The following is a 72,089-nucleotide window of genomic DNA, read 5'->3' as shown; positions in this document are numbered from 1 at the left end:
AGCATCTCCACATTAGCTTGTAGCTCTGCCTCCTTCTATTGTTTCTCAGTTGTGTCTTTGTCTACTGGAGGTCCTTCTTGCTGTTGTTGCCCTCCCAAAATGGATAGCCTACCTTCCTTGTGGACTTCCTGTAGCTGCAACTGTTTTTTCAGCAGCTCATTCTCCTCCTGCAGTTGGGTTCTTTTGCAGCTTTCTACATGCCTTACCATGGCCAGTTCTCCTCTCAATTCTTTTAACTTCTCCTCCATGTGGCCTATGTCCTCAATTCCCTTAGATTTGGAAATTTTCATCCATGTGTGTGTTCTGATCCTCTCTTGTTCCAATGCAAAGAAGAGTGGCACAACAAATTTCTGTGGGATGATTTTCCCACCCTCTAACAAATTGTAATATGAGCCCAAGCTAGGCTGAGGGGTAGGTTCAGGTATTTCTTTAGTTTTTCTCTCCCCTTGTGATTGTTTAGCTACTTTCTCCTCCAATTTCTCAATCTCTTTTAACTTGGCTAGAGTTACCTTTAGAGATGTTGCAGCTTCCTGTAGAACTGCCTTTGAGTCCACCGACTTAATTTTCTCTTTCCATGTAGAGGTTTTTGGGCTTCCTCTTTCATAGGTGATGGATATCTTGGAAGGAGACTCTTCTTTCTGTTTAGTGGGTGAGTCCTCAATGACAATTGGCTCCTTTGACTGTGGCTAGGGTCTGCCCACTTTGATCCTTGTGCTTCTCCTTGCTTTAAAGTACATGGAGGTTTGCCTCTTTCTCTTCCCTTTTTGTTTTGGAGGTGTGCTTAAGGCAGCAAGCACAGTTGCTGCCTCCCTTGCCAATATCTCAGGTGATTTCTCCTCTTGTTGTTCTTTTTCCTTGCTTCCTGTAGAAATCTCTGTGTCCATTGTTTCTGTCTGTATGACTGATATCTCAGGGTGTGTCTGTCCCTTTTCTTTCTGTGTGCCTACTTTGGCTGTGGCAGCCTTCATTTGGGCTTTCTCAGCCTTTTCCTTTCTACTCTGTATCCTCTTTTCCCTTGGTGTTTTTGTTGTTGTTTCTTCCTCTGTTTTAGGCTCAACAATCTGGCCCATTTCCCCTTTTTCTTTATGTTCTTTCTGTGCTTGAATGTCCTATGTTCCTTCATCATTGTTTTTCTCACCTTCTTTAGTGTGTTCTCCCTCCTCACTGTTGGATGGGGTGATATTTTCAGCCAAAGTTCTAATATTGTCATCCTTGGACATGTTTCTGAAGATTTCCCAAGATATGGGGACAGTGTAGGTGTTCAACGCATCTTCCACCAATAGTTTGATGAGCCGATGATGGGCCAACTGATTTGGGATCCCTTCATTTAACTTTGTACCACATTCAATTAGTGACTGAAGAAGGAAATAGGGGATGCTCAGTTTCTTGGCTGGAGGCAAGTCAATCCCATGCCTTAGTTCACATAGCAACCTGAAATGATATCCATAGATGATGCTAAACCTCCCTTCACATGTGATATACTTCATAATTTGAAAACTAACCTCACTCCAGAGAGGAGGCAAGCTGGTTCTTCTAACCCCGTTTTTATCTTCTACATGATGCTTCGTGGGCAAAAAAATGACTTCTTAGCAATTTGGCCCAATGATCTCTCTTCTTTGCTCCAAGGGAGCCCCAATGGTAGACCAGTAACTCCACTGATGAGCTCAAGGGTGAGTTCTAGGGTCAAACCCCTAAAACTAACTGTGGCATGTGTTTTTGACTGTGGTCTCAGGGACATTAAAAACTCCTCAGTTATCTCCTCATCATGACCCTGAATTTTGTTAAAGAAGGATATCCAATTTGCTGTGGTGAAAAGGTCCACCACCTCAGGATGCTCGTGCAGTTTGCTAGAGTCCGAGGGCTCTTTCCTTATGAATCCTACTAGCATGGTGAGAGTGCTCTTTTTATGTTTTATTCAAAAAAGGAAATGCTCAGGCAACCAAACAGTCAATATGGAATAGAGGATAGTTTGAAATTGGTTTCCCCTGAACCCAAGAAGGAATTTTTCATGTGTTTAATATCAACTAGCAACAATTCCCTTATTTTAAGACTGTTGTCACCCATAATTCAACTGCCTTTTTTTGAAAAGAAGAATTTTGTTTTTACAGACATATCATAAGGACACAAGTTCTCTTCTCAACATACAGATAGATATGTAAATTCAGTTTTTCACACACACAGACTGGTTTCTATGACTGCATATATCCTCGTTGCAGGAGAATTTAAAAAGAAACATGGAGGAGATTTCTGATGCAGAAAAAATGGGGAAACTCAGTGAAATATGCAGGGAACTTTCACATTTTTCAATACACATGCAAACTTTTTCCTTTTGTTTTTCAAACTGATGTCGTTCAATTCACCACCTTGCACAAACAGCTTATGCACAGAGAAGGTATTTTTTCGAGCCTACCACGTTTGGAGCTTCAAATTCAACGAAAATTCTGAGTTTCCTTTCTCCGCAGAGCTGTTCCACCTTTCCTGTAGAACCCTTCCTGTAGAAAGCTCTCAGTTCATGTAGAATGAAACTGTGCTTCCAATAGAGCCTGATGCACGGGAGATTTTCGAAAACGGGCAGAAAAACTGGTGGAGGACGACTGGTTAACTGTTTTTGGAAGTGGTGGATGTGTACTCCAGTTGAGGACATTGTGAGTGCAGAGTGAACAGAAGGTGGTGCATGTTTTAGCTGGGCATCTTTTAACTACAACGTGATTCGTGGTGAGGGGATGAGGTGGTTGGACTGGATCGTTGGTTCGACGTCACAGCCATAATGTTTCTGCATGTTGTTGACCACCATCACCTCCTCTCTGCTATTATCTTCCACCACCACTACCAATCCCGACGATTTCTCCCTGAATGGACACTCCACACGTGCTGGCTACACCTATTGTCAACAAATTTTGAATGTAATAGGGCTTGTTTGGATCCCACGAGGATATGTAACTGGCCGAGGGTGGCCAGTTGACTGGCCACCGATTCCACTCAATCCGAACCATTCCCATAGGCATGCAGCTTTTAAAATATGATTTATGCAATTGATGAATGAGTTTAGGCACTTACCTGCGTAGTCATGGCCGCGTTATGCAAATTTCGGGTTTTGGAACCCATTCCTTTGTTTTTCGTTGCTGCATGCACGGCTTTTGTAACCCATTCCTTCGTTTGTTGTTGTTGCATGCACACTGCATGCTTCACTTCGGCTGCTGCTGATATTCTTACGTTCACGAAGAGCTCTTTGAATCTCTCTTCTGCCATTCTTGGTTGTCCCTGTCTCCAGAGTATGTCTTCCAGAGGGATCAGCTACTACAAGATTCCTTTAGGATGTCCTGTAGCTGCTTCTCCTCCTGTAATGCAAGCTAGAATGAGCAGGGCTATACTGCTGACGAGGGTTACGACTGATGAGGAGTCTAGATGGAGATTTCCAGGTATGGTGAGTGGGCCACTGCTACTTGATTTGTCAATAAAATTTTTTGCTGGCAGTATGAAGAAAACAGGATTTCTATGTGTGACTGTGCAGGCATATAAAAAAATGGGTGCAATGGAGGTATACAGAGATAGAAAAAGGTGCAATATGGCAATGAATGGAAACAGGGATGTGGACAGGTCTCATAGGCAGATTCCAAACCTTTGGATTCCCTTCTGAGATCAATTTTTCTCGTCTGTGGGTTCTACAGGATCTTCCTGTAGAAGACACAGAACTTCCTGTAGAGGACACAGAACTTCCTATAGAAGGTGAAATATTGGCCCGAATGAGATCAAATCTTAGGGAAGGGTAATGGTCATGGAGGAATTGATTGTGAGGGATGCATGCAGCCTGGTGCTGACCTCTGTGTTGCTGGGAAAAGTATCCATTCAGAATGCCCCTATCCCACTCTAAGGTGTGATAGTGCCTTAGCAACAAAAAAGGAAAACTATCTTCGTATTCTTCTTTATGAAATGTAAATGGAGAAGAAGGATGTAACTAACCTGTGTCTTTCACTAGTTTGTTGATCCACTCGTTCTCCTCTTTATTCGCTTCCTGCTGCCTGCTCCCTCACTGGTCCAGCTTCACCAAGTTCCTGCAAGATCACAGAAGAGAGAAACTACACAAAAGACATAGATTTACATTCATAACTAGCTTAGGATCAGATTTAAGCTAAACATGCATATATAACAAAACATCATTGATATACAAGCATATAGGAGAAACTCAAATAATTTTATTGATATGATAAGAAAGTCCAAGAGGAGATACAACCAAGTGAGTCCCGATCCAGTATCTACCTCCCAGCAAAGGAATCCCTTCCTCTCCTCCAACAAAGCATAAATCACCCAATGCACTAATCTCAATCTCAAACCAACAGCGATTCTCTGCAAAGTACAGAATTCCAGCCTCTGGATCTCTGGGATGAGGGATCCATATATAGATGTAAGCAGAGAGGATGAGTCAGCTTATGTTTTGACTTGTGGCTTCTCTCTATCAGTTCTTGCTTCCACTTGGAGGCTGAGAGCCTCTTACTCATCACTGGTCGAATTCATTGAGGCAAGTGTCATTGGAGAAGATTCTGGAAGCTTCCAGTGTCTGTACACTTCGCGGAATGACACTGCCATTTGGCATTTCTTGCTCAGCGCACCCTGGTAGTGCATTTAAGTGCGTTGCAACGCACCTAGCTAGTGTACTGGGGTGCATTGCAACGCAGGCAACTAGTAGAGCATCTGAATTGATCCTGAATTGACTGATTCTGAGTGGTTTTTGGTGGAGAACTTCTGGGAGAAGCTGTCATTGGTTGACCTTGTTCCTTTAGGGGCAGTAACAACACTTTTAGGGACTTTGGATCCCTTGGATTATGGACATTTCATGCTCAAAGCTGTAAGGCACAAAAATGTCTATAACAGTTGCCCCCTAAAGTATGAGGTCGTTTATCGGGTGAAATGCTTTATTAGGAGGATCCAAAGTTCTTTCAATGCTGGGAGGAGACCTGTAATAAGATACAATACAATACATTATTTTTCATATTGTTTTCATGATCTAGCTGAGGCGGGCATTCCCATGCTCAGCTTTATAAATTCATTTTTATGTACATAGGGCAGACAATCGTCTGATGGTAGACTGATGATCTTGATGGAATCATCATCCTTTTGGTAGGATGATTATCTGTGCTGCAATGCTGTACATGTCAATGTCTTTATTTTTTCTGAATATATATCGCAGCCCGGATGGATGAAACTAGATCCGGGGTCTTCAATCTCGTCCGATCTTCACTCTAAGTACAAGTCAATCCATGTGAGAAATGTTTTGAAGTCGAACATGGAAAGACATCGCTTGATTACCAGTCAATGATGTAAACTGTTAACAAGCGCGAGAGGAATCACCGATAATGATAATGACCCTCAAGGTACTGCAGTACAATTCACGTGGTGTGAATAAAGGACTTGGCGTCAAACACCACGCAAAATCTTTCGATCGAAGGTCATTGATGTATACCTGCCGCCGGAAGTGAGAAACTTGCCATTGAGGCATGCAAGCTTCAAAGTACTGAAGGGGTGTTCCTAGATCAACTTCTTGGATAATGAGCTGATGTTGACAAGAAGCGATCTGTCAAAGGAGGGCCTTAATGTATCCCACATCAGTGACACGGAACGGAGCAAATGATGTTGATGGAGGTGAAATCGATCTGATGATATATGGTTCAGGGTGGCGGTCATGAAAGAATGAAGTATAATGTATGGTAGTGGATGGGACACGGTTGACTTCTCTGGATGACTTCTCTTGAACATATCGGCGACACTTATATGATGGATTAGTAGCATTTACCCCGAAGATGGATGGTATGGCGAGACCATGGTGATGTGACCGGTGAATGAAACAACCCAACCCGACTCAGGCACGGAGCGGAAGTGTCATGTTCAAGAGCGATTTGCTACCAATAAAAGTTCTTTGAGTTTCTTCCCAATTTTTCCCTAGTCATTGCTGACCAGTACCTCTTTATTTTTGTCAAGCTTGAGGAGGATAACATATGCTTGTTCTATAATTTGCCCTTCGGGCAAACCCATCGCTATGTTTTAACGAGCCTAGCGATAGTGAAACTCGTTCTCGTCTAATTATAAGTTTGTCGCTATTAATCTTTTTAACGAGTCTAACGACAAAGATAACTTGGTCCTTTTCATTTTTAGAGAGTCCGAAAAGGTACGTAAAGATAACTCCAAAAGTCCTTTTTCGTCATCTAATCCCTTAAGTCCGAAAAAGTATAAAACAATACAGAAGGGATGAATTTTCGATAGTTTTAACGAGCCGAACAAAGCAAGCGCTCGATCTTTTTGTGCAATAATCCCTCAGGTCCAAAAAGATTAAAATCTAGAGGAGGGATAGCACTTCCGGTCACTTTAACGAGCTGGAAGGCTAAAACTCGGCAATCTTTTCATATTTTACGAGTCAGATGAAAAGAGCATAAAGAAGACTCGTCTTTTGAGGAACGAGTGATAAAACGGGTAGCAGCTGATTCCAGGTAAGGGTTGGAATTTTCCAATCACGGCAGTGTCACAAGGATGGCTAGTGAAATCACTCTTCGCAACTGTTCCTCAAAATGGGTAAACAATCAAATGGAGGTGAATGATCGGCCAATGGAAAAGTGGAGGTGATGGTGCAAACACGACCAAGGCTTTAATGGCTGATAATATTACATTCACGGTGGTTATTTACCGGAGGATAGTTCATTTTTTAACGAGCTTAAACGCGGGTTGAAACACTTGCTCGATCTTATGTTTATTTTTTAACGAGCATGAACTATGTGCTAAAATTGCTCGATAATCCAGTCATATGATAAGAATGTCTCATATAAAACGGCAACATTTAGATTTTTGCCCCACTTCCTTTCTTTATGCAAGTTAGGAAACGACTAATCCAAAAAACAGATAAATAATCGCTCTTTGCTTGTACTCCAAAAGGTTTGCATGCCCCCAGGTATAAAACAGAGTTGCAAGGTTACCTCTACTTCACTTCCGCCAAAACAATTGTTTTACCGAGAGAGGCCTACCTCTTTCAGGTTACCCAAAGATTGTTCTATTAATCTTTCAAACAAAACACTTCTTCGGCGATCTCTACCGAGATAAACAAAGGTGAGCGACGATGCCCGCCAACTCACATAACTTTGACAAGAGAATCTTATTCTAGAATAACCCCTATCTCAATCACGGACGGGGTACAGACTAGTCATATTCTCCCGCGGAAACCTACCCTATACCCAAAGTTTTCCTGCCGAAGCAGACCAGGACGCATGCCCCCTGGGTTCCAGTCATATCCCTCCGAATTACTCGCACTCATTGGGAGGATGGACCGTGGGTTGAGACATTTCTTGCGTGAAGAGACCATTTAGGGATGGTATATGACTATTTACGATGCGTGATCCGGGAAATGAAAGCTGGTCCACGAGCTTGACCACTCTTCCTTTGTGCGGAAAACACATTACTCTAAAGAGTGAGGAGACGATGGCTCCCATGCAATAAATATAGTCTCATCCAAGGAGTAGGTTATAATCCAAGGGTCCTTGAACGACCATCACATTCATTTGAACGGTCTTCCCTTTCAATGTTATGGGCACATTGGGGAGGATCCCTAAAGGTCGACTGGTTCCTTTATCAAATCCTGTCAGATTTCTCATCTCAAGCAAAAGCGATGGCGAACCAAGCGCTTTCCAAGCAATAGAGGAAAGGATACTCACATATGCCCCCTCATCAATGATGGTGCCAGCCATGACCATTCTGTATATTTGGACGATAATTCGGAATGGTATGCTTGCTGGCAAACGGGGTCTGCCTAGTTGGTTCCAGTGGAAGGATACAACTAGGTTGCTTGGTGGTGGGACCGAGTAGACGGCCGGGTATCGCTCTGACGAACTTCCTTCCTGCGATAAAGGAATGGGTGGATTGACCCCGTGTTCGTCGGAGTCTGTGTTGATGAAGAGAATTTGGATGGTGTCATCTTTATCCTCTTCCGTGACTGTATCATTCGAAGATAAAACCTCTGAAGGCAAGATCGGGTCAACTGCCGCCTCGACCTTTTGACTTTCGTCTGGTATGGATTCAGTTGGTTTATCTTCAATGATAGACGCTTCAGCTGACCACTTGAGCGGGCCAGCTGGATTCTCAACTAACGAAGGACTTGGCAAGAGTTTTTTATATCCAGGAGGAAGTCGTAACGGTGAAACCGGACGATCTTCCAAGACTCTTTTAGCCTCGTCTAAGAAGGGACAACGGTGGAGGGCATGGTCGCCTTCGCACAGTCTACAGGGAGGTCTAGCCCTCCCTTTTTGTCCTGGAACTTCACTTTCGCTAGTTGACGGTGTACTTTCAACATGGCCATCAGAGGTTGACGACACCGGATTGTGTAAACGGGGAGACCAGTCCCTTAGTATCCGAGGGATGCAAGGACAATCTCTGTGAAAGTGGTCTCCCTTGCAGATGGCACATGGCGATTTAGGCCTGGTCGGTGCTATGTGTGGATTTTCATTAGACGACACTTGTTTTCCCTTATTTTCCTTTGGCTCCTTCTTCTTTTTCTCCTTCTTCTTCTTTTCCTTCTTCTCCTTAGGAACTTGGTTTTTAGCTTTACCAGTCCCGTCACGCGAAGAGGAAGGAAGAGAAGAAGAATTAGAGGAAGTAGAAGGTTGGTGGGAAATTCTGGACTCGTCTAATTGCTGATTCGACTGTTCAGGAATAGTGGTGTTCTGAACGACATTGGTTGAGAAGAGCCAGACCGGTAGGCCAATTGTCAGTCCTGGAAGCGACAATGTGGCCATATGGGGCGCACCAACATCTCCCCAAGAGGAGAAGGGACTAGGATTTACACCAAGGGGAATTCCTTGGTTGGTAGGCTCCATTTTCTCAACCTAAATATCAACGCACAAAAAAGGGTATGAATATTCCATTTAAAATAAATTTTAACGACGCTTAGACACAACTTGCTTTTTCAATTTTAAAGAGTCGAAAAAAAGCAAAAGATGACTCTAGTCTCCTTCGATTTTTAATGAGCCTGAAGTGACAAGTGCTCAGATGGACCTTTTTCATTAAGGAGTCTGAAAAGGAATGAAAGGGACTGCTCTGGAGTTCTAGGTAGAGGGTGTGCCAAACCAATCGCAAAACCGCAGAATACTTTTTAAGGTACGGGCGGTCAATCTTCCCGAATGCTGTGTTCAGTGCATTGCGATCAGTAGGGCGGCCGACACGGCTTCCTATGGATAAAGGTTTTATGCCTATAGGGGTCTCCCAATATATACTCGACGGTACGTGGGAGCACAATCCGTACTGGCACTTGTTGTCTCTCAGGAGGAATCACCCAACCATCAGTGAGGCAACAGTTACCAGGTTTTACGACGCCGGAACACGTCTCTAGCCTAGACCTCTATGTTGTGCGTTAAGTTACAAAGCGTTGTTAAGTTCATTCAATTTATTTTAGGTTGATCTTTCTTAGAAGTTTGCCTTTTTGGATCACCACGAGATGTAGATACAATTCCTAAATGCAGTCTAAAGATGATAAGCAAGCTTTTATCTCTTTTCAACAATGAAAATCCTAGCTACAAGGGGAAAAGAAAGACACAATCTTTTCTCAAAGAGCATAGAGCACACTGTAAATGCACTTTTCCTAAATCAACATACAAACTGTCAAAATGAAAATGCACATATGCATGTATTTGTTTTCACTTTCTTAATATTGATGCCTAAAAAGAAAGTTGTTGTACAAATTTGAATTCGATTTCAAGTGAAAAACACAAACAAGCTTCTTTCGAAATCAAAAAGACGATTACGACACTTTATGATTTTGAAGCAAATACTTGTTTCGACACTAGAAATTCATAAATTCAAACCAAAAGACAAAAGTAAAAGCGTAATCAACTGTGAACAGCAAACAAACTCACTCCTAAGATCAAAATGACACTTACGACAGGTCTAGATCTAAGGGCGACAGTATGACTAGTTTACTTTTGTAATGGGAAACTGCAAATGATGTAACAAATACAAAAAAACAAATACAATTTCTTTTATACAACTGAGGTGGAATTAAGGTAAAGAAAAGGGGTTTTCAGATAGGTACACACACTGATAACAGGCTGCAAAAAACAGAGATAAAACTGAGCAAAAAGAAGCAGAGAACCACAGCTGCACAAGGCAAAGGCTGATCAGCGCACCCCTTGCACAGAGAAACTGAATTGAAGCACAGGTAGCCCTCTCGGGACCTGCGTTGAAATGCAGAACCTCTTCACAGAGCCTGCGCTGAAGCAGAAACGAGAATTGTCTCTGGGTTCTGGGTCACGGTTTGCAGTTTAATCTACAGTTTTTGGCCAAATAAAAGCTATCAATAAGGTACAATTAGAGGGATGATTTAACGGAGGATTAAGAGCTATCACAAAGGGTTGCTAGGGCATTTTTGGATCAGCTGTTCAGATCATAAACAGGCCCAGTAAATGGACTAGAGTAGCAGATCTCTACTTTGCATTTGTAAATGGCAAATGCAGTTCGATTCGGCACTCCTGAGTTTATGAGATGAACAACAATAGAAACACAAATAAACTAACTAGATACGTTCCCCAGCGGAGTCGCCAATTTGTTGTTGGGAAAAGTATCCATTCAGAATGCCCCTATCCCACTCTAAGGTGTGATAGTGCCTTAGCAACAAACAAGGAAAACTATCTTCGTATTCTTCTTTATGAAATGTAAATGGAGAAGAAGGATGTAACTAACCTGTGTCTTTCGCTAGTTTGTTGATCCACTCGTTCTCCTCTTTGTTCGCTTCCCGCTGCCTGCTCCCTCACTGGTCCAGCTTCACCAAGTTCCTGCAAGATCACAGAAGAGAGAAACTACACAAAATACATAGATTTACATTCATAACTAGCTTAGGATCAGATTTAAGCTAAACATGCATATATAACAAAACATCATTGATATACAAGCATATAGGAGAAACTCAAATAGTTTTATTGATATGATAAGAAAGTCCAAGAGGAGATACAACCAAGTGAGTCCTGATCCAGTATCTACCTCCCAGCAAAGGAATCCCTTCCTCTCCTCCAACAAAGCATAAATCACCCAATGCACTAATCTCAATCTCAAACCAACAGCAATTCTCTGCAAAGTACAAAATTCCAGCCTCTGGATCTCTAGGATGAGGGATCCATATATAGATGTAAGCAGAGAGGATGAGTCAGCTTATGTTTTGACTTGTGGCTTCTCTCTGTCAGTTCTTGCTTCCACTTGGAGGTTGAGAGCCTCTTACTCATCACTGGTCGAATTCATTGAGGCAAGTGTCATTGGAGAAGATTCTGGAAGCTTCCAGTGTCTGTACACTTCGCGGAATGACACTGCCATTTGGCATTTCTTGCTCAGTGCACCCTGGTAGTGCATTTAGGTGCATTGCAACGCACCTAGCTAGTGTACTGGGGTGCATTGCAACGCAGGCAGCTAGTAGAGCATCTGAATAGATCCTGAATTGACTGATTCTGAGTGGTTTTTGGTGGAGAACTTCTGGGAGAAGCTGTCATTGGTTGACCTTGTTCCTTTAGGGGCAGGAACAACACTTTTAGGGACTTTGGATCCCTTGGATTATGGACATTTCATGCTCAAAGCTGTAAGGCACAAAAATGTCTATAACACTCTGTCTTTGTCTTGTGCGATCCTCCTAACCTGCAATGTCCTTCCTGCAACCTGCAATTTGTTCAACATAAGTCAGGTTTATTTTTTTTGTGTTTTTTCTTCTTCTTCTTCTTCTTTTTTTTGAGATAGCCAGTGCACCTCCAGGAGGTTTTCACCCTCACTGCCTACCCTAGGCGCCTCCAAGAGTTTTTCACCCAAGGATCTTTTATTCCTTTCCTGATTTTTTTTTTTGTTGGTGCTCAGCATGTGGGTAGGGTGGAGACAGGGGCCTGCTCCACTATCGGCACTGATTTATCTAGAGTTTCAATGAACTCCTGCTTAGAAAAGGGCTTCCTACAGATCTTTAATTGATGCCCATTGACAAGCATGGGGATGGCTTCTTCATCAATGGTCCTGATAAGGACTGAACCATTGTCGTTATATTTCTCCACTGTATATGGTCCCAGCCATCTTGTCCTCAAATTCCCTCTGAAATCCTTGTATCTTGAATCATATAACAGTGCCCAATCTCCTAACTGAAATCGATTCTATTTAAGGTGTCGATCATGCCATATTTTTCTTTGAATTTGGACCACCTCTGAGTGGAGGAGGGCCTGCATTCTTTGTTCATCTAGTCCATTCAACTGAAGTAGTCTTTCCTGTTGTGCATGGCTATGATCTAGGTCTAGCTGAGCTTCTAACCTCAATTTGTTGTATTCAAATTCTATGGACAGCAAAGCCTTCTTCCCATAGGCCAGCTCATAAGGTTTGAAACCTATTGTAGTTTTCCAAGCAGTGTTGTAGGCCCAGGTGGCCTCAACCAAGTGATCTGCCCAATCTTTTCTGTTGTTGCTCACCACTTTAGTCAAGATCTCTTCCAAAGCATTGTTAGTGACTTCCACCTGCCCATTTGCTTGCGGATGATAAGGGGTGGAAGTTTTATGCTTAATCTTGTGATGAGCAAGTAGGTCTTCAATCAGGTTAGAGGTAAACTGGCTTCCTTGAACTGTGACTAATTCTCTTGGGTAGCCAAACTTATAGAAGATATTTTCCCTCAAAAACTCAGCCACTCTTTCTTCTATTGCTGCCTTGATTGCCTTTTTTTCTGCCCACTTTGTCAGGTAGTCCGTGCACACAATGATGTAATACTTTTGTTTTGAAGGAGGGTTGATAAGACCCACAAAGTCCATGCCCCACTTCTCAAATGGCTCGAAAGTCACCTGAGGTTGGAGGGGCATTTCATCCCTTGGAGTCGATTTCCCCATCCTTTGACATCGGTCACATTAGCTGATGTATCTTCTGACATCTTAATGAAGAGTGGGCCAATAGTAGCCTACCTGTATAATTTTGAAAGCAGTTCATTTTGTTACAAAGTGGCCCCCACAAGGTCCATCATGACAGGTTAGGAGGATGTCAAAAACTTCCTCCTCCCTGACACAATGCCTCAAAATCTGATCTGGACCAAGTTTGAACAGGTTGCCCCCAATCCAAGTGAATGGGGCGCTTTTCCTCACGATCTTGGTCTTCTCTTTTGAGGATAGGTGTTAGGGTCCCACCCTAACCCCCTTATTTATGTCATGGGATCAAGTCATAGTCAAGAGTCAATAAAGCCCATATTAATATTTGTAAGTGGTTAACTCGCAATTAATGACGGGACCACAGTTAGTTGCAAATGGGCGGTAGTATTAGATAGATGGTATTAATAAAACCCACGATATTGGCCCGTGGTATTGCATGTATGAGTCATATATAAAGGATAGAGACTCCCTGCGAGGAGCATCGTGTCTTGTTTTGTAATCGAGCTCTGCTCTATTGGAGGTTGCCCCCTCGAAGAGGCCTGTGAACATTTCTCTCTGAATAATAAAATCATTGCTATTCTGTGTTCTGGGTATATTTTCTTCGCATATTCTGTGTTCTCGGTATCTTTTCTTCACTTGGGTATTGCTTTGCAGGTTAAGAGCATAACAAGTGGTATCAGAGCACTTTCCAGGGCTCGGTGGGATCTCCAAATTTTAGCAAAAAAAAAATTTTGGCTAGAGACGTGTTCCGGCGTCTTTAAACCACGGGATCTGTCGTTAAGCGCATAAACCTGCAGATTTGGGGAGGCATGCACGCAGGAAATACAAGAGGTGGTCACGTCTGTTGGACTCCCTTGTAACCCCTGTAGGTACCCCTTCGAGTAGTAGCGCATTAGACAGAACCGCGCACGGACTGTCTTCCACGTACCCTCTGGGTATATAGGAAGCCCCCTAGCTCCCTTGAAACCTCTCCATAGATAAACCTTCGGCCGTCTTGTGGCTACAATACACCGAGAACAGCACTCGAAGAGATTACTCGCCTGTACGATAGGGTAGTCGGGTTGTACGGCTAAGGGTACGGTCGATCCTCCTTAGTTAGAGCCCTGAAACATTGGGTCGAGTACTACTGTCAGACCCTTATGTATATTGCGATCTGTAGCACCTGACACTCCCCAAGACCATAGTTCCCTTTCTATCGGGGGATCACACATCATCTATTCCAGATCAGCAGCAGCAGTTGTTCCACCATTCAGATCCACCAGATCGGATATTCCAGATCAGCAGCAGCAGTTGTTCCACCATTCAGATCTCTCAGATCCACCAGATCGGAGTAGTTGTGAAGGGTTCCTGTACCTGGATATAATTTTCGCAGGACTTTTGGCGGCATTGACATTTTGAGGATTTGGCGACTGCAGTATTGATCAGGAAGGAGTAAAACTCCGTTAGGAGTTTTCCAAAAAAAAAAAAACGAGTCTGAGATCTTCCGGGGCACTTATTGGTGACCTAGCCCATCAGTGTCAGGACGACGAGCTGAGCAAAGTGGTACCATTCAATTTCTTAGTAAAAATTTTTAGGCGGTCCCAATTTTTCATCAGGTTGGTGTATGGTAGAAACTCGCGCTCAAGCAATGGCCAATGAAAGGATCGACAAAATTGAAAACCATGTGCACTCCCTCCAAACTGCGGTGCACAAGATCGAACTTGAGCTTCAAGGAATGAGTAACCACATAGAACTTGAGCTTAAAGGAATAAGTAACCAGTTACAGGTGGCATTCCCAAAGGGCAAGAAGCCAGCCCAAGAGGAGGCGTATAATGGCCATGAATACCATGAGGGTGAGTCTAGCCACTCTCCTCATGTTTGGCACTCCCATCCACCACCCAGTCAGCGACCTCCCAAGTTGGATATGCAGAAATTTGACGGTTCTCACACGTCCGCATGGCTAGCACAAATGGAGCAGTATTTCCAATTGAATCATATCACAGATGAGGGGACTAAGCCTATGGTGGGCACCATGTACTTGGATAATGAACGATGGCAATGGAAGGAATGGCATCAGCGTTGCAATGGACATTTTCAGAATTGGGCCCAATTTGCCAAAACTCTTCGCAGTCGCTTTGAATAGGAAGACTCTTTTTTGGGGCGTCTCACTAAGCTCCGACAGACAGGTACAGTGGAGGAATATATTACTGCTTTTGAAGCCTTAGCCTTCCGCACTAAGGGTCTCACAGATGAGTTCTACATGGAATGCTTTATCAGCGGTCTTAAAGAAACCATCAAAGCTCAGGTTCTACTCCACCACCCTCCCACATGGACAGAGGCTTGCCAGGTAGCCCGTAAGGTGGAACGTGCATTAACAGCCCAATCCAGCCGCCCCAACTTCCCCGCTAAAGGTCGTCCCTCACAGGCTCCCAATGACTCAGACACTTAAGATTCAAAAGGTGTCACCTGCGGAAATGGCCGAAAGAAGGAAGCAAGGACTATGTTACTACTGTGATGAAAAATATTCCCCAGGTCATAAATGCAAAGAGCACAAGTTTTTTCAAATAGATGCCACTAACTACAGCTCCACCGAGGAAGATCCACCACTTGAGGAACCGGAGGCGATCGAAGAAGATAACCAACAGGAGATTGTATCTGATGAACCAATTATTTCGCTAAATGCATTGGCAGGAATTTCTTCCCCTCAAACTCTCAAAATCAGGGGTTTTCTTAAACATCGCCCAGTAGTAGTCTTGATTGATAGTGGAAGTACCCATAATTTCATCCACCAAAAGATCGCTGAAGCAGCACATTGTTTCGTCCGGGCAGTTTCTAACTTCCAAGTCCAGATTGCAGATGGGGGCACAATGAAATGTGAAGGTCGCTGTGAAAAATGTCAAAATTCAAATGGGGGATTATCAATTGAAAACCCACATGTTTGCAATACACATGGGGGGTTGCGACATTGTCCTCGGCGCGGAATGGCTCCGCACTCTTGGGCCAATCACAATGGATTTCCAGGAGTTATATATGAGTTTTAAGCAGAACAACTCCACACATACCCTCCGTGGACTACAGGCGGGAGCCCCCTCTATCATCAGCTCGCATAGGATGGAAAAATTGTTAAAAAAGGGCCATCATGGAGTGGTAGCTCAATTTAATGCCATCCAGGTAGTAGACACCATGTCTCAGCCAATTCATCCTGAGATGCAACAGATTTTAAATAAACATCGGACGGTCTTTGACAAGCCTCATGAGCTTCCACCCTCGCGAGGGGAACATGATCATAGCATCACATTGGTTCCAGGGGCCCAACCCCCAAATGTGCGGCCATACAGATATCCGTTCACCCAAAAGAATGAAATAGAAAAAATCATCAAGGAATTGTTGGAAGCAGGTGTCGTTCGTCCCAGCATTAGTCCTTATTCATCTCCAGTGGTCATGGTCCTCAAGAAAGATGGGGAGTGGCGGATGTGTCCAGACTTCAGGGCCCTCAATAAGTTAACAGTCAAAGATAAATTTCCCATCCCAGTGGTTGACGATTTGCTGGACGAACTCAATGGGGCTCAATTCTTCACTAAGTTGGATCTTCGCTCAGGCTACCACCAAATTCGCATGAAGGAAATCGACATTCCCAAGACAGCTTTCAGAACTCATGAAGGCCATTATGAGTTCCTGGTCATGCCATTTGGTCTCTGTAATGCCCCCTCTACTTTTCAGAGCCTTATGAATCACCTCCTTAAACCATATCTCAGAAAATTTGTCCTTGTCTTCTTCGATGACATCCTCATCTATAGTGGCACTTGGGCGGCACATCTTCAGCATGTAGATCTACTCTTGCAACTGCTCTGCACACATAAATTATTTGTCAAGATGTCTAAGTGTTCGTTTGGCATGGAATAAGTTGAGTATTTGGGCCACATTGTGGGGCGTGAAGGTGTCAAGGTGGACCCAAAAAAGATCCAGGCAATGCAAGAATGGCCTCAACCTAAGACCTTGAAAAGCTTGAGAGGATTTTTGGGTCTCACAGGCTATTATCGTAAATTTGTCCGCAACTATGGCCGCATAGCGAAGCCCCTAACGCAACTCCTAAAGAAAAATTCCTTCTTCTGGAACGAAGAAGCACAACAGGCATTTACAGCTCTCAAAACCGCCATGTGTTCCACTCCTGTCTTAGCACTACCGGACTTCACCAAATCATTTGTCATTGAATCCGATGCTTCGGGAACAGGTATTGGAGCGGTCTTAATGCAGGAAGGGCGGCCATTGGCCTTCACCAGCCAACAACTAAGTGGGAGGAATCTGGGCCAATCTACCTACGAGAAGGAAATGATGGCCATCTTACATGCAGTCGAGACCTGGTGACCTTACTTGTTGGGGCGACGTTTCCAAATCCGCACAGATCATCACAGTCTTAAATATTTTTTGGAGCAACACCTATCTTCCCCACAACAAAATAAATGGTTAGCCAAAATGTTGGGATATGATTATGAGATCATTTACAAGAAAGGGAAAGACAACAGGGTAGCAGATGCATTGTCGCGCCAATTTGAGGAGGAAAGTACTCTGCTCGCAATTTCCCTCCCCATTCCAGACTGGATTGAAGAGGCTCGCAGGGAATGGTTTTCACATCCCGGGCTCTCCCAACTCATTTCTCAATTGCAGGTAGATCCTAATTCCATCTCAATAGGTGTCACTGGCATCCGTTTCAATCTCAAAGGGTCTTTTAAGATCAGGCAGTGCTAGTGTTGGTGTTGTACTAATGTTTTCTTTTAAGGTGTCGAAGGATTTCTACTGTTTGCCTCCCCACTGAAACACCTTGTTCAATCATGTTAATGCATGTAAGGGAGCTATAATCAAGGAAAAGTTAGCAATAAACTTTCTCCAATATTGTGTTGCTCCTAGGAAGATTCTAACTTCTGTAGCAGATTTGGGTTTAGGCCAGTTTACAATGACTGCAACCTTAGAGGGATCTATCTTCAATTAACCACCCCCTACAATATGACCCAAATAATTCAAAGATGTTTTTCCAAATTCACATTTTGATAGCTTAACACAAATATTTTCTCTTTTCAAAACATCTAGAGTCTGCTTTACATGCTTCAAATGTTCTTCCCGTGTTTTACTAAATACAAGAATGTCATCTAGATATACAATGACAAAATCATCAATAAAAGGCCTGAGTACATCATTCATTACTCTCATGAAAGTAGTAGGAGCATTAGTTAAGCCAAAAGGAATAACTAACCACTCATACAATCCCTGCTTTGTTTTGAAAGTAGTCTTCCATGCATCTTGCTCTGCAACTCTGACCTGATGGTAGCCACTATGCAAGTCCAACTTGGAAAAGTAAACAACTTCTCTCAACTAATCTAATAGATCATCTATGCGAGGAAGGGGATAATGATTTTTGATCGTTATCTTATTCAGTGATCGGTAATCAATCCACATTTTCCATGAGCCATCTTTCTTTCTCACCAAGACAATTGGAGACCCACATGGTGATGTGCTAGGTCTTATGAATCCTTTCTATATCAGCTCCTATACCTGCTTCTTGATTTCTGCACTCTAAAGCGGACAACCTATAGATTCCGATGTTAGGCAATGGAGCATCTTACTGCAAATTAATATCATGTACTATTTCCTTTTTGGGTGGCAGACCTTTAGGTTCTTGAAATAGCATATCATATTCTGAAACAACTTTTTCTAAATCAGCGTGTTGTTTAGCATCACAGCCTTCAAATACATTGGTTTATCAGGCTTCTTTTCCTTTACAACCATCAGTAAAATTGTTTGCATGAATTTACAATTCTTTTCATCTGCCCTGAGGTTATGAAAGTATAATTATTCTTGAGTTCATGAGCTCTTACAATATATTCAATTCCATCTTTAACGAGTTAATACTTATTTTCAGCTCTATCTAAAATTGCTTTTCTATCATACAAGTAAGGACTTCCCAAAACAATTCCACATATATCCAAGGGACTTACATCTAACTCAACCTCATCTACAAATGTTGACCCAAAAGAAAACCTAAGTTTACATTGTCTAGACACTTGTAGCTTTGCTTTATCACACCCAACCCAATGGATATGGCTTCTTGTGAGGTGTGGTTAGTAATCCCAGTTTCTTTACAATTGCTTCGGAAATTAAGTTTACTTGTGAGCCACTATCAAACAAAGTATCAATCTTTTGATGCTTGGAAATAACTCTAATATGAAAAATCTCATGTCTTTTCCTCTCATTTTCTTCATTATTAGTAGATTGTGCAGAATTACTAGTAGATTCTTCAGAATTTTTACCATATATTGGCAAATCAAATTTAACATCTAATTTAATAAAAGATGTTTTATTTTTATTTTCAGGGATATTAGGAGGTGTGTGAAGTTTTTCTTCTTTCCCTTTACCTTTAGAATGGTCATGAGGAGAGATTATTCTGCTCCTTTTTTATGTTGGTAAGTCAAAGAATCTTCACTTCGACCATTCTTAAATTCTCTATACATTTCCTCTACCATGGCTCTCATATTCAAGAAACTATCCATGAACTAAGGGTTTGATTCCAAGGGAATCTCTTCTGACATTTTCCTCCTAGTATAGACTCTACCAATTTCTAGGTTAAATTCGGCCAATTCTCCTCCTCCTAGTTTAAGCTTTGATCTAGTTATCATTCACAAATAGTCCAACACAAGTTTGTCTAACCTTAGCAACCTAAAGCTCTGATACCACTTGATCTGAAATTGATCTAAGACAATTAATAAGGTATTACAGACTCATGTGCATGGATGTGCCTATGTTATTTTATGCAACGGATCGATAAGATTGCAAAATACATAGGCAATGAAGCAGTTAAAGAAAACATAACAAGAAAACATATAAACACAATAAGTTTAATAAAGAGTTCACCCAATACTCCTGGGCTACGTCTCCTGGTCCAGCCTTCAATGGTGGCCTCTCTATTATGTTTTCAAAGCAGAGTTTTTACAACAGTGAGCTCAATTTGAGTCTCACACAACATATACAAATCAGTAAGACTGTACTTGGATTCCCCAAGTCTCTGGAGTACACAGACTCTCCTTACTGACTCTTGACCTCTATTGGTCACAGTAGTATGAGCCCAATCTGAGACTCATACATGACAGGCATTACAGAGGAGTGCGCTTGAACCTCTCAAGCCTTCTCTGGAGTACACAGACTCTCTGACTCTCTCTATCTCTGTCCTAACTCTGGCTCGATGTTTCCTTTACTTCTATAGGTCAGCTCGACTTCTTCTCTCTGCTTTTGGCTTACTGCCTACTACTTACTGCTCTCTCTATCAGTTTGTGGCTTTAAAGCCAATCTACTTCCTGACTGTTCGTTTCCGCTTCCCAGCTTTCTGGTTCCCCTGCCTCTGTCCATTTGAATCCCTCTGTCCTACATAATCAGTCACTGTATAATGCCTCACAGGGAGGTGGCCACCTATTTCATAACGGATGAGTGTCAGTTCTCTTGGACATATTTGAAACGGTCATTTTTTCTGTTAACTTCAAGGATGCCAGCGAAACACGGCCTTTTGCTAACGCATCGTTCATATCGAACTTCAAATCCTATGTGATCTTGCGTTATAATCTTGTCAAATCCAGTCATCCATCAGAACGCGTCTACACCGTTGATCTGGGGGCCCCAGATCCTACGGTTGTTGTTCATATCAGGCGGCTAAGTAGCATGATGTTTACCCGTCTTATGTGAACGGTTCTCTCTCTCTCCGCTGGGACGCATGGAAATCGTTGTATGGAATCGGGTAGAACTCGGTTGAAACCGCTTACCGCTCGAAGCCCGTCCGATATCCTACCGGTTTTGTGAAATCCCGCTCCGATGGAACCAAAACAATATTTTCCGTGTTTTATAATTATTTCGGGTCCGGGTGCTTGGGGCTTCTCTTCACTGAGAGGTTTGACCTGCGATATTTCATGTCGCTAATCGCATATCGAAAACTACCTCTGTTGCTTAAATTTGACCTTGCATTTGTTGGTTGGTGTCAGCGCGCGTTACGATGGTCCACCGCTCTACGCGCTAGATCGACGACGCTCGTTGATCCGCGTTGATCGCCATTGCAACTGTCTGAGGATTCCCTCCAATAGATTGATCTTTATAAGACTTTGAATCTTTGGCATGATTTTTAAAGATTTCATGAAAACTTAGAGAGTGTTCTAGGATCCATTTGGATCATCATTGTACCGAGAAAAAGTGGGTTTTATAGTAAAAATATGTTTTATCTCATGTTGAATAAAACAAATGTTGTTGATGGCTTCGTAAAATGCTTTACCTATCATAAAACCTTTGATGTTGGAGGACTTAGATGTATCCCTGGCAATGTCCTGAAGCTTCTTCATGTAGTCTTCCCTGGTCATTAATTTATCCTTGATTAAAAACAGTGAAGGCAGACCATTCTTGTTCAATGCATCAATCCTTGTGAAAAACCTGTTGGTTGCTACCTCTACAGTGTGACACTTCTCTGTCAGTTGTATAACCAAGTTCTTCTTTGCTATAACATCATTATTCACCTCCAGGATGGTTTTTGTTCTATCATCCACTTCTAGATCATCCAGCTCATATATGTTTCTTGAATTAAGGAACTTTATGATGTTGTTGGCTATAGCAGGCATTTCTCCTAGTTGAGCATTGATATTGGCAGTGGTCTGCTTTGCTTTCTCCATGAGTTCCTTCTACTAAAAAATAATCTGGATACATGGCCATATTTCATCTATCTCCTCAATGATATTGTTCTAGATGATTTATTTAACATGACCGAGGGTGTGGCAAATAGAAGATTCAACTGCTGACTTCTTCTAGCCTCTATCTGATTTTGAGCTCTTTGAAGCTCTACTACATGAAAAATCTCAGTTTTATGGCGACGATCCTCTAGAAGTTTCACTTGATCCTGCAAATTTTTGATCTCTTTAGTCTGGAGAGACATATTTTTTATTGCATTGGCCAACTGATCTATAGCATCTCCTGTACTTGTTGTAGCAGATATGGTTGTAGGAATGGTTTTGATAGGAAGTGATTCCAAAGGGACAATAGTATTTTTAGTAACTTCCTCCTTTTCTTTAATCAACTTCTCCATCTTTGTCTCCATTTTCTTTAGTTGTGTAGTCTGCTCCATAATGAGCTTCATCATATCTACCTTTTGTGTATCTGTCTCTTTAATATCCTTAGCCAGAGGATCTTCTGTAGCAAGTAGTTTTAACTACTTCCTCAATGCTGCTATGTCTAAATTATTTTTCCTCACAAGTTCAACTGCATCGTTGATGTTTGAAGGATCATAACCCAGTTTGATTACCAAGTCCTCCAGGGTTTTAATCTTGGTGTCTTTGGTGAGTGCAGAGACCTTCTCCATCTTTAGTTGTGATTGGACATTTTCTCTAAGGTAACCTAAAGTTTTGATAAAGTCATAGCAGTGTTAGTGATAGTTGAAATATCATTTCCCCAGTCTGCTTATGCATCTCCATTTGGTCAATGGGATGTATATATTTTACATCAAACTCAAAGGTTGTCTTCTTGTAGTTTGATCTTGCCTTGGGTTGGGGCACTTGTGCATGCCATTTGCATTTTTCCTCCTTTTGAATCAAAGGTTGACAACATCCTTCTTTGAGCACCAGAAGTCTGCTTCCAAAACTGGTTTTAAGTGTTAATCTTCAAGGCTTCATTCCTGAATTTTATCTCCTTGAAGATGTCCATTATACTCTTCTTTGTTTACCCTAAAGTAGATGTGCTTGTTTGCATAATTTGTTGTTGCTCTTGTGAAGTTGTGGAGGTAGTAGGAGACAATGTGGTCTGATCACCCACTAATGAGGAAACAAGTGGCTCATTAGTGGTGATAATGGTCTATTGTTCTGAATCTTTGTTGAGGCTTAGTTTGGAACTAAGCTTGGTCTTCTTTCTATACATTATCTTAAATCCTTCACTGAAAATGTCAGTCCCTAAAGGGGACTCTTCCTCTCTGCTTCTCTTGGTTGTTTTCTCCTGCATGGTAGGAGTCTGCACTATAGATGATGATACCTTCTGTTCTTCTGCTTCTTGTAGGGTATTCTCAACCCATTCTAGTTGATTTTTGTATTTCTCTATCTCTGGCCTGGATGTGTAAAAGTAAGGAGTAGACTTGGTTTCTACTCTTAATTTAGAAATTATCCCTAATGGATCATATGACCAGGTAAAGCTAAGGTTGAACTGCATTTCCTTTAAGAGCTTATCTACTTCTTCTCCTGTTGCCCTGTTGTTGCAAATGAAAGGGTGAATCTGTGTTTTGATTTTAATCTGGGACTTCTTCTTGGCAGCAACAAAGTGGATTTCATCCATATTGATCATCTGCCTTATGTACTCCAAAGCAAAAATCCTCATTGGGAGGAATTTGGGTAGCTTGTAAGGTGCAAGCTCACATCCAAATATTCTCAATTCTGTATAGTTCTCATAGAGGTACCAATCCCCTTTCTGAACTTGATCTAATAGATGCAGCACCTTTCATATTTCCTCACTAATCCTCGGTTCTATTCAGTTGCTTAAGAGACCTATTGCTGGATGAACAAATATCTATTTAAATTGTTTATATGTGTACTCCTTTTGTTATTTCATGACCAAATTAGTCCAAAATATGATTGACTACTGGTTTCCTTTTTCATCCAGCTTTTGTAAAGAAAGGTTGATGTTTTCCCCCTGAAAGTATAAGAACATGTAAACCAACACAGAGGCATACTTGAATACCTCCTCAGTGGGAAATTTGATAATTTGTTGATGAATTGATTTTGCAAGAAATTGGTTGAAGTTAAACACAATGGAGGGCTTAGAATCAGCAGAGAAAATGGACAGAAATCCTATGATGGCCTCATCTACCAACTGATTAGAGTAGTATCCAAGGAGGTAGGTGTTAGCTCTGTTGTGTTCTTTGATACTTGATGGATCAAAATTGATGTTGAGCAGTCCTGGTTTGGTTGTATAAGGCTGGTAGCAGTTTTTCATGTTTTCTCCTTCATTTTCCCTTTTCTCCTTATAGCTCCCACCGTCGTTTCCTCATTCCCTTTAAATTACCCTTATTCTCCTTTAAACTCCTTATCCCGGTTTTTACCTCAAAACCCCGCATAAACTCTTTTCCCCTGGCTCCCACTTTTTTTCCGTTCAAACACTTCAAAACCCATGTAAGTCTCATTATTCGGTTAAAACCTTTATTTGCTTAATTTCAAAACCCATATGCTATTATTCTCATAACCGCACGTATACAATAAAAACATAACCTATTGGTGGGACCTTACCTGTCACATCACCTGTCATATCAACCAATATACATGTTAATTATGGGTCGTTTGATCTTCCCGCGGAGATCTAACGGTTATCGCAGCCCCCACTCCCGTAAACCGCTCGACTGTTAGCCCGCGGTGAAGCGGTTTCCCGCTAGCCACATGTCATATTTTAATTGCATCACATCATTACATACGAAAACCACCTTTGCTTGGTAGGCGGTGCGGGGAAACCGCTTACTGCCCTTCCGGTATGGTCCTCTGCTCGCTAACTTGTATGCATCTTCCTCGTGCGATGGTCATCAGATCAATCGCGCCCTGATCTGACGGCTCTCGTCTATCCCGATTTTCTAACCTCCCAATACCCCTCATCAAACGATCTCCGTCGTTGATTTTTGCGATCCGACGGTGGAGCTTCATTCATCCATTCTCGTCTACGCCCGATAGCTCCCTAGATCCAATCTGCACCGTTCATTTTCGCGATCCGACGGCTGATATTGCCTCTGTGTCTTCCATCGCCTCCTGACAGTTTTCAATGCAATTTTTGTGTTTTAAGCAGTCCTGCGCACCTGAAGGAGAAAGGAGCCCATGTTAAATACTCTACGCAGTTAATATTTCAGCTGCCACATTTAAAGACAAAATGGTCGAAGGACAGAAAGGACACCCTCAAGCAGTTAACACAGTTATTGAAATGCATTCAAATCATACTTCACCTATTCAGGAAGGATAGCAAGGTACTAGTAAATGTCATTTGTCCATTAAAACAATCAACCTGTATCATAAGCCCATATCTAATTGTAAAAGCGGTTGGTGGTCAGTTATGACCCCTTCACGCATGGGTCTACAGAGATTTTTTGTGAACAAACTCTATATATACCCAAAAGAAAAATGTAATGAGGTTGATGAGTGTTATTTTGCTGTAATGTTCAACTTCTGGAGATTGTAACTGTTGTGATACCTGCAGCGTCTGGTCTTCATTTTCAGCTAATGAAAGCTTCTTTTGTTGTTAATTGCTCACTGTCCACTTCTTCTTCTTGTTCCAGGCTGTCCCTGTTTTGCATTTATTCATGTGTTGTTAATGTTTTGCATTAGAGGGGCCACCATCCCACCTCTGTGTTAGGATTTAGCATGTATCATTGAATTTGTATGCAGGTTTCTATTATTTTAATGCCAAAGAGCTGTCATCCTATCTGTGCATTAGGATATAGATTTACAGACCTTTTAACTGGTTGCAGCTAGCCATCACAAGGTCCTGTGCATCTACTGGTGTGATCAGTGTTCTCCATCATCACATTTTCTTTAAAACTGTGAGTAATTGGTGGTCTAAATCCTTGTAGTCTGGGGGTGTTCACCCATGTCTGGGGTCAAGCATAGTAGAAGTGGCTATCTGGCTTGAATATGCAGCATTTCTTTCATTCCTCCACCAATTTTCCAACATTTTTGTTGAGTTTGTAATGTTCCCAAGCATCTCTGAGATACAACCTAGGAGAGTTTCTTGGGGTGATAACATTAATTGGCGTCATTGTCAGGGACAGGAGAATTGAAGCTCAGCTTCCCTGGGAGAACGACACAGCTTCAAGCTTTGATGATAGACAAGGTTTGAACACAGTTTTTGGTTGTAATCATCTATCTGGCGACTCCATTGGAGGAAGACCATCTTTTGGCGAATCCGCATTGAAATCCTGGCTCAATTTGTGAGACACACTTGAAGAAATCCTCAGAAATCACCAGCTGAACCAATGCCTGACTCCGAAAGGATTGTTAAGTCAAAGAAAGCTTCACAGAAAGGGGCATCAGGGTCAAGTAAGCCTAAGAAGTCTCATTCATCTCTGAAAGATAAAGTTATTGCTGAAGATTTACAGTTTGAATATTTAGAGCACAACACTGTTAATAAGGAAAAACCTTCAAAGATTAGTTCAGCCCCTTTGTCAGTTAGTTCCCCTTTGAATCTCAGTCCAAAAAAAGCTTCCCATTCAGTCCAAAACATACTTTTATCTCTGCCATCCATCACATTAGTTCCTGCTATTCAATCTACCACTATTCTTCCACATATTCCAATCATGGTAGGACAGCAAGTACCTACGAGGATAGAAAGAATTGTAGCTGCCAGATATGGACCATTGGTATTGCCTATGCCTTTAAATCCTATGCATGTGGGAGAATATCAAAAATATATGCCTAAATTCACTGGTACAGAGGGAGTAACAGCAGAAGAACACCTTGAAGCTTTTTACAATTATGCTGATAATTTAGATATAAGTGAAAATGATGTGTGGATGAGAGTTTTTGTCTAGAGCCTTGATGGAGAGGCTAGGAAGTGGTTCAGAGAATTACCCCAAAGATCTATAATAGATATTGAAGCATTAGATGATACATTTTTGAAGCAATGGGGAGATAAAAAGGACTTTCTATATTACCACACAGAGTTTGGTAACCTAAAGAGGGAAAATGGGGAATCAATACCTAATTTTAATAAAAGATTCAATCGAATGTATAGTAAGATACCAGCTGAGGTAAAACCTACCCCCACCTCTGCCAAACTCACTTATGCTAATGCTTTTGACTCTGATTTCTACCTGTTATTGAGAGAAAGGAGATTTGCTATGCTAGCAGACATGCAGGATGCAGCCTTAGAAGTAGAATCTAATATCATGGCTACAGAGAAACTAAAAGGTCAAGCTGACAAAAGGAGGAAGAGAGGTCAGGCTTCTACTTCTTCCGCATTATCTTCAGAGCCTAAATTAGATAAAATGACCAAGATAATAGAGTCATTGGCTGCTGAAATTTCTAAGCTAAAGGTTGAGCAGAACTGAGGGAAAACAAGGTATCAAAACACATTTGCTCCAAGAAATCCAAATCCTTTCAGAAGAGCAACTGAGTAGTTACAAATTATGCAGAGGGGTGAATATTCAAAAGAAGATCAGAAAGTTAAAGCTCCTTTCCAAAATGTTGTCATGGAGGAGGAACAATTTGAAGAAGATGAGGATGAAATTCACTGCATGGAAGATAAAGGCAGCGTTGCATTTTTTACATTGGCTGAGTATGAACAATCATTGCTGCAGGAGCAAGACAATCAAGAATGGGACAGAGGATTTTTTCTACAAACTAGTGACCAGCAGAGATATAATCTGAGATCCAATGCAAAAAATGCGAAGGAGAATCCTGCCCAAAGAGCTGTTATCTAAGCAGAATCACAGAATGTCAAACAAAGAAGACCAGCAACTGATCTAGTCATCCTCAAAGCTCCAGTTCAAGAGGTAAGAGGTTCTGATAAGTTGCCCTCCTCTTTCAACTTTGAGTCAAAGGTCCAAAAATTGAAAATATTTGTGCCTCTGGTTGAGTTGGTAAAGAGTGAAGGGTTTAGAAAACCCATCTTTGAAGCTCTTGAGCTGAAAACCACACAAACCTCCACTGACTCTGTTAATTTGAAAGATGACAAGCCTACTATTGTGCTCAGCGCTATGATTGAACCTGCTGATAATAATTCTCCATCTTTTTATGTCTTATTGACCGTTCATGACAAAATCCTCCACAACTGCCTGCTAGACACAAGGGCCAGTCACAATCTAATGCCTAGAGCTGTCATGGAAGAGTTAGGCCTTGATATCACTAGACCCTATCATGATTTATTTTCTTTTGACTCAAGGAAGGTGAAATGTCTTGGATTGATTAAAGATCTGGCCATTACCTTAACTCAGCTGCCCATGAAGAGTATGATGATGGATATTGTGGTAGCAGATGTCCCTCCTTAGTTTGGCATGTTGTTGTCTAGGGGTGGATTAAGAGACTAGGTGGGATATTACAGAATGATCTATCTTATGCCATTGTCCTAGTTTTTGGAGGAGAAAGCAGGAGGTTATATAGAGAAGCACAATTGGCATACATCATTAGTGATGAGAAGAATCCTACAAATCATCCCATTTATGCAGTGGACACTGATTTTGGAGCATGTATTCTCCAAATAGAAGAATCACAAAAGGTCGTAATACAGATCAGAAACCAATAGTTCAGGCCGAGGAAAAGAAAGGAAGTCAGATTTGGGAGATGTTCTTTGATGGAGCATCTTCCAGGGAAACTGCAGGAGCAGGGGTGGTGCTAGTTTCTCCAAAGAAAGAAAGCATTCAGTTGTCTTTTAAGCTGGTTTTTCAAGTGAAAAACAATATAGCAGAATATGAAGCACTGCTATTGGGCCTTAATGCAGCAAAATACAGAGGAATCAAGAATCTGAAGGTATTTGGAGATGCTGATCTGATTATCTAGCAAGTAAATAAAACATTTCAAGCAAAGCACCCAAGGTTGAAAGCATACAGAGATGAGGTATGGAGAATCAGAGACTCTTTTGATTATTTCTATATTTCATACATTCCTAGAGCCCAAAATCAGCTTGTTGATGCACTTGTTGTTTCTTCTAGTCTATTTATTCCTCCTATGCCTCCCAGACTAGTTTATGAAGTCCAAATGAAATACAGACCGTCCTTGCCTTACAATGTCCACCATTGGAAAGTTTTTGAAGATGATAATGAGTTGAATAGGTTCTTGCAAGTCATTGATGAATTTTCTGAGATGCAAATTGACCAAGAAAATGATGTCTTGTTAGAAAACCCCCAGTCCCAGCTTAGAAATAAAATTGGTAAAGACAACATATTCCAGCTTCCTAGTAATCATATTCCCAAGGGTTTAATTCCTCTTGACAGATTGTTTGATCAAAATGATGTGCCTTACAAGGATGCCCAAAAAGAAGACCAATCTGCAATCTGCAAGTATGATATAGGAAGTCCAGGTCAGCCTAGGTATGTGAATTTGTCCACTCATTTTTTTGTTGATCAAAGTGCTGAATACTGCAATTAATGAGGCAATTTGCTGATGTGTTTGCCTAGGAGTATAGTGATCTGAAAACGTATGATAAGAATATAATTCAGCATAAAATCCATCTGGAGAAAGACACTATTCCTTTCAAACAGAAGCTAAGACCAATAAATCCTATGCTTCTTCCACTGATTGAAAATGAAATCAAAAAATTGCTAGCCGCCAAGATCATTGTCCCTCTCAGGTATTCAAAATGGGTAGCCAATTTGGTGGTGGTAAGGAAGAAGAGTGGAGAAATCATATTGTGTGTTGATTTCAGCAATTTAAACAAATGCTCCAAGAAAGACAACTATCCTCTGCCAAAGATGGATCATTTGCTGCAAAAGGTCTCAGGAGCTAAAGTGATGTCTTTCTTGGATAGTTTTTTAGGCTTCAATCAGATTGTTGTGCACCCAGATGATCAAAAAAAGACTGCATTTACCACTCCTTGGGGAACTTTTATGTATGCCAAAATTCCATTTGGATTGATGAATGTTAGAGCCACCTTTCAGAGAGCTATGGATATAGCATTTGTGGGAGAGAAGGACAAATTTGTGCTTATCTACCTTGATGATATAACAGTTTACTCCAACAGCGATCAAAATCATTTACAACATTTGAAAAAGGTATTTCTAAAGTGTAGAAGGTTTGGGATTTCAGTCAATCCAAAAAAATCTCAATTTGCTTTAGAAGAAGGCAAGTTGTTAGGACATGTTGTGTCTGCTGCATGTGTCCGAATTGACCCAAAAAGAGTCAAAGCAATTCAGACTTTATCTATTCCTAGATCAAAGAAGGATATTCAGTCTTTTTTGGGAAAAATAAATTTTGTAAGAAGGTTTATTCCAAATTTTGCTGAATATGTGAAGCACATTACCTCCATGTTGAAGAAAGGGGCAGAAATCAAATGGACTCATACAACAAGAAAATCATTTGATTCCATCAAAAAAGCTATAATGGAGGCTCCCACATTAATAAGTCCAGATTATAATAAGGAGTTCCACATATTTTATTTTGCCTCTGAAGATACTATTGCAGCGATTTTATTGCAGCAAGATGAAGAAGATTCAGAACATCCAATAGCATATTTCAGCAAGAACTTGAGGGATGTTGAACTAAGGTATGATATTATAGAAAAATAGGCTTATGCCCTTATTAAATCCTTGAAGGCTTTTAGAGTTTATATCTTTCATTCAAAGATAATTTCATATGTACCCTCTGCTACAATAAAAGATGTCTTGACACAATCTGATGCTGATGGTAGAAGGGCAAAATGGATTGCAAAAATGATAGAATTTAATATAGAGCTAAAGCCCACCAAGTTGGTCAGAGTTCAGTAGCTTGCCAAGTTATTGGCTGAAGAAAATTGCAGGTCTTTAGATATTGATTTCCTGTGCGCTATTGCATAAAAGGGTCAGACAGAGAAAGAAGAGGAAGTAGCTGAAACAGAGAAAAAGCAGTTAGTGGCCGAAAATCTAGCTTCATGTAACTGGTATGCTAAAATAATTAATTTCTTGCTGAAGCTAGAGATCCCTTCAGGATTTACTCGAAGTCAGGCCATAACTTTAAAACTTAGAGCAGCAAAGTATTGCATTATGGAAAATCTGCTCTACTGGAGGGATCCATCTGGAATATTGTTAAGGTGTCTGGACAAAGAATAGTCAAAAGAAGTTATGCAGTAGTTTCATAACAGCATGTGTGGAGGGCACCATTATTGGAAAACTACAGCCCATAAAATTCTCAGAGTTGGGCACTATTGGCCCACTTTATTTGCTGATGTATTTGTTTTTATTAAATCTTGTGATAGGTGCCAAATATTTGAAGGAAAACAGCAGCTGAAATCCCTGCCCCTAAAACCAATAATTGCAAAAGGACCTTTTCAACAGTGGGGCTTGGATTTTATTGGAGAAATCAATCCACATTCCAGTGGCCAGCACAGGTGGATATTAGTAGCCACTGATTATTTCACTAAGTGGATTGAAGCAGTCCCTACAAGGAAGGCTGATCATAATGTGGTCATGAAATTTTTGACAGAGAATATCTTCAGCAGATTTTGTTGTCCACATAAATTAATAACAAATAATGCAGCAGCCTTCAGGGCAAAAGAGCTGGTGGAAATGTGTGATTCAATGGGTATCAAACTTGTTCATTCCACCTCATATTATCCACATGGAAATGGTCTAGCTGAATCCTCTAATAAAATTCTGATCAAGATAATTAAAAAGATGTTAGAGGACAATAAAAATAGTTGGGACTCAAAGCTCAAGTATGCATTGTGGGCTGACAGAGTGACCATTAAAAAATCCACAAGGAATTCTCCTTTCAAGTTGGTATATGGCACTAAGGCTGTATTCCCAATTCAATTAACTCTCCCTATGGCAAAATTCCTTCAAGAAGAGCAGGATGAGGAAGAAGACATGGAAAAGAGGATCATTGATCTAGCAGAAATATATCAGATTAGAGAACAGCTGGTTGAAAAGGCTGCAGCACATCAGAAAAAGATTAAGGAAGCCTTTGACAAGAAGGCAAAGACAAATAATTTTCAGATTGGTGACTTGGTTTTGAAATGGGATGCACTAAAGGAGAAGAAAGGCAATCAAGGGAAATTTGATGCTTTCTGGACAGGACCTTTCATCATTTCATAGGTTCAAGGGAACAACACCTTCATACTGAAAATTATGGGAGGAGAGACAGTTTTTGATGGCCCGGTTAATGGGCGGTTTTTGAAAGATTATGTTGTTTAAGGTCTTTGGCCTTAAAACTTTAAATATTGCATTTTTATCAGTTTTGTGCAGGCAAAGTAGACTCCATGCCCAATGGAACACTAGGAATTTTGGCTAATGTGATTTCAGTTGGAAAGGAAGTGGTCTGCAGGTTCTTAAGACCTCACAGGGAGGATCTCATTCCCAAAATGAGCCAGTGTTATCCCTGTTGTGTTCTCTGATACTTGATGGATCAAAATAGGTGTTGAGTAGTCCTAGTTTGGTTGTATAAGGCTGGCAACACCTTTTCATGTTTTCTCCTTCATTTTCCCTTTTCTCCTTATAACTCCCACCTCCATTTCCTCATTCCCCTTAAATTCCCCTTATTCTCCTTTAAACTCCTTTATCCCAGTTTTTGCCTCAAAACCCCGCATAAACTCTTTTTCCCCGACTCCCGCTTGTTTTATGTTCAAACACTTCAAAACTCTGTGTAAGTCTCATTGTTCGGTTAAAACCTTTATTTTCTTAATTTCACAACCCATATGCTATTATTCTCATAACTGCACGTATACAATAAAAACATAACCTATTGGCGGGCCCTTACCTATCACATCACCTGTCATATCAACCAATATACATGCTAATTCTGGGCCGTCCAATCTTCCCGCAGAGATCTAACGGTTATCGCAGCCCCCGCTCCCGTAAACCGCTCGACTGTTAGCCCGCGGGGAAGCAGTTTCCCGCCAGCCATGTGTCATATTTTGATTGCATCGCATCGTTACACACAGAAACCGCCTTTGCCCAGTAGGCGGTGCGGGGAAACCGCTTACTGCCCTTCTAGTACGGTCCCCCGCTCGCTAACTTGTGTGCATCTTCCTCATGCGATGGTCATCTGATCGATCGCGCCCTGATCTAACGGCTCTCCTCTATCCTGATTTTCTAACCTCCTGATACCCCTCATTAAACGATCTCCATCATTGATTTTTGCGATCCGACTGTGGAGCTTTGTTCATCCATTCTCATCTACGCCTGATATCTCCCTAGATCAAATCTGCACCGTTCATTTTCGCGATCCAACAGTTGATATTGCCTCTGTGTCTTCCATTGCCTCCCGATAGTTTTCAATGTAATTTTTGTGTTTTGAGCAGTCCTGCGCACACGAAGGAGAAAGGAGCCCATGTTCAATACTTTGCGTAGTTAATATTTCAGCTGCCACATTTAAAGACAGAATGGTCGAAGGATAGAAAGGACACCCTCGAGCAGTTAACACAGTTATTGAAATGCATTCAAAGCATACTTCACCTATTTAGGAAGGACATCAAGGTACCAGTAAATGTCATTCTGTCCATTAAAGCTTGCTTCAAACTATATCAGAAACCCATATCTAATTGTAAATGCGGTTGGTGGTCAGTTATGACCCCTTCACGCATGGGTTCTTAGAGATTTTTTGTGAACAAACTCTATATATACCCAAAAGAAAAATGTAATGAGGTTGATGAGTGTTATTTTGCTGTAAGGTTCAACTTCTAGAGATTGTAACTGTTGTGATACCTACAGCGTCTGGTCTTCATTTTCGGCTAATGCAAGCTTCTTTTGTTGTTAATTGCTCACTGTCCACTTCTTCTTCTTGTTCTAGGATGTGCCTGTTTTGCATTTATTCATGTGTTGTTAATGTTTAGCATTAGAGGGGTTGTCATCCCACCTCTGTGTAACTGTGTTAGGATTTAGCATGTATCATTGAATTTGTATGCAAGCTTCTGTTATTTTAATTTCAGAGAGCTGTCATCCTATTTGTGCATTAGGAAATAGATTTACAGACCTTTTAACTGGTTGCAGCTAGCCATCACAGGGTCCTGTGCATCTGCTGGTGTGATCAGTGTTCTCCATCATCACATTTTCTTTAAAACTGTGAGTAGTTGGTGGTCTAAATCCTTGTAGTTTGGGGGTGTTCACCCATGTCTAGGGTCAAGCATAGTAGAAGTGATTATCTGGCTTGAATATGCAGCATTTCTTTCATTCATCCACCAATTTTCCAACATTTTTGTTGAGTTTGTAATGTTCCCGAGCATCTCTGAGATACAACCTAGGAGAGTTTCTTGGGGTGATAACAATAGGAAACAACTATGATAATCTGCTTGGCTCTCTCAGGGAAAATGGAGGAGGGATAAGGAGGAATTTTCTTTGGTAATGAAGCATCTTGTGTCAATAACAGCTCAAGAGTTTGGGCCCTCTTGGGAAAGTCTAGTTTCTGGTTTAGTTCAACTAGTGCTTCATAGGAAAATGGGGTAGCATTCTCTACTGTGGGGGCTTGCATCATTTGGTCTATGGCCTGAGGAGTGATGGTAAACATAATTTCTCCAGTAGGGGTAATGATGGCCCTTTGGCTTGGCAAATATGATGCATGACACTTTCTAACAAAATCTGGTATTGTGGGTACAAGGAAAAATATAACAAGGTAAGTTGGATTCCCACAACTGGATGTCATCAAACTTGTCAATGTATTTGTCCTCGAGCCAACAGTACATCTCAAAAAGGTCAATTTCACAGAGTGTCTCATGGATTTTATAGTCTCTGTCAACCATAGGAATGTGATAAATATTTATGGGAGGACAGATCAGAGGATTGGAAATTTCCTCTGGTCCTATGTCCTTTGGAGGCATCTTGTCTAAGGCTAAGAACATGAGGGAAAACTGGATGGGAGGCTTGAATATATAGAGGGAATCATGTAATGGGGGCAAAAGCAGAGGTAACATGTTGGAAATGATCGAGAAGAGAGTGTCACTGGTGGTTGAAAATGTCGATATTGAATCCAGCAGACCTGTAACAAATCAATTATCAGTGATAAAGCATGAACTCAGTAACCTATTCACAGGTGGAAAGGAGGTTTATATAACAGCTTTTGTTTTTTTTGTTAAAGGAGCGCAGGTCCATTGAATTAACGACTAAAAAATTAATTATTTAACGGGTTAATTCTCGAGGGAATGAATGTGATTTGATGAAGTTAATGGACAAATTACTTGGCAGAAGGTAAGTGGTGGGACCGCAACGGGTAGGAGAGCAGTATCGGGAGCGAGAGAAACAACTTTTCAGAGGGGTGGGGGAGATTGGTTAGTGGTTTCACCTGAGGGGGGTCTGAAACATTGTGGAGCTTGTTAGCACCTAAATCTGCCTTAGGTTGAAGGAAGGCAAAAATTAGGTTAACCACAAACCATGCTCAGTCTGGTAGCTAGCCATACCAGAGCAGGAGAGGGCTCTCTCCAAGTCACGCTTAGCGAATGGATAGGCAAAATGGTCTGAGATGACTTACAATGCAATATTTACCTTAGGCTAGTAAGTGAAAAGGGATTTTGGAAAAGATTTTATGAAGTGACCGAGCTTCTGGGATGTATATGGGACTGGCACTCAGCAAAGAACAGAGAATCGAATATGAAGGCACAGATTATTCCATGAGGCAAGGTAGGCGGCAAGCGCAGCAATTTCAGCTTAAGGTAACGCGGAATGGAAAGATTGCTAAAGAGAGTGAAAAGGGCATGGTTGCATGAATCCTTTTCAATAGAAGAGTAACACTGCACATGAAATTTTCCCACAGGCAGAGCAATATAAATTGAATTCTACCTAATATCACTTAGAAAATTTCATTGAAATGAAACATGGAATGAATTATGAAACATAACAAGATACATATGGAACATAAAAACACATTTGCTACACTCACAACCACAAGAATCTCATGAAACAGAGCCGCTGCCTTTCATTAATTCTTTGTCAAAAATACATAGTGCAGAAACAGATTTTCTTTCCCATAGTCTCCCAGAAGTTACAAGCTAGCCAACCCTTTGCAAATAACTTGCATACAGTATATAGAATGTGTGAGGAAGAGATAGAATGCCCAGGGGTTGGTAAGTTACTCAAATCATTACGAAAAGGAGATGGAGAGCCAACCATCAGCTACAGGTGCAGCGTTCTCAAGCATGACATTTGGTTGGGATGACCCTTTGCATTCTTTTGCCACTTGGATAGATGCCCATCTGGAGAGAAAACTCTTTAAATGCCACCTTTGGTGCCAAAAAACCAAAGTGTAGATGACCGGGCCCACTTGGAGAAGTCGCGACCCGAAATTTCGCAAAACGGGAGCAAATTGGCAGTTTTTTCCCCTGTGCGTCGCGCCAAATTCTCTGTGCGTCGCGCCACTTTGGAGCCTGTTTTGGGGCACTTGCAGGTGTCCAAAATGTGCCCAAGTGGGCTTGTTGGAAAGCTTGTCCTGTCTACTTTCTAACCCCACTAGAATTTCTCAATTTGGTGCTCATTTTCCCCTCCAAATATTCATTCTCCCAAGACTGCTTTCTATGTGTCAAAAAAGTGGCAGAGAGGCCATTTTTGGGTGTTTTTTGACCTTTAGGAGACCCAGATCTTGTCAAAATTTCTTGCCCGGACACCAGTAGTAGTATTTTTTGATGTTGAATCCAAATATGCAAGCCATTCCTCGATTAAAGGCCTAGAATTTTAGCGTCGCGCCAGTGGCGCGGCACACAAGGAGGAATTTCCTGTTTTGTGTCCAAAAAATTTGCCTGTGACAAAAAATTGCCCAAAATTTTTGAAATTTGGGCTGGAGGTTCCCTATGAAGTACTATGCTGTTCCAAGGAAGAATTAGCCAAGATTCGAAGCCGATCTTGCTCCTTTGCCTCCTTTGCCTCCTTTGCCTCCTTTGCCTCTTTTGTCGCTTTGCTCAATTTTGCCTTTAGGCTCCTGATTCTTGCTTTGGAACTCATGTTTCAGGCCTGGTAGTGATGAGTCATGCACCTCAGCATGTCTTTCTCCCTATTTGCTTTATGCAACCACTGCTCCAACTGAACATTCACTTTCTCTAGCACATACTCCCGGCCTTCGTCTCTTTGCTCCATAGGTTTGCCTTGTGCTACCAGGATGTGTCGCCAGTTTTCCTTGATCATTTGCAACTCTATCTCAGCTAGCCGATCCTCAAGTTGCTTGTTCCTCTGCTCCAGATACTGCATGTTCCACTTGGCCCTATCCAAGTCCAGGGATAGGTTCTCAATCACAGACTGCTGCTCCTGAATGATCTCTCCCAGCTCAGCATTTGTAGGTTCTGCATCTGTCTCATCATCCTGGAGGAGAAAAAACTCGGTCTCTTGCTCGCCTGATGGCCCTTCCTCCTGCACTGGCTCCTTGCCCTTACCCTGCTCCTGTGGTGCTGATGTTGGAAGCGAGGCCCCTTCCACCCCGGGTGGAGATAACACTCGCTTTGCTGCTGCGAACAATGGTCTACTGCCCTTCTGGTATGTGATGTATACTGGCATGGTGGCAGTCTCATGGCACTCAAACTGATGTGAAGGACTTCCCGTCTCATGCTCAAACTGATGTGAAGGACCTCCCACCTCATGTTCTGCCTCTAATATCACCGGTGGAGTGTTGAAGAAATCACGGGAGATGAAGTCCTCCCAAGCAATACCCTGCAATCCCAACTGATGGTCCACCAAAATCTGGATGAGAGCAAAATGATAAACACTGTTTAGCTGTTGTCGTGGGGTCTTGCGCTGCATGAAGTTTTTCATCTTCTCAATGTTATTGCAGATGAAAAATGGGAGGCTCATCATCCGCACCCTGGTGAAGTGCATGAGCAAGCGGATGTGATAGGCATAAAGGTGAGAAAACCTCCCCTCGCAACTGAAATACTTCATGATCAATCTCATGAGTGGGGCATACTCATCCCTCAAAAATCTGAATGGAAAAACTCTGGTGAGCTGGCTCAAGCAGCTGTTCTTGATGTAAGGCTCATAGTGATGCCTCTCCACCTTCTTCTTCTTATGCCACTGCTCCCCAATGTTTGGTATCCCTGTTGCCACTGATATAGCCTCCGGTGTCAAGGTGAAAGGGACCCCAGCCAATATGGATTGACCCCCCTGTAGATGTAGTGCAAAAAGGTGGGCCAACTCATGATGTACTCTAACATTTTCCACCCTTTGGCAAAATTCATAACATGCCAAGAGCTAGAAACAAGAAATGGCAAGTGGGCATGCCTGTAGCTCTGTGAGGGTGTTTGGCTCGTCTCTGAGATGTCTGCCACTCCGGTGATGTCTCCTATGGGCCCTCTCTCCTGAAGATGTGTCACTGTGTGTATCCCCCTCATAATCTGATGAAATTCCTGATGCCATTATTACTGTGTGTACCTTGAGTTTTCTTTTGCTGCCCTCTGAATCCAATGAAACTGGTGGTTGCCCTGAGAATTTGTCACCAAGGGGAAAATAAAACAGGGAGTGTTAGGAGGGGAATGATGAAAGGGGAATAGGGATTTAAGAGGAGAAAGTTATCAGGGATTTAGGAATATTTTGGGTATAGTTTTGATGGGACAGGGTTTGGATTTTGTTGAGGTACGGTTTGGGTGTTTAGCAATAGGAATCACGGGAACCAAATGAATATGGTCACAGTGGAGTTAGGGTGATTATTAAGGGAAAATTCTACAGGGGGATTAGTTTGAAAGGGGTAGGGTAGGAGCATGCTTTAGCAATCATGTTACTGTAGCAAAACCCTAGCTTTTTTACCTTCTTTGTGTCATTTTTGGGTTTACTTAATAAAAATTTTGCCTTTGATTTCATGGTCACCAAAATCATATTTTTCTTTGAGTTAAGGATCAATGGTGAAGGTATCTAGGGCCACCTTTGCAATTTTGAGAGCCATTTATAAAAATTTAGGCGATTCGGTGTTTTTTTTTTAGGCTCACAGGTCTGTGCGCCACGCGCTTTGCCCAGTGCGCCGCGCGCCGGGTATGCGCCGCGCCAGTGCAATATTAACACTATGGTCAGGCTCCCAGTGCGTCGCGCGCCCTGAGTGTGCCGCGCCACCTTGTGTGTGCGCCGCGCACTGTCAAATGACACTAATTTGCTTGGAACACCGGGGGTAGGGTCTTAGTGGAGATTTCTAGGGGGTTTCCTTAGGAGACAAGGTGGAATGGAGGTGAAAATGACGAGGAGTGAGGGGACAAGGGGAGGGGAGCAAAACCTTGGTGGCGTCTTCACAAATTTGCAACGCCGTTTATCATTTTTGCTTGGATGATTATTTTCATGGATGGCCAATGTGCTTTGGATATCATTCAACATCTTATAAACACCAAACCATTGACCAAATTGAAAGAGAAGAAGTTTCATTCGAGCCTACCTCTTGCTTGCTAGCCTTCAACTGGGATATAAAACAAATTTGCGAGTGTTTTGAGCTCCCTGGCTATGTGTGTTGCGCGCCAAGCCCAGTGCGTTGTGTGCCCTGTTATAGACATTTCTGTGCCCTACAACTCCAAGCATGAAATGTCCATAAACCAAGGGCTCCAAAGTCCCTAAAAGTGTTGTTCTAACCCCTAAAGGAACAAGGTCAACAGATTACAGCTTCTCCCAGAAGTTCTCCACCAAAAACTGCTCAGAATTGGTCAAAACAGGATCATTGCAGCTGCTCCACTGGCTAGGTGTGTTGCATCTCACCCAAATGCACTGTGAGGGTGCGTTGCATTTCAAAACTACCTTCTGTAGAGTGCGATGGGCGAGAAATGACAAATGGCAGTGTCATTCCGCGAGGTGGAGAGGCAATGGAAGCTTCCAGAATCTTCTCCTGTGACACTTGCCTCACTGAATTCGACCAAGGATGAGTAAGAGGCCCTCAGTCTCCAAGTGGAAGCAAGAACTGACAGAGAGAAGACACTAATCAAATCACAAGCTGACTAATCCTCCTTACAGATATCTATATATGGATCCCTCATCCCAGAGATCCAGAGGCTGGAATTTTGCATATTGTAAGGAATTGATGTTGGTTTCTAGAGACAAACATCAGATTGTTGGGTGATTTATGCTTTGTTTTAGGTGAAGAGGGGCTTCTTTGCTGGGAGGTTGATGCTGGGTCGGAACCACTGGTTGTAACTCCTCCTGGATCTTTTCTTGTTTATCAATAAAAACTATTTGAGTTCTCCTCCATGCTTTTGTATCATTGATGCTTGTTACATTTGTATGGTTAACTTAAATATGACCCTAAGTTGTTTATGAATATAGATCCATGTCTTTGTATAGTGCTCTGCTTCTGTGATCTTACAGGTACTTTGTGAAGCTGGGCATGCAAGGGAGCAGGTAGCTGGAGACTATCAAAGAAGAGAGGGATTGGATCAAAGGATTAACGCAAGACACAGGTTGGTTCTTTCTATTCCTCTCTATATATAATTCATAAAGGAAATACAAAAGTAGTTTTTCTCTGTTTGTTTCTAAGGTAGCTGTCACACCTTAGTGGGATAGAGTAGTTCTAAATAGACACTTTTCCCTGTAACATGCCCTGAGTGCGCCATGCCCTTGTTGATTTTGCACTGTGGGTTGGCTGCCAGTGCATCGCGCCCTCTGTGTGCACCACGCGCCCTGGTGTATGCGCCGCGCCCTTTGGAAACCGGCTCTCCTTCACTCAAATCCTCATGAATTTTCTCCCTCACCTTTGGAAGTTCTCTCCAAGCTTTCCAAGGCACAAATGGTTTTTATTTTGGGCAAAAACAAGTATATATAGGCTTGGGAGAGTTGGGTTCGATTTTTTCTTCTTTGAAAACCCACTTTCTAATGTTTGTGTTTTGCACTTTTTTCATTGACTTTAAAACACTCTACTTTTCATTTTTTCTTTGAAATTTTGGCTCTCATGATGGGATTTTCGGCATTTCTTTGTGGGGACTATGTGACTGGGCACTTGGCCATGAAAACCATGACTGCATCTAAAAAAGTCAACTGGCGATTTTTTGGAAAATTTTGTCATAGTTGACCTTGTTTGACTTTTCTTCAAAACAGAGTTTTGAAGAAGAGTCAATGTCCTTTCAAGTGATGATGAAGCTTTCAGAACCATAGCTGTATAAGGTCTCCCTCTGGCCTGCATGGCTTGTTCTGGACATGTTTTTCAAAGACCACATTGATGATTTCCTAGACCCAAACATAAAAGATGACTTTGTCCTGTAATATGCCCAGACCTTGACTATCATGAATTTCAGTGATTATGGACAAAGACCTTAGCCAACAGGGGCCAGAGATGAGGGAAAATGACTAGCATGACTATCTTCGTCAGATCATGGCATGTCCCTAGCGAAATGTAGCTAAGTGGATGGAGCGGAACACCTAAAATTGAAATGCGCAAAGAGCTTTGAGCTCTGACGGAGAGCTGACCAAACCGGCTCTAACAGAGCTGACACGTACGGGCGGGTGAAATTTTGTATATTGCCCATTTCGGACCTTCCCCCCCGACGGTAAAGCTCAAATGGTGGGGGGTGGGGGGGTGCGGGGGTGTTCAAAATCATATGTGGGACATCAGATCTTGGGAGATGAGCGGAGATGAAGCGAGAGGTAGCGGAGGGTTAACTCATGACATGACGGGTTATTTGGTGGGGTCGGGTATTAATTTAATGAATGATATGGAATATGCGCAATGTGTGTGGCGTCTCAAAACTTAGGGATATGGATTAATACCGAAATTGCTTGATATATAAAACCTTAGAGTAAACCTTTGCTCCTTTGTCTTTTTCTTCTGCACATGAGAAATATTTGATAATTGACTTTTGGCGCATTTAGACTAGAAGCCTGTGCATTTATAAAAACATGAAATGAAGCCTTTATTTTCTTTTTTCTTCCCTAACATTTTATTTTCCTTTTGCCTTCTTTATTTAGGGAAGCTAACACCTAACATTTTATTGATATGGGTGCCTATAAAACATTAAATTGGCTTAACATTTTAACTTTTCTTTCTTTTTCATCCACATCCTAACTTAACATTTTAAAATTATTTTGACTAATATTCTAACTTATCAAAATCAAATGATGTTACAACATGGCCTTCTCTATTAATTATTTTTTTCCAAATATAATATGAATAGAAGGCCAAATATCATTCATTGAGTTAAGTATGTTCATCCAAATTGTTTCATTTGCTTGGGCTAAGGTATGGCCAATAGATGTGTCTCTTTCTACCTCGCGCACCTTTTCCAAAAGTCTCTGATTTTTGTCAAATTCTACAGCCCGAGTAGCTTCATCTTTGGCCTTTTGGACTTCCATAGCTTTAAGTTGGCTTTGTAAGGTCTCAATTTCCTTTGATTGCAAGGACATGTTTTGCAGTCTCTATGCCACTTGTTCAATGCTAGGAGTCTGAGTAGAATTAGAAGGTACAATAGTTGTTGTTGTGGAAGGCAGTTGAGAAAGAGGCACAACATCCAAGGGAACAATGGCCATCTTCAAGTTGTCTTCTTTCTCCTTTATCAACTTCTCTAGCTATGCTTCCATCTGTCTGATCTATATATTTTGGTCAATAATAAGTTGCATCATGTCTGCTTTTTGAGCTTCACCTTCTGCAATGTCCTTGGTCATTGGATCCTCTGTAGCCAGCAACTTGAGTTGTTTCCTCAATGCTACAATGTCTACGTTTTTCTTCTTAATAATTTCTTCAGCAACAATAACATCCTTAGGGTCATACCCTATCTTGATCACCAAGTCTTCCAAAGACTTGATCTTGTTTTCTTTGGCCAAGGAGGAGACCTCCATCTTCAATTGTGACTGTACATTTTCAAAAGATACCTACAATTTGGATAAAGACATGGCAATATTAGTGAGAGTGGAGGATATCATCTCACTAGTTTGTTTGTGCATCTCCATTTGATCAATGTGATGTATGTCCTTTATGTTGAACTCAAAGGTGGTGCTCTTGTAGTCAGCTACTGATTTAGGTTGTGAAGTCTGAGCCTCAAGGAAGGAATTTTGTGTTAGGATATTCCGGCACATAGGAAATAGTTAAGTATAACTTAGTCTAGTGTAGAGTTAGGTAAAGTGTGTTTCTTTACTATGTACTTTTGTAACTTACAATCCGACAGTCATGATATGTAGTGATCCGACAGTTCATTCTCTCCTGGTTATTACGACACTTGATCCGTGGCTTAACACCCAATTGGTCCATGATCTCTATTTAAAGAGCATGAAGGGTCATTTGTAGTGTAACCGTTCATGAGAGAATCTTATGTAAATTTTCATTCGTTTATTAATAAATTGCCTGAAGTGGCCACATTGGCTCAGGTCGTGGACTGTTTCCCTCTTTGAGGGTTTTAACCACGTCAAAAATACTAGTGTATTGATCTGTGATTTGTTTGTGAGCAGTGTCCTTTGATGTTCTATCTGAGGAACTTACCATATAAATTCCTACATGGTATCAGATCTATTTGAGGGCTGCATCCATTGGTGATCCAAATCTGAAGCCGGTAGAACTACATCCAACTGTCGTTTCCTAGATCTACAGTTACTGACTGCTTTCGGGCCGAGAGGACTGCTCTATTGTGTTAGGAGCATCTGTTCTAGTGAGGAACCCCTTTCATTTGACACGAAAAGGTTTCCAGTAGCCCTAGCTACGTCATTTTTAAGATCTAGAGGTATATAGTGTTTATTTGCAGTTTCTAGTTATTTTCTCTATGTTTATTTCAGTTTATTTAGCTCTTTGTTTTTTTAATTACCGGATCTATACCTTTGATTTCTATGTATGCTCTTTGCCCCATGACTCTGTGCGATCTAGGAAAATCAGAAACAGAAAGGAAGGATTTTTCTCATGCGTATGCTTTTTTTTGCCGTGCCTTAGTCTGATCTCGGAAAATCAGAAACATTGAGGAAAATATTTAGTTTCTGGCTAAATCTAACTTCAAGTCGTAAGGTTTGTTTTCCTTTGTATGTCCGTGTTGGGTTTTTTGTTTTGTAGGCAAAAAAGAGCTTTCTCAAGCAAGCACACACCCCAAAGCTTCAGTGACTATAACAAAACAAAAAAACCCTTCCTCTTTTCCAAAAATTACTAACCTTTTAATCTAGCTCACTTGGTCCAAAGCTACTTTACGAGAATAGAGGTCTTGAGTTCAAGTCTTTCTTTTTGTTGAGCTAATTAGATTAATTTTGGAAAGGGGGCAGATTTTTTTAATATAACATTATCATTCATTTCTACACATTCCCGCACTTCATCGGCATCTTCAACAACTTTTCTTTAAAAATCCATAACTTCTTCATCCGGAAGCTGTTTTCTTTTAATCAACCTAATTTTTCGAGATATTTCCATTGGAACACTTAGTTTCAACATCTATAGCTTTAGTTTTTGTGAAAATGGAAAGTCCACACCAAGTTATTCTTGACAGCACCAACTACTTTCAATGGTGGTCCTACATTATGGATTTACTTAGAAGTAAAGGTATTTACAAAATACCCTCATGCCAAGAAACCAAACCGAAAGATGAAGATAAGGCAGCCAAATGGGAAAATAAGCAAGATCAAGCACGTGGATTGATAGGGATGCCTATTTCTCCAGACCTTAGATTCCATATCGTAGAACTTGATACTCCTAGTGAAGCAATGAAACAGATCACTAAAGTTTTTGGAATTAAAAATGAACTTAGAGCCCATCAACTCGAAAATGAGTTGCTTACATTGGACCCCAATAATTTTTCTTCCATTGAAGATTTTTTTTCCAAATTCAAGACCCTTAGACTTCTCTTGGAAGGTGTTAAGGTTAAGAAGAACTATGGTAACCTTATCTATTCCATTCTTACTAAGTTGGGACCAGCCTACTCTGTGTTTGTTTCCACCTTCCATTCTACAAGAGAAACCTTCATTTCCCAAGGACAAGACTACAAGTCCCCTTCCTTTGATGCCTTTTGTGATTCTTTAATAAGAGAACAAGAAAAACTCTTACATATTGGTCTTCTTAATCTTGGAAACTCTTCTAAGAAAGCCTTAGCCGCCCAACAGCAACCAAATTCAAAGAATCCTAAGAAGTCGTATTATAAAAATAATGGTCCTAAACCAAACAAGGGTCCTAAGCCATTTTAGTCTCAAAATGAAAAATCATTTCGACAAAATGATAAGGAAAATAAAAAAAAAAAGGGAAGAAGACTGATAGACATTGCCACTTTTGTATTCGAGATGGCCACTTAGAATCCAAATGCTTTAAGAAGATGGAAGCCTTGGAAGTAGCAATGAAGAAGCATAACATCCATTTGGAGCACTCAACAATTTCAACTTCATCTTTAGGAATAGCACTTTTTGCATGTGGTTTCCAGGCATATCGATTTGGATATGCACTAAATATATCTTCTTCTTCTCATTCTCATGAGTGGCTCATTGATTCTAGAGCTTCTTATCACATGGCCAAAAACAAAGCCATGTTTTCTTCTTTAAATGATTGTAACACCAAAAATATATATGTTAGTGATGATAGATCTCTTAGTGTTGTAGGGACTGGAACTGTTCATATAGACAACGGTCAATTCAATGATGTATTATGTGTTCCAACCTTATCCTACAACCTTCTATCTGTATATCAAATAACTCATTCAGGTGAAGGTAAAATCGTTGAATTTTAACCTCACGATGTTGTAATTAAGGACCTAAGAGATCCTAGACAGATTTTAGCCACTGGCATTGCTGATGATTCTACATGGTTGTATAAGTTTAACAAATTTGGGTCATGAAATCTTCCCTCGGTATTTGTTGCTCATAGTGATGAAGTGAGCAAACTTTGGCATGAGCGATTTGGTCACTTAAACTATCGCTCCCTTCAGAATCTATGTAAATAAAATATGATGACAGGTCTTCCAATGGTATCTTGCAGAGATGGTGTTTGTTCCGGATGTGTACTCGGAAAACATCATCGGGATAGTTTTGAAAAATGTGCCTCTTGGCACGCCTCAGCCCTTCTACAGCTTGTGCATAGTGATTTATGTGGTCCACGTCTAGTTGTTTCATTCTCTGGCTACAAGTATTTCTTAACTTTCGTTGATGATCTCTCCAGACGCACTTGGGTATACTTCTTAAAGCTCAAGAGTGAAGTATTTAACATGTTCTTGGCCTTTAAGACCTTTGTTGAAAAACAATCTGGACATAAAATTCTTAAGCTAAGATCTGATAATGGCGGAGAATATGTTAACAACAAATTCATCAATTTTTGCACTGAGAATGGAATTCAAATGCAACATATTGTTCCATATACTCCATAACAAAATGGTGTAGCTGAAAGGAAGAATTGCACCTTAAAGGAAATGGCTAATTTTATGCTTCAATCTAAAGGACTTAGCCTTATTTTTTGGGCAGAAGCAATTAACTGTGAAAATTACATAATAAATTGCACTCCTACTAAGGTTTTAAAGAATATCACTCCAAAAGAAGCATGGAGCTCAATTAAACCAAATGTAAGTCACATTCGTGTTTTTGGAAGTGAAGCATGGGCCCATATTCCAGATGAGAAACATAAAGCTTTAGAACCTAAGACTGAAAAATGTATTTTTGTTGGATATTCTGAAGATGTCAAAGGATACAGACTTATTCCACTTAAGTCCAAAAATGTTATCATTAGAAGAGATGTAAATTTTGTTGAAAATATATCAAACTACGAGCCTATTTCAACCGATGTGCCACCTCTCTCTATCCCTTCTACTTCTTAAAATATTTCTTCTTCAGATGATGACAGCGAGGATGACAATCCTCCCCCACCTTCTCAGGATCCTCCTTCAGTGCCTCAGCTTCCAAAATGGTTCCGTGCTACTCGGGATGCAGCAGGTGCTCTTGTCGGTGATCCTACAGATCAGCGACGTACACATTCTCAATTCGATAGAGCCTCTTCTTTACTAGCTCAAGCTTCAGCTAATTATGATCCTGACACCTTTGCAGAAGCTATAGGCCATCCAGATTGGGACGCAGCTATGAATGAAGAATATTGTTCATTATTGGCAAATGATACATGGGACCTTGTTTCCCTTCCAAAGGGATGAAGAATTGTTAGATGCAAATGGGTTTACAGAACCAAGTATGGACCAGATTGAAAAGTTGATAAACATAAAGCTCGTCTTGTTGCTAAGGGTTTTTCACAAGTTGAAAGCATTGACTATACTGAAACCTTCTCCCCTATTGCCAAATTGAACTCTATCTACCTTGTTCTTTCCTTTGCTGCCTTTTTCAAATGGGAAGTCCATCAGATGGATGTTAAATCTGCCTTCTTGCATGGGGACTTGCATGAATAAATCTATATGGAAAAACCTATTGGCCTTGTACAAACAGACTCCAGTCTTGTATGTTGGCTTAAGAAATCCCTTTATGGTCTCAAGAAAGCCCCTCGGGCTTGGTATGCCAAAATGGAAAGCTTTCTTTTAGAAACTAGATTTTCTAGGTGTCTTTCTAACAATACTATCTACACCAAGAAAGTGGGCAAGTCTCTTATAATTCTTGTTCTTCATGTTGATGATATTATCCTTATTGTTAGTGATCCCAACCTTATAAACCATGTGAAGTCCAGCCTTAAAAAGAAGTTTGAAATTATATACTTAGGACACTTGCATTATTTTCTTGGTCTTCAAGTATTGCAATCCAAGGAAGGTATTTCCCTTTCCCAGTCCAAGTATGCATGTGATATTCTACGCCATTTTCACATGGAAGATTGTAAACCAACCCATTCTCCCTTTCAGTCTAGAGCCAAAATTTCAATCACTTGTACTTCCCCTGAAGTTGATGCTACCTTATACCATCAACTTGTAGGAAAACTTTGTATCTGACCCATACTCGTCCCGACCTTTCCTTTGTTGTTGGCCTTATTGCTTAATTTATGCAAAACCTACATGAAAGTCATTGGAAAGCAGCTAAAATAATACTTCGTTATGTTTGAGGTACAATTCAGTTTGGGATTCATTACAGTGCAGAAGCATCTCCTCTATTGGTTGGTTTCACTGATTTTGATTGGGCTGGTGACCCTGATGATCGAAAGTCTACTGCAGGTTATGTGTTCACTCTTGGTTCAGGACCTATTACATGGGCTTGCAAGAAACAAAGTGCCATTTCTCTTTCTTCAGCAGAAGCTAAGTATCGTGGTGCTTTAGAAGCTAGTAAGGAATCTTTGTGGCTTCGTCAGATCCTGTCAGAGTTTGGCTCTCAGTAGCAGCATCCGATTACATTTTGGTGTGATAATCAAAGTTCCATTCAACTATGCAAAGATCCATTCCAACATTAGTCCAACAAACACATTGAACTGCACATGCACTTCATCAGAAAGCTCATTCAAGACCATTCTCTTGAAGTGAAATATTGTTCAACATATGATCAAGTTGCAGACATCTTTACAAAGGCTCTCACAGAGGCGAAGTTTACTAAACTTCGATTTATGGTTGGAGTTGAGGAAGTTGTCACTAAGGGGGGATAGGCTCTAATGCCTCCTTCCTTCTCCTATTGTGTCATATATGTACATCCTTCAATCCTATCCCAAGTTGTTCTTAAGGGGGGATGTCAAGATATTCTGACACATAGGAAATAGTTAAGTATAACTTGGTCTAGCGTAGATTTAGGTAAAGTGTGTTTCTTTACTATGTACTTTTGTAACTTACAATCTGACGGTCACGATATGTAGTGATCCGACGGTTCATTCTCTCCTCGGTATTACTGACACTTGATCTGTGGCTTAACACCCAATTGATCCATGATCTCTATTTAAAGAGCATGGAGGGTCATTTGTAGTGTAACCGTTCATGAGAGAATCTTATGTACATTTTCATTCTTTTATTAATAAATCACCTGAAGTGGTCCCGTTGGCTCAGGCCATGGATTGTTTCCCTCTTTGAGGGTTTTAACCACATCAACAATATTGGTGTATTGATCTCTGATTTGTTTGTGAGCGGTGTCCTTTGGTGTTATGTCTGAGGAACTTACCCCGTAAATTCCTACAATTTGTATTCTGCCATGTTCAATATCATATACTGACAGAAGTCTACTTTGTGAAATGGAAGTCTTCTTCCATAATTGGTTGTAGGTGGTATTCTTCAAAATCTCATTTATGAGCTTTATTTCCCTGTATCTGTCAAACATTGTTTTCTCTTTTTCTATCTGGACAGTGTGTGTTTCCAGCTCGGTCTCCTTATGACCCTGTGAAGATGAAGGTTCAAAAGGAGAAGTAGTGAATTTCATGGTGGCTGGTTGTGAATCTGTGATGATGATATTTGCCTATTGTTCCATTTCTTTATCCACTTCCAGTTTGTGAGTCACCTTGGGCCTTTTTCTGTAACTGATTCTAAATTCTTTGGCTTCACTCCCTCTTGGCTTATTGGGGCCTGAAACAGGTTCAGAGTTAAGTTAACCAAACAAATCCCGGTACTACTAGCCCTTTTGGCAACAGTTCGTGGAGCACGGACTGAGGTCTCACCCGAAGTAGTATGGGAGGGTGCTAGAACTAGGTTTTCACACCCTGGAGATGTCTGATGAGTTCAAGTGGTCCACAGTTCGACCCTGCGCGCACGTCGCTATGCGCACTTTCCTGTACCTCGCAACCTGAGATGTCACCTTTGCACAGCCCTACTCGGGGGCCGAACACTGTTATTACCCAAGTCCTTACTAGAATTCCAATGTTAGTTGATTAACTGAGCCTACTTGCATGCTTTAATTTATACTTAACAATATAAACCATTCATACAGGTGCACGGAGTAAATAAACAGTATATTTGCAATTTATATCAAACATGCATTAACCTAAGAACAAATACACAACTTGATAACGAACTTTTCTTTATTATTCCTTCTTCGGTTACAGATTTGACTCCACGCACTCAGCTGCACTCAGCTGTAGAGCCTTCTCCTACTTTACGACCCAAGACACACTTAGTCACTTAGACTCTTTCTTCTCTCTACTTCTTCGCTATGCTCTTAGTTATCTTTTACACTTAGAGCCTCACTCTATTTATATAATCCCATGGTGTGTGGACCATGGGTAGGTCTATCCAGCCGACATTACATTACAAAACTAGGGCGGAAAACCCTGTGACTCTATCATACATTTCGCGCTCTGCGCCCACAATTCGGAGAGTCTTTACAACAATATTGGGTCAAAACTTGGGCTTTGAGCTCAAAAACATGCCTTAGGGGGATTCCATGCCCAAAAGACCCTAACACAAACATTGTGACTCGCCCTCAAGTCACTCTATCAGCATGGCGATCTTTGCACGGAGTCCCTCCAACTGTTCTCGAACTTTCCTGAGGTTAGCAGCACACTAAGCTGTTGCTTGCAGAATCTGCTACATCCATTGTTCCGAGACTTCTGTATTGGAACTACTTCCCTACATCTATACCAGTATCTACTACATATTTTTATAGTCCCGCGCCCTTGTCCAGATCCTTGTAGCGCAAATACTGTGCTTCTACCAGCTAGTTAGATAACTGGCCCACCCATATAGGGCTTCAAGCGGCTGCCATTCACTTTTCTTGGGAAGGGTTCTCCATTTAGTTTGACTAGCTGGACCGCGCCTCCGTCTATGACCTCCTTAACCACGTATGGTCCCAGCCAATGCATTCTGAATTTTCTTGAAAATTTTTCAAACTTACTGTCATACAGCAGCACTAAGTCGTTTACCTTGAAGATATGCAACTTAATATGGTGATCGTGCCAGGCGTTTTCATGCTGCTTTTGTACCTGTTGATGAAAACCAGCCAAGAATTGTTCCTCCTCAAGTTCTTCCAATTGCGCGAGCTTTTCTTCCAGGGCTTCGTGGTCCATCATCCCTATGAGCGCTACTATGCGCAGACTAGGTAAGATATATTCCATCTATTGAGATTGCAACAAGATGATGGAGCTTAGTGAAAAGAGTCGCCTTCACTAAGTGGGCCCGCAGGTAAATTATGGCGCAAGTAATATTTTTGATCATAGTGTGGATGATCACAGTGTGGGTGACCACAGTGTGGGTGATCACAGTGTGAGTGATCACAATGTGGGTGACCAAAGTGTGGGTGACCACAGTGTGGGTGATCAAAGTCTATTTTTAGACTGGCTGTCAAAAATAGAAAAGTCAAATATTATTGTCTCATAATAATATTTGGACTATAAACTTGATCTTATTCTCTTGGAGCACTTTAGTTTGAGCTACAGATGTGGCCCATGCAGCTGTCAGAAGGAAGTACGCTTTTCTTATGAGTCAGTTGAGTTGTTGCATGCATGACTTCAGTTAGAACTCAATCAGTTGAGTTTGGTGGAGTTGATTGTGGAGTTGATGGAGTTGTGTTCAGTTGACTTGGTTAAACTAGTTGTTGTTAGTCTAACTGCAAATAGACTAATGATGAGTTGTTAAACTAATTATTAACTCATAATACAACTATAGAATACATCAGTTAACTCAGTTGCATGTCAGTGCATGTTCAGTTCAGCAGGGACAGGTGTTAGAGAATCAGATTGCTATCAGTTGTGACTATAGTTGTGCATCAGATCTTGCACAATCAAAGGATTGAGTATGCCAATGAGTTTGCTCATGTATTTGCCCAGTTTGTAGCTTCTGCTCACGTCTTACACATTGTGAGTGATTCTTTGGAGGTGAAATACGAGTTTGGTAGACCATTCTCATTCATTCTTGAGTAGGTATTGAGCAGTGGAGGCAAGCAAGCAGTGGAATAGATTTGGAGATCAGATCTTAGCTGTATTATGTGTAACAGGTCAAGCTGGTACTGGATTGCTTGTGATAAGCATTGTACTTTGTAATGTTACATGGTGTCAATCATTAATATACAAATAGTGTGGGGTTTTTAGCGAGATGCTTTCCCCGGGTTACATATTGTGTTAATGTGTGAATGCTCTTTATGTTTTATTGTTATTGATGTTGCTATATTGATGATCAACGTAGAGGAGCTTATGTATTGTGTATGTATTCCGCAATAGTACATGATCAGAATAATCTCCATTGAATATGTGTTAAATTATTCAAAATTTCTACACCATCGGCATGACAACTTCTATGCCATAAACTAACTGGAAAGGTGTTTGTCCTGTCAGTTTCTTTCACATGTTAGAAAATTATATATTACGGAGCAATGGAACACATAAAATATTGCAGAAATATAAACACAGAAAATGCACAAAACAAGAGAGACACAGATATACGTGGTTCACCCAGTTTGGGCTACATCCACCCTGAACAGCCAGTCCTTCCTTTCTATTATTCAGCAAAATGAAGAGACACAACCTACAGCCCCCCCTGGACCCCCCTACAGCGAATATTTTACGGGCGGCAATGAACTGGGGTCCTATGTGGCGATACCTTTTAATATAGAAGATAATCAGGCTCCACACCCAACAATCTCCCACTTGGAGACTGATTGTAGCAACTCCACCACTGCTCCATTTGATGGACAATGACTCCTCTTTGGACCTGGCTGTTTCTCATCTTCATCGTCATCCTTGAAGACCAACTGAAACTGAGCATATTCTCAGTTTCTCCCTGGTTAAAACTTTTGTTATCATATCTGCAGGATTCTGGCTAGTGTGTCTCTTTTCCAGCTTCAACTCTCCATCTTCCAACACTGATCGTATGAAATGGTACTTGAGTTGTATGTGTTTAGTCCTAGAATGAAATGCTGAGTTCTTTGCAAGATGAATGGCACTTTGGCTATCACTATATAACGTGCCCATATCATGCTCCTTACCCAATTCACCCATAAACCTTTGTAACCAAATCATTTCTTTACTAGCCTCTATAGCAGCAACATACTCTGCTTCTGTTGTTGAAAGTGCAACAACACTTTGGATTTTTGAAACCCAACTGACAGTTGTTCCTCCAACAGTAAATACATATCTTGTAGTGCTCCTCCTGTTATCTTTGTCACCTGCCATATCTGCATCAACATATCCTTGTAGGGAGATGTTTGAACCACGAAAGCATAATGCTTGATTTGTGGTACCTTTCAAATATCTGAGAATCCATTTCACTGGCATCCAATGTTCCCTTCCTGGATTGTTCATGTACCTGCTTACAACTCCCACTGCATGTGCAATATCAGGCCTTGTGCAGACCATTGCATACATTAAGCTTCCAACTGTTGATGCATATGGAACTTTAGACATATAATCCATGTCTTCTTGGGTCTTTGGGCACATTTCCTTGCTAAGTTTGAAATGGCTAGCAAAAGGTGTACTAACTGGTTTTGCATTGTTCATGTTAAATCTTTTCAACACCTTTTGTATGTACTCATTCTGAGACAATGTTAATTTACGATTTTTCCTGTCTCTAGTTATTCTCATAACAAGGATTTGTTTTGCAGCTCCCAAATCCTTCATTGCAAATGAATTTGCCAATTTTCTTTTGAGCATATTTATTTCCTGCATGTTAGATCCTGCAACAAGCATGTCATCTACATACAATAACAATATAATATAGCTGCCATCATTTTGCTTTTTCAAATAAACACAATGATCAGAGTGACATCTAGTATAACCTTGTTCAGACATAAACTTGTCAAATTTTAGATACCACTGCCTTGGAGCCTGTTTTAAGCCATACAAGCTCTTCTTCAACCTGCACACTAGTTTCTCCTTCCCTTTCACCTCATATCCTTGTGGCTGCTGCATATATATCTCTTCCTCCAAATCCCCATGGAGAAAGGTTGTCTTTACATCTAACTGCTCAAGATGCAAATCTTCAGCTGCTACAAGACTTAAAATAGTTCTGATTGAAGTCATTTTAACAACAGGAGAAAATATTTCATCAAAATCAATACCTTTCTTTTGTGCAAACCCCTTCACCACAAGTCTAGCTTTATACCTCTGTTTTCCTCCATCTTCTTCCTTCAGCCTGTAAACCCATTTATTCTTCAATGTAGTTTTTCCTACAGGCAACCTGACTAAATCCCAATTCTGGTTATGCATTAAGGAGTCCATCTCTTCTTCCATGGCTACCTCCCACTTCTTCCTGCTTTCAACCTACATTGCTTCTTCATAACATTCGGGTTCACCGGAATCAGTCAACAATAAATAATATAATGAAGGAGAGTATCGTTCAGGGGGTCTACTTATCCTGGTAGATCTTCTAACACCACTTTCAAGTGTTTGGGGTGCCTGTTGTTGTTGTAGTGGTTGTTGTTGTTGTGGTTGTTGATTATTATTATTTTCAGGCACCTTTACTTTTTCAGTGATTTCATCAAGAACTGTGTATTCCTTGTTTTCCTTTTCCTGCTTCTTTTCCTGCAACTGATTCTTATACAAGACCTTTTCATTGAATATTACATCTCTTCTCCTAATGATTTTGTGATTTTCGTAATCATATAAGCGATAACCAAAATCATTAACACCATATCCAATAAAGTTACATTTCTTTGACTTCGCCTCAAGCTTTGTTCTATTTTCTTTATCAATATGGACAAAGGCCTCACAACCAAAAGGCTTTAAAATAGAGTAGTTTACCTTTTTACCTATCCATGCTTCCTCTGGAACACCACCACCCAAGGAACTTGAAGGCCCTCTGTTTATTAGATAAACAGCAGTATCTATAGCATCTGCCCAAAACTGTAAAGGCAATCCTGCATGCAATCTCATGCACCTTGCACGCTCCATGATTGTTCTGTTCATCCTTTCTGACACACCATTTTCTTGTGGTGTTCTTGGAACTGTCTTCTCTTTGTGAATTCCATGCTCTGAACAGTACCTATCAAACTCTTTGTTGCAATATTCACCTCCATTGTCTGATCTAAGACACTTCAATTTCTTTCCTGTCTCAATCTCAACCAAAGCTTTCCATTTCTTGAAAGTATCAAATACATCAGATTTATTCTTAATACAATAAATCCAAGTTTTTCTAGTTGCATCATCAATAAAAGTAACATAATAACGAGAGCCACCGAGAGATGATACCTGAGCAGGTCCCCATACATGTGTATGCACAAGCTCTAATTTTTCATTCTTCTTTTCTTTCCCAACTCTGAGAAATTTGACTCTCTTATGTTTTCCATAAATGCAATTCTCACAGAAGTCCAAATCAACATTCTTCAAACCTGGAAACAAATTTCTTGAGTGAATAATCTTCATCCCATTTTCACTCATGTGTCCGAGCCTATGATGCCATAATGCTGCATCTGCTCCTTTGGAAGTTAAAGCATTAACAGAGTTAGAAATACCATTGCATAAATACAATGTACCAACCTTTTCGCCTTTTGCTATTACCAGGGCTTCTTTGGTGACCTTCCAAGCTTTATCTATGAAAGTTGTCACACAACCTTCACCGCCTAACTGCCCTGTTGAAATTAGATTTTTCTTTAGATCTGGAACATGCCTTACCTCCTTTAATAGCCATTGGTTTCCATTCTGCTGTTTTACAAGAACCTTACCCATTCCAACGATTTTACAGGGTTTATCATCACCTAGACGAACTTTTCCAAAATCTCCTTGAACATAGTCATGAAAGTATTTCTTATCAGGTGTGGCATGGAATGAAACCCCTGAATCTACCACCCAGTAATTAGTAATATTTTCGAAAGAAATAATCAAAGCATCTTGTAACACCTCACCTGACACATTTGCTTCATGATTGTTTTCTTGCTGTGCATCTCCTTCTTTTCCCTTTCGAGATCTACAGTCTTTCTTTAGGTGTCCTTTCTTTCCACATTTCCAGCACACTATCCCCGATCTGTACTTGGATCTGCCTTTCCTTGTTACTGCGATATCCTGAGCTCTTTCCTCTTTCCATTTTTCTTCCTCTAGACTCTGCACTCAAAGCATTTCCTGATGTCTCACCAGAGCTTTTCCGTCGCATTTCCTTGCTAAGGATAGCACCGACAATATCATCAAACTTTAAAGTACTAGATCCATAAATGGAGTTACTAATGGCCATTACCAAACCATTCCAACTTTCTGGTAATGAGCACAAGAATAACATAGCTCTAACTTCATCATCAAAGTTTACCCCTACAGAGCTTAACTGACTTGTAACTGTATTAAAATCATTTAAATGGTCTGCAACAGATCCACCTTCCGGCATCTTCATATTAAATAACCGTTTCATAATAAATACCTTGTTTCATGCCAAGGGTTTTTCATATAGTTTCGACAGCGTCTGAATCAAACCCTCTGTCGTGGTTTCCTTCGAAATGTTGAAGGCGACTGATGCAGCAGGGCACAACCGTATTGTTCTGAGTGCCTTTCTATCGAGAAGGTTCCATTCTTCGTCTGTCATACCCGTCGGCATATTTGAATTTCCGCCCAATGGTAGGTATAGATCTTTCTGATATAGATAATCTTCCATCTGCATCTTCCACAGCGAGAAGTTTTTGCTGTTAAATTTCTCGACCTTAAACTTACCATCTTCCGCCATTTCTCCCACTCGAACCAGGAACCCTTCTTTCCTGCGACTTTATCAGCCAAATAGACTTTCGGCTCTGATACCAGTTGTTAGAAAATTATATATTACGGAGAAATGTAACACATAAAATATTGCAGAAATATAAACACAAAAAACGCACAAAACAAGAGAGACACAGATATACGTGGTTCACCCAGTTTGGGCTACGTCCACCCCGAATAGCCAGTCCTTCCTTTCTATTATCCAGTAAAATGAAGAGACACAACCTACAGCAAATCCGCTGTAATATCCTCTGTTTTCTCTCACAGTCTCACCTCTTTGTTTCTCGCTCACAGAATACACATCTATCACACAGCCTCAAAATACAATACCCTCATACAAAGAGAGGGGTTGCCTTCTAGGGCAAAAAACCCTAAACTAAACATAAGTTCTACCGTCAGATCATCTGCCTAATGAACGGCCCCCCCCTGGACCCCCCCTGCAGGGAATATTTTACGGGCGGCATTGCTGCCCCCATTTCGAACTGGGGTCCTATGTGGCGATACCTTTGAATATAGAAGATAACCAGGCTCCACACCCAACAGCACGTTGTCATGTAAGCCCATAGCACTGTAGGTATGCGCAGGTCCCAATCGCTTCGTTGTGCATTATACACTTTGGTCAGCGCAGTCTCCAGTATTTTATTGAATGCTTCTACTGTCCCATTGGCTTGTGGGTGATACAGTGTGCTTGTGTGATGATACACCTAGAACTCTTCTATGAGCGTGATGATGGTTTCGTTCAAGAAATGTGTACCGCAATCACTCATTAAGATTTTCAGACAGCGAAATCGGGTCAACACATGTTCAAACAAAAACTTTGCAGCCGTAGCGGCCATGTAGTCTTTGATTGGCTGCACTTCCACCCATCATGTCAGGTACTCCATCGCAGTGATGATGTAGCGCGCACCCGTTTTGATAGGTCCCACAAAGTCGATTGCCTATTTCTCGAACAGTTGTAGTGTCATTTGTGGATTCAACGACATCTCGTTCCTCCGCGATGGTTTTCTGGTCCTTTGACATATATCACAAGCCTTACAGTGTGCTTTTGAATCTTGGTGAAGGGTTGGCCACCACAACCCCGCGTGAAGAATCTTTTATGCAATCGCTCATCCTGCATAGTTTCCTCCTGTAGCGCCCCCATGTGCTTCCACAAGGATCTGACTTTGTTCAAATTCAGGTACGTACCTTCACAATATCTCATCATTTCCCATTTTATATAGGTGCCCCGTGATGATAGAAAAGTTTGTCGCACGCACCACCAATTCCTTCTTCTGTTGGACGGAGTATTCCTTTGGCACGGTCCCTGTTGTCAGAAAGTGGATTATATCTTCGAAGTGTCCGTCCGCGACGCGCACAACAAAGAGCTGTGTGTCAGGTAATCCTTCCTCCAAACTAGTAGGTTCCTCGCCTGTCTCAATACGCGACAAGTGATCCAGTCCTGCGTTCAGGCGTCCAGGTTTTACCACGACCTCAAAGTCATATTCTTGGAACAATAAGAGCCACCTACAATTGCACCCCCCCCCCCCCCAACACAGGGTTATTGACCAAGTACTTTAGCGCGGAATGGTCTGTATACATTTTGAAATGTCCTCCTAGCAAATAGTGCCAGTATTTTCAAAGAGTGTACACCATCGCCAACCCCTCACGCTCGATTGTGGAATAGTTCTTCTCGGCTTTGGACAATCTATGACTTGCAAACACGATAGGGTGATCCAAGCCTTCTCTGCCCTCTTGTGTGAGCACTGCTCCCAACATGATACACGATGCATCAACATGGACATGAAACTCCACATCCCATTTTGGGAAGACCAAGATTGGAGCGGAGGCCAATTTCCCCTTTAGGACATCCAAGCTCTCCATGCAATCATCATTCCAACAAAATGTGACATTCTTTTGCAATAGTTTCTCCATCGGCATGGTGATTTGGGCATAGCTTTTGATGAACTTCCTGTAGTATCCTATGTGTCCCAAGGTAGCACACAGTTGTTTAACACTTCGTGGTTCTTCCAAATCTAGAATCACTGCAATCTTCGCGAGGTCCACCATCAATCCTTGTTTTCAGACCACATGTCCTAACAGGTTCCCAAAGGGAACGAGGAATGTGAAATTCTTAAGGTTCAGCACAATCTGGTGTTGTTGGCAAGTATCCAGCATCAAGCGTAAGCTTGCTACATGGTGCTTAACCAATCCAAATATAGTCCAATCATCCAAATAGACCTCTAGGAACTTGTGGATGTATTCTTTGAATGCAGCAACAATGATGCGCGAAAAGATGGTTGGCACATTCTTCAACCCAAATGTCATAACGGTGTATTGAAAGCAGCCCCATTCCATTGCGAAGATCGTCTTGCTCCTGTCTTCCGGCGCGATTTTGATCTGGTGGTACCTTGAGAACCTGTCCATGAAAGAGTATGCTTCTTGTCCACCAACATTTTCCAATACTTCATCTGTGAACAATGTCGGGAATGGGTCGTGTACACAGGCGTCATTCAACTTCCTGAGGTCCATGCATATTCTTATCTCGCCCTTCTACTTTTTCTCCTGCACTACCATAGGGCTCACCCAGTCGGATTCTTCCACCGGCTCAATAATTCTGGATGCGAGCATTTTGTCTAGTTCTACGTGGACCTTTTCCTTATACTTCGGATTCAAGCGGTAAGGCCTCTACTTAACCGGCTTCGCGTCGAGTTTTAGGGTGATATTCATCATCCCTAAGTCGCCAACGATCCCTTTTAAGTCTGTAATCTTGGTCGGGAATAAGTCTTGGTACTCGCGGAGTAACTCAATGACCTTATCCACTGTGGCATCATCCCAATAATCACCGAGCATTGCATATTTTGGTTCAGCCTCCATCCCAATGTTTACCTGCTTTGTTTTTAGCGGCGCGGTGATGTCAAGATCTTCAATCAATGGTCCTCGAACCTCATGACAGCCTTCAGTTTCTAGAATGTTAATTTTCCATGGATCCTCATCATCCTCCTCAATATTTACATTGTAACACTCCAGCGCAGCTCAGCTGGGTCGCCCATTCCAGCTGAAGCACTTCCATTGGCTCCTAGGGTATTTTGAAGATAGTTGTTTTTACTGCTTGTAGCGCATCATCAACAGTATCCCACCAACGATCCTCAAATGTGAAGGTTAATAGGAATCCTTCGCACAAGATATCCCATTCGCTTGTGCCATGGCGGAGCTCCGTCTCAGTATACCAATTCATGGGTATGATAGAATAGATGCACCCACTCAGGTTGTGGCTCTTCCCCGTAGACCTTCATCCATTTCACGAGGTGTGCCCGTGGATCATCCCCTCCGTCATACTTATCTGTTAGCCACATCTGAGGTTTCCTAAATCGTAGGCGCATCATCCTTCTACATTCCCGCTAGTCCTCAAAATTCTGCTGGTGCGTACCCCACCACCTTGCAGGTGTAGCACGCAGTGCCCATTTCAGAGCATTGGAACGCTGTTGTTACGGTACCTCTTTTTCAAATTTGTTCAGGAAATCATCCACCTCATTCAACCCGTCATACATAGGCAGATCTCTTGCTTCCGTTGCTACACTATGCAGCGACCTTGTCATCATGTTGCAGTTAAGCGTGGTTACCTAGTGTAACTGGTTCTGCCATCGTTCTATCTCCTCGTCTAAATCTAAGGTGTGGGAGCTTTCACACTTACACGAAATCCTACCATCCGCTATTGGATTCACCCAATCCTGCTCTTGCACAGTTATCTTGTAGATACAGTCTAGATCATCATCGTTGTCGCAGTCGTGCACAGGCTCTATGTAGTGCGATCCTTCCACAGGGTCTAAAGGTACCACTATGCGCAGTGACTTTTTCTCAAAAATCATCTTGCACTTCTTTAGATTTATCACCCCATTCATGTTAGTGGCCCAATCTATTCCCAATAGCACGGGATAGGGATTTCTTTCATCAACAATCTCTATCACTTCGAAATCTGCAAGCGCACTTCCACCTTCGATATCCACCGTGATTCCCTGCAATCTTCCCATGGGTAGGATCTTTTGCTGGTTTTCCATTCGCAATTGAATAGGAGACCATTGCAACGAGGGCCTGCCCATGCATTCCCATGTCTGCTTTTGCAGGACGTTCGCGTTCGATCCTAGATCCAAAATCACTTGATCCATTTCATATTCTCTGATTTGCGCATTCATTCTCATCTCTCTTCATGTTCGCGTTGTGTGTTTTCTGAGCTTCTAGACTATGCGTGGTTCTCCTAGTCTAGCACATCTAGTGATGAGTTCTTACAGCTCCTTCACCACTTTGTTGTCGCGCAACAGCTTCATGCATGTCTCCAGAAAGGTAGTGAGCATTGATGGGTCCATTTCTAGTTCTAGTTTGTCTTTACTACCTCAAGTGGAGGCCTCCATGAAGCCCTTCTTATCTTCCATGAATGTCTCCTTCGCGCACTCCAAATTGAACTCTGGTTCCTTTGTTGGAGCTGTTAGCACCTAAATCTGCCTTAGGCTGAAGAAAGGCAAAATTTCAAGGTAACCACAAACCACGCTTAGTCTGGTAGCTAGCCTGACCAGAACAGGAGAGGGATCTCTCTGGGTCACGCTCAGTGAAGAATAAACAAATAGGGTCTGAGAATGACTTAAATTGGATACTGATTTTAGGCTAGTAAATAGATATGAAAAAAGGTGATTTTTTGAATGAATGAATTTTTTGGGTTGTGTGGGACCAAAGGACCGCATGAGCTAGGAAATTAAATCGAAGACACAGAATAGTTCGTGAGGCAAGATAGGCAGGAAGTTTAGCAATCAGATTTAAATAATATGGAGTGGAAAGACTGCTGAGAAAGTTGAGAAGGGCATACGCATGAATCCTTTTCAGACAGAAGAAGAAACACAGAGGATGAATGTTTTCCAAGGTAGAGCAATAAATTTGGATTCTACCTTTCCTACTTAAAAAAATTCAACTGGAAATGAATATGAATGAACGGAAAAACATTACAAGTTACATATGAAACAGAGAAGAAACATATTTCTAAAACTCACGCCACAAAAATCTCATAAATCAGAGTTGCATCATTTTTCATTAATCTCCAGGCCAAGCTATACAATGAATAGCTGAGTTTTTTCTCCACGCTATTCCCAGAAACTCCAACCCTTTACAAAATGACTCTCAATACAATAAATAAGCTTTTCCATGAGAATTTCGATCAGCCCAGGAAGTGAAGAGCCAACCATCAACAGTTACATTTAATTTTCTAGGAGGACCGATTAGAAAAAAGCAAATATGAGCGTAGATTTTGTGGGTGATTGTTCGCCTTCATTTGGCCACTTGGATAGAAGCCAAAAATGTTTTTTAAACTTTGCCTTTGATGCCGGGAAAAATATATTGTAAATGAGCGAGCCCACTTGGAGAAAATTTCGAATCGAAATTTTGCGAAGCGGAAGTGATTTTGGCCTTTGCGTCTTTGTGCGCCGTGCCAAAAACTGTATGCGTTGTGCCACTTTGGAGCTGGTTTTGAGGCACTTTCTGAAGTCCAAATTGAGCCCAAGTGTGCTTTTTGGAAAGCCCCACCTGTCTACTTTCTAACCCAAGTGGAATTTCTGAATTTGGTGCCCATTTGCCTCTCCAAAACTGCAATCTCCCGAGACTGCTTCCTGTGTGTCAAAATAGGGACAGAGAGGTCATTTTTTGGGTGTTTTTGACCTCCTGAGGACTCAAAATTGGCCCAAACTTCTTGGCCATGCACCAACAGTCATGATTTTCCATGTAAAATCCAAAAATATAAACTTTTTTGCATTTGGAGCCTCCTATTGTAAGCGCGCGCCACGTGGCATGGCGCACAGGGAGAAAAACCCTGTTTTTTGCACAAAAATTTCCAAAAATACCAAAAATGCCCCAAATTTCTTGAAATTTGGGCTGGAGCTTCTTCATTAAGTGTTATGGTGGGCCAAGTATTGCCTCGGCCAATATCCAGAGTTGATCATGCTCTTTTTTCCTCTTTTGTCTTTTTGATGCCTTCTTGGTGCATGCAGTTCAATGATGGAAATGATTGTCTTGTTCATATGATGTTTCAATGCCTGTCTCCATAATGTCCATGTAAGGTGTATGTTTAGCAACTTGTTTAAAAAGAGAATTTGGTACCCTTTATTTCAATGCCAAATATGTGCCACGTAGGAAGGGACTATGATGAATAGGGACAGTGGGTATAGTGGAGTGTGGGAAAAATGTGGTTCAATCAAGTGAAGGTGAGGACAGTCACTTGACTATGTTTTGGAATTGGGATTTTAGGATTTTACAAGTGAAATTAGAGAAGGATAGTGATAAGGAATGGTAGGGTTTAGGAATAGGGATAATAGAACTTAGGAATAAGTGATTTGGGAATTGGGAGCATGGGCTTAGTGAATTTTGGGGGTATGTTAACGTGGGAAATAAGGGAAGTAAGGAGAGTATGGGATTAGGGAGTGATGAGGTGAGGGGATACTTAATTGCAACGCAAAACCCTAGCAGCAATCTCCTTGGAAAATTTTGAAGAGATAGGGTTTGTTTTATTTAACACACTTCACCATTCATCAAACACCATCAACAACCATCAATCTTGGATGAAAAACCATGAGAGAAGTTAAACCTACTTGTACCAATGGAAATCCAAGCATTTTGGGGCAATATTGGAGCAAATTTTTAAAAAAAATCAGCCTTTGCAGCTCTATGTGCCGCGCCTTCCCAGTGCGTCGTGCCAGTGTAAATTTACACTGGAAATTTTCTCCCAGTGCGTCGCACCTCCCCTGTGTGCCACGCCTTTTTCCAGATGACTTTTAAAGGCCTTCTCGGTGTCCAAATTGGGTGCAGGATAGCTAATTGGAAAGGTATTTGAGTCTACTTTCGAACCCAACAATAATTTTTCAATTTGGAGTTCATTTTCCCAATCAAAAATCAAAACTCCCAAGACTGGTCAAAATGTGCCAAATGAGGCTGCCTCAAGGCAGAGTGCTGTTACAGTCAACTTTTGAATGTCTTTCTCAACTCCAAATTGAGCTCATGATAGCTCATTGGAAATATATTTGTGTCTAGTTATCATTTGACTCATCAAGCAAGTCATTTGGCCAACCGAGATAGGAGAAAACTTTATTTTCCCAAGGTCACTTCAGAGGTGCATCAATTCTCCCGAGGCAATTGTATTTTTGACATTTCTCTAAAACCATGACACCTGTGTAAAAAGTGAAGGAGTTTTTTCTTCCTTGGCTTATTTTGGACAAAAACCTCTCTCATTTTTTCCAAATTCATCTTTTATTGCTCAGAAACATCATTGGAGTAAAACCTATCCCGATGTGTGGAACAAGAGATTTGTCGAAATGAAGCGAAATGAAGGGGATAAGCGGCTTCTAAATTATTGGGAAAATTATTGGAAGTAGGAAGGGATGTTAAGAAGTAGGGGAAAGTGGAATTTCAAAGATTGAGTGAGGGGAAGGGGTCCAAAAAGGCAAAACACAGGTCCAACCTAGAAAATTGCCAGGTTGTAGCAAGAAACTAGGGTTTGTGCGAAAATGAGGAATTTGGGGGATCTAGGTGATGGGAAGTGTTTGATAAGGTACTTTAAGGATAGGGGAAGGTGTATGAACATTAGGATACAAGTTTTTCCGATGATTTGACCGTCCAAGAGAAATTGCCTTCAAAACCCTAGGAGAGGGAAATGACCTTACCTAGGCACAACTGAAGCATGAACAAGGTGTAGAATGACCCAGCGGAACTTGACATGATAATGACAACCCTCTGAATCATGGTACACTCAGCTGAACGGAGAAATGGACCGACATTTGGACAACTTTGATAGAAATAAAAGCAAACCCTAGACCTAGTACCTAGTGACCAAATTTTTCTTGAAGACTCACTGAAATGATAAAATTTGACCTTGACGCCTTAAAATCACTTTGTAAAAGCATGTTTGATCTCTTCCGGAGGACCGACAAGATCGACTCTAACAGGAGCCTTTCAAACCCAGGCACTCTCTTCGGGTTGCTTTCCCTTGTCATCTCCTGTCGTGATATCGCTTCGGAGCATGATGTTTACATTCGGGTCCTCCTCGCATGGCTCAGACCTCATCATTTGCAAGTTCTGAGTTAGGGGAGGCTAGAGTGTTCCTTTATCGCGCAACATCGCTATCAGTGTGGGGTAGTTCTCCGTCTCATGATCAAACTAGGTACAATATAAACATGATGCTCTCGTCGGATTTGTACAATTGCGGGCATAATGCTCTGGCCCTCTGCAATTGTAATAAATCAGTTGTCAGCAACCCCTTCCTAGTCCCATTCCACCTCAACCTCATCCACGCCCCTGAAATCTAGTGCGCGCCATCCCTGCATTTTGATCGAGGGCTTGTGTTTCAATCTAAACTCTGTAGGTAGGAGTCTGATCCATCATTAGTTCATAACTTCTACAGGTACGCTCATCGTGGCCTACTGACGTGAAAAAATTACATAACAACTACTAGGATGTTTGCGTATACTTTTGTAATAGGTGGCAGTTATCTGTAGCATGCTTCCCTCCTATCTGACAAATCCCGCACCATAACGCACGTCTTGCGCTCGATCCTGCTTATGCCTCTAGTCTCAATAGCATCGGCCCTCCTCCCGCCAGGTAGTTTGTGAAGACTGGACAATGGTCCTTGTCATGTCCCTGGCCTTTGCACTTTATGCACCATACCTCCTCACGCACTTCTAGGTGAGTTGTCCTGTCTTGTTTCAAACTCTACATCTCAAGACACAAGTTTTTCAACTGCACGTGGATCTGTTGGACTCCCAGGTTAGGATCTTGTATCGAGGTCTCGTGCAGTCTCATTGCAATCTCAAAAGCTTCGACCTAAGTGGATAGCTTCTACTATGACAGCGCGGTCCTTAGATGCGGCATTAGCGATGCTACAAACCATGCACGGTGTTGCCCGTCTGTCAAGGTCATGTTGGCTTCCTGAATCATACCTTTCAATCTCTGATCTACCTCCCAGGGGGTCTCACTTGGAAGCATCGTGATTTCCTTAATTCCGATAATTGACTGTGTCTCTGATTTTGGCCTGCTAAATTCCATGTTTAGCACAGCTTGGATATCCACAATCCCTGTGTTTGCATTGTCATTGGAATGCTTAATGTACTACGTCAATGCGTGATCGTGCAACGCGCTTACCAATGTTTCCTTCTTTATATTTTCCTCTGTGACTCCTTGTGCTTCCATACAACCTTTACCACGAACCAAAATTGGTCTAGATCTTTGTTCCCTACTCCTTTGAACACCGGCAACTTTATTGTGCTCGCAATATTGAACTGTGGTGGTGGCGGAGGTGGTGTGGGCAAAGATTGGGGTGAAGATGGTGAAACTGGTGGTGGTGTAGGTGGAAGTGGTATGCGTGAAATTCATTGACTTGTCAAACTTATCACACTTCTTGGTGAAACTTTCGCAAGCTCTTCCTCGCTTTTCCACAGATGTGAAATTAAGGGGCTAGACCCTAGTTTTGTGCTACCTTTGTTCCTGTAGATCCTCCCACTTCACGTAGCCCCAAACATCAATTTATTTGCATAACCCACTTTTCACATAGTAGCATTTTAATCCAAGTGTTCAAAGATTTAACATACTTACCTAGCGGTCCTTTGAGGAAGCGTCGTTCTACCTTGCTATAGCTGATTGTAGTATCTACCATGAACTCGGTGATAAATCCTCCTATAATTCAATTGAGCCAATGGTCCACATCGCGTGCAATCTTATCTTCTGATTCTTCTAGTTTGTGAACCAACTCTAGAGTCCACACAATAGGTTTGTCGAGCCTACACCTTCCTTGACTATCTGTTAGCTTCATGATCCTCTCGTACAACTCAGAGAGGAAGGATGCAAAGAAAATTTCATGGATTTCCATATATAAGTAGCGCTCTAACCACTCTTCCTTTGATACTCGTGGATTCCTATTTTCTTGCGCCTTGAACTCGTGAATCTTTCTGTCTAGCCACTCTTCAATTTCTTTCTTTGTCAGATTCCACTAACACGACATCAGACACCTCTTATGCAGATCACGGTCCCAGAAATGGAACCATTTGTTGGATTATTGGGGCCTGACCCAGGTTCCGAGTTAAGTTAGCCAAACAAATCCCAGTACTGCTGGCCCTTTCAGCAACAGTCTACAGAGCGCGGACTGAGGTCTCACCCGAAGTAGTATGGGAGGGTGCTAGAACTAGGTTTCCACACCTTGGAGATGTCTGATGAGTTCAAGTGGTCCATGATTCGACCCTGTGCGCACGTCGCTATGCACACTTTCCCGTACCTCGCAACCTGATATGCTGCCTTCTCGCAGCCCTACTCGAGGGCTGAACATTGTTATTACCCAAGTCCTTACTAGTATTCCAATGTTAGTTGATTAACTTAGCCTACTTGCATGATTTGAGTTATACTTAACAATATAAACTATTCATACAGGTGCGCAGAGTAAATAAACAGTATATTTGCAATTTATATCAAACATGCATTAACCCAAGAACAAATACACAACTTGAGAACAAACTTCTCTTTTTTATTCCTTCTTCGGTTACAGAATTGACTCCGCCCTATGCACTCAGCTGGAGGGGCTCCCGCACTCAGTTGCGGACTACTAGGCCTTTGTACACTCAACTGCAGGGGCCCGCACACTCAGCTGCAGACTACTAGGCCTCTACGCACTTAGCTGCAGAGCCTTCTCCTACTCTATGACCCAAGACACACTTAGTCACTTAGACTCTTTCTTCTCTCTACTACTTCACTATGCTATTAGTTATCTTTTACACTTAGAGCCTCGCTCTATTTATACAATCCCATGGTCCACAGACCATAGGTAGTTCTATCCAACCAACATTACATTAAAAAACTAGGGCGGACAACCCTATGACTCTACCATACATTTCGTGTTCTGCGCCCACAATTCGCGGAGTCTTTACAACAATATTGGGTCAAAATTTGCGCTTTGAGCCCCAAAACATGCCTTGGGGGGATTCCATGCCCAACACTCCCAGTTTTAGATGATGACCCTTCCTCCCTCTGCCTTTTGATGTATTTTTCTTGAGGCATAGGAGTCTGCAAACTAGAATTGGAAACCAGCTGCTCTTCTACTTCCTATAGGGTATTTTCTGCCCACTCCAACTGATTGGAATAATCTTCTATTTCTGGCATAGAAGTATGAATGTAAGGAGTGTTCTTATTGTCCAATCTGAGTTTTGAGCAGGGGTCATAAGACCATGTGAAGCTCAAGCTAAAATTCATTTCCTTTAGTATCTTGTCTGCCTCCTCCTCTGCAGTTCTTTTGTTGCATATAAATGGGCCTACCTATGTTTTAATCCTGAATTGTGCCTTCTTCTTTGCTACTACAAAGTGGATCTCATCTGAGTTCAAAATTTTCCTGAAATATTCTAATGCAAAGATCCTCATTGGGAGGTACTTGGGGAGCTTGTAGGGGGCCAACTCACATCCATAGACCCTGATCTATGCGTAATTTTGGTATGGGTACCAATCTTCGGTCTTGGCTTGGTCTCATAGATGTAGTATTTGTTTGACCTCCTTACTGATCCTGGGCTGCACTGCACTATGGAGAATGTTCATTGTTGGATGAAAAAATTCTTCTACAAATTGTTTGTAAGTGGATTCTTGTTGTTCCTTCATGACCAATGATGTCCAAAATATCACTGGTTGTTGATCACCTGCATCATCTAATTTTTGCAAGGAAAATTTGATTTTTTATGATTGATAATAGATGAACATGTACACTAAAATAGACATGTAACTGAAGACCTTCTCTGTAGGAAACTTGATGAACTGCTCATGGATATTGACAGCCAAGAATTGACTGAAATTGAAAATTGTAGAGGGCTTGATGTCTGTGGAAAATGTGGAAAGAAATCCTAAAATAGGCTCATCCACCCACTGATCAGAATGGTAACCTAGGATATGAGAAAGGATAGAAATAATTTGTTTGGCCTGATCAGGGAAAATGGAAGAAGGATAAGGAGGATTCTTCTTGGGCAATTGGGCATTCTCTGGAAGGAAAATTTCAAAAATCCTATCTCTAGTGGAAAAATCTAGCTTTTTGATAAAGCTGGGTGAGGGCTTTTAGGGAGAAAGGGGCAACATTTCCACAGAAGGGGCCAACATTATTTGGTCAATTGGCTTGGTTGTAATGGTGAAAAGGATGTCCCCTGTAGGTGCAATTATGGCTCTTTGGGTAGGGACATAGCAATCTTGGCACCTTTTGGTGAATTTTGTGGCTTGAAAAGTCACAGGAAAATTATAGTGGGGAAGGTTTGACTCCCAGATTCCTATCTCATATGTTTTATCATTGTGTTTCTCCTCTAACCAGCAATATAGCTTGAGGAAATCATAGTGGCAAAGTGTATCATTTATCCAGGTCTACAGAAGGTGGAATCAATGGGTTAATGGTCTGGTCCTGGGTGTTAACTTTAGGAGGCATGGTTGTAGCAGTTTTTGAAACAAATAAATAGACAAAGGAGGCTTATCAGGCTTTGAAACAATAATCTGTTAGGTGGAAATGATCATAGAATTCAATGACTATCAGGAAGTTGGTTGCGAAGAAGCTCTGATAGGGAATGCGACAAGAAATTATGAATAGAAGAAAGTGAATGAGGAGTGAAAGACTGGTAGTGACGGGCTCTGGATCATTTTAAAAGCAGAGGCCCAATCCTGTTGGAGATGGTGCGGGGCCATTACTGAATGGTTACCCGGGAAAATTAAATGCTTAACAGGTAAGAAGCAGGAAAACATTTAATTGGGGCAACGGTTAGGACAGGTGGCGAGCAGAGAGTGGCAGAGGAGGAGTGGTGGGGGTGCGGCAAGAGCAAATGGAGGATGGTGGTTTCCAAAGGGGGTGATGGGTAGTAAGTGGTATCAGCGGGGGGTGCGAAATCATGAAGACGCACCATGTAGGGAGTAGGGCCTAGCGGAAGAAACTGCCTTCCAGACCCCCCCCCGGGTGGTAAAGGGAGAATGTGTAAGGGGGGACGAAAAGGGATGATGGCCATGGATGAAAAGGGGGACTAAATCATGAGGTTTATGTTGGCTTAGTGAAGCCTGACCCAGGTTCAGAGGTGATTTAGCCAAGAAAATCCCGGTACTACTGGCCCTTTCGGCAATAGTCTGTGGAGCGCGAACTGAGGTCTCACCCGAAGTAGTATGGGAGGGTGCTAGAACAAGGTTTCCGCACCCTAGGGATGTTTGATGGGCTTCTGGAGGTCCGCGATCTGACCTGTCGCTACGAGCACTTGTGATCCCTTCACAACCTGAGGTGCATCTTCCGCACAGCCCTACTCGAGGCGCGACCCATATAGCACCCAAGATCCTTGTTAATTAATCGATTACTTAACTTGTGTGTATAAGATTTATGGTTATTACAGCAGATTCATCAATCATAACAATGTGCGCAATACAAAACAAATACAACCATAAAGAAGATAATGCACAGCAAATACATAGGAATATGAATCAACTTCTCTTTTATTAATCTTCAATCTTGCTTACAAACTCGACACCGCCCTGCACACTGAGCTGCAGAATCTACTAGGCCTTTGCGCACTCAGCTGTAGAGCCTCTTCCTACTACTACAACCCAAGACACTTAGAACTCTACTCTAAGCTCGAACCATTCCTTCATTATTCATCTATTAATCACTCCTTGACTAACTTTATAACTTAGAGCCTTGCTCTATTTATACAATCCCATGGTCCGCAAACCATGGGTAGGTCAACTTTACATTATTTTACAATACAATGCTTAGGATGGACAACCCTATGACTCAATTGTACACTTCGCGCTCTGCGCCCGCAGTTCACGGAGTTTTACAACATCTTTGACCAAAACTTGGGCTTTGAGCCCCAAAACCTGTTATGGAGGGGATTCCATGCCCAACAGGCCCCTAACACAATCATCGTGACTCATCCCAAGTCACTATGCTGGTGCAATGATCTTGGAACGAAGACCCTCCAACCGTTCCTTCGCTTCCCAGAGGTCCGTGGCCCACTGATCTGCAATTTGTTGGATCTGCTCCACTCTCTCGGCTGAAGTCTCACTATCAGGCACAACTCCCTGTCTTAAGGCATGCATTTCCTTCATCTGTGCGAGCTTTCCTTCGATGTCTATAGTGATGAGGAAGGCCTCATCAATCAAAGGTTGGACACGTGCTTTAAGGACCACCACAAGCTCCTAGGTCAGGACAACTATTTGCATCATACCGTGCACACTATCATACTGCACCTGAAGCTCCTGCATCTCCGTTTCCAGGCGTTGTATGTTGGGATCCTCCTGTAATGAAGTGAGGACCGTGAAGGATTCCTCCAACATAGCGGTCCAGTTCTATACTACCTGTCTTATTTCTTCCAACCCTTTTTTAATAGTGCCAGCGCACTGTTCCCTAACTTCCGGGGGCATAGAAGACTGCGCCTTTAATTGTAGCTCGACAATCTGAAGGTTGAGGTCCAGTTGTACCCTCGTTGCTTCCTCCTTTGCCTCGCGGAATCCACTGGCTAATTTTTGGATTCGCACTCCAACTGGTAGGTCTGTCATGATTTCTAGCTCTGGAACGCGGCGACATGCTTCCTCTACAATTTGCTCCAGTTGCTACTTCTGCGCAAGCACTTCATCGCGCTGGAGACTAAGCTACTCAATGTTGATTCTCTATTCGTTGAGTATCTGCACTGCGTGTCCTTCCCTCGCTCGGAGTTCTACTGTCGCTCCATCTTGCAGCTGATATAATATATCCCATGGAAGGGCAGCCAAGTTTAGGCCAAGTCCCTTGATCTTGCCCACCGCGGCTCTATCCTCCTCGCTTTCTGTTGTTAGTGCTCCTTCTGGCAGCACTATGGTGTTGGCCAATTTTGCGCGCAGCAACTGCTCCGCTGCTAATGTACCTATGGCTCCATATCCAGCTACTGCTCCTTCCTATGGGGACTGCACTTGAAGTTCCTGCAGCTGCGCCCTTAGGGCTCCCAACACATTTTGTTGCTCCATCATCTCTTCTTGGAGCGCTTCCCGGGTGACCTCGCGAACTGTGTCACCAATGTCATAAAGGTCACCCTCTGTCAATGCGGTTGCTTCGATGTCCAGTTTGGAAGCCTTGGCCTTCTTTCATGGACCTGGCCGCTCCACAATGTGCGGCCATTTCAGTTGGGTGGACATCGTGCTCGGGTCAATACCTTCTGCTGTATCTGGTGACCGTTGTGTAGCGTCCTGGCCACTTTCCTCTTGTTTCACGGTGGCCCCTGTTGCTTGTGCTTCTGCTACTCTTTCGGTGGCCTTGGCCTGTTCTGCGGCTGCCTTTGCTGCTTCGCAAGTGGCCCTTACTTCCGCGACCACTTTTTTGTTGCATCTCTGTTGGGCCAACTTTGTGACACGCAACTTGGTTGCATCCTTCTGCTTTTGTGCTATTGTTCTATCCAATTTTTCCAGATCCAGGGAGCGCCATTTGGTAGGCCATGAGTCAAGCATGGAGAAGATAACATTGTCAATTGCGATAAAAGGAATCTTGGTCCAGGTCTATGCCGAATCCTAACGCGCCTTGATATACACATTGTGCATATCCGCCTTGAAGTCTGCAAAGCTCCGCAGACTGTTGTACAATGTGGGGGATAGGTGCGGCCTTCTGTTAATCCACATCTAGATGCTCACCTCCATGAGCACCCAGAAGATCTTAGTCTCGCAGATCTGTGTGGCGTCCTTTGTAGCCCAGAGCGACGCATATTTTGCCACCTCTGGCAAGTCCTATTCAAGAGGAGGGAACTAACTGTCCTCAGGTAGTTCCCCTGTCACCAATAAAATGGACAAGAGCAACCACACGTAGTGGAATGTCTTGCCCTGCTCTTGAGCTTCCTTGCAGTTGATGAGGAATTCTTGATAGAGGAATTTGGCCCAATTGAAAATGAACCCCTCCGTGCATTGTTCTGCTAGCGTGACGACCGGCGTTGGTACCTCGTTGCCGCGGCATTTTCTCATCACTTTCCTGGCCAGCAGTTGGGTGGCTACGCACACCCTCTTTTCTTGAATGTTATTGATTACGTAGCCTCTCTGCTTCTTTTCCAATTTGTACTTCTTCTTCATGGCCTCTGCAAGCGCCAAATCTCCGCTTTTGCCAGCTATCTCCGCGGGGTCCCTTCCCTTATAGGGAAGCCGAGAAATCTTGTGAATGAGCTCCACCATGATGGGAATACGCTCCTCGAGCCATAAGTACCCATCGTGCACCAGGCAAAGCAGCTGCATGATGACAAAGATCGTGATCGGTGCG

This window comes from Pinus tabuliformis, chromosome 6 (genome assembly GCF_031772625.1).
Source record: "Pinus tabuliformis cultivar Carrire ecotype Pingquan chromosome 6, CPIR1, whole genome shotgun sequence".
In the NCBI taxonomy this organism is placed as follows: domain Eukaryota; kingdom Viridiplantae; phylum Streptophyta; class Pinopsida; order Pinales; family Pinaceae; genus Pinus; species Pinus tabuliformis.
Note: the sequence above shows the minus strand (reverse complement) of the source record.